Source organism: Ambystoma mexicanum, chromosome 3q (genome assembly GCF_040938575.1).
Source record: "Ambystoma mexicanum isolate Mex_15411 chromosome 3q, UKY_AmexF1_1, whole genome shotgun sequence".
Classification (NCBI taxonomy): Eukaryota; Metazoa; Chordata; class Amphibia; order Caudata; family Ambystomatidae; genus Ambystoma; species Ambystoma mexicanum.
The window spans coordinates 1,240,892,281-1,240,964,179 of record NC_090926.1 but is presented as its reverse complement, the minus strand read 5'-3'; positions in this window follow the sequence as shown (position 1 = coordinate 1,240,964,179).

Sequence of the window (71,899 nt, the reverse complement as noted above, 5' to 3'; positions counted from 1 at the left end):
TGTTGTTGGGGGCGTGTTTTGATGAGTGAGCCGAGCAAAATGTGCGGAAAATGTGTTTTTTTCCCCACATTTCGGACTTTGCGGGGGTGTCTGGGTAATACATTCTGGGGCGATTTAGGCATATCATACCTCTGCGGATTCCCAAGGGTGTCCTCTTTCCGGAAATGCATGGGGTTCCCTGTTTTCCCTTGTGGCTTGGACACCCAAGGCCCATATCAGTATGTTGTGCCGGTCGGCAGAGCGTCTCAATTTCCGGTCTGAAAACAGACTTGGGGTTACTTGTGTTTTAGGCTTTCCCCTTGGCGGCCAGGTAGGTGCACCCACACATGTGAGGTACCGTTTTCATCGGGACACTTGTGGGAACGCGGGACGGTAGGCCATGTGTTGTTGGGGGTGTGTTTCGATGGGTGCGCTGAGCGAAATGTGTGGAAAATGTGTTTTTTCCCCACATTTCGGACTTTGCCGGGGTGTCTGGGTAATAAATTATGGGGCGATTTGGGCATTTCATACCTCTGCGGATTCCCACGGGTGTCTTCTTTTCGGAAATGCATGGGGTTCCCTGTTTTCCCTGGTGGCTTGGACACCCGAGGACCATATCTGTATGTTGTGCCGGTCGGCAGAGCGTCTCAAATTCCGGTCTGAAAACAGACTTGGGGTTACTTGTGTTTTAGGCTTTCCCCTTGGCGGCCAGGAAGGTGCACCCACACATGTGAGGTAGCGTTTTCATCGGGACACCTGTGGGAACGCGGGACGGTAGGCCATGTGTTGTTGGGGGCGTGTTTTGATGGGTGAGCCGAGCAAAATGTGCGGAAAATGTGTTTTTTTCCCCACATTTCGGACTTTGCGGGGGTGTCTGGGTAATACATTCTGGGGCGATTTAGGCATATCATACCTCTGCGGATTCCCAAGGGTGTCCTCTTTCCGGAAATGCATGGGGTTCCCTGTTTTCCCTTGTGGCTTGGACACCCAAGGCCCATATCAGTATGTTGTGCCGGTCGGCAGAGCGTCTCAATTTCCGGTCTGAAAACAGACTTGGGGTTACTTGTGTTTTAGGCTTTCCCCTTGGCGGCCAGGTAGGTGCACCCACACATGTGAGGTACCGTTTTCATCGGGACACTTGTGGGAACGCGGGACGGTAGGCCATGTGTTGTTGGGGGTGTGTTTCGATGGGTGAGCTGAGCGAAATGTGCGGAAAATGCGTTTTTTTCCCCACATTTCGGACTTTGCCGGGGTGTCTGGGTAATAAATTATGGGGCGATTTGGGCATTTCATACCTCTGCGGATTCCCACGGGTGTGTTCTTTTCGGAAATGCATGGGGTTCCCTGTTTTCCCTGGTGGCTTGGACACCCGAGGCCCATATCTGTATGTTGTGCCGGTCGGCAGAGCTTCTCAAATTCCGGTCTGAAAACAGACTTGGGGTTACTTGTGTTTTAGGCTTTCCCCTTGGCGGCCAGGAAGGTGCACCCACACATGTGAGGTAGCGTTTTCATCGGGACACCTGTGGGAACGCGGGACGGTAGGCCATGTGTTGTTGGGGGCGTGTTGCGATGGGTGAGCCGAGCGAAATGTGCGGAAAATGCATTTTTTTCCCCACATTTCGGACTTTGCGGGGGTGTCTGGGTAATACATTCTGGGGTGATTTAGTCATATCATACCTCTGCGGATTCCCACGGGTGTCCACTTTTCGGAAATGCATGGGGTTCCCTGTTTTCCCTGGTGGCTTGGACACCCGAGGCCCATATCTGAATGTTGTGGCGGTCGGCAGAGCGTCTCAAATTCCGGTCTGAAAACAGACTTGGGGTTACTTGTGTTTTAGGCTTTCCCCTTGGCAGCCAGGTAGGTGCACCCACACATGTGAGGTACCATTTTCATAGGGACACCTGTGGGAACGCGGGACGGTAGGTCATGTGTTGTTGGGGGGGGCGTGTTTCGATGGGTGAGCCGAGCGAAATGTGCGGAAAATTCGTTTTTTTCCCACATTTCGGACTTTGCGGGGGTGTCTGGGTAATAAATTCTGGGGTGATTTGGGCATATCATCCCTCTGCGGATTCCCACGGGTGTCCTCTTTTCGGAAATGCATGGGGTTCCCTGTTTTCCCTGGTGGCTTGGACACCCGAGGCCCATATCTGTAAGTTGTGCCGGTCGGCAGAGCGTCTCAAATTCCGGTCTGAAAACAGACTTGGGGTTACTTGTGTTTTAGGCTTTCCCCTTGGCGGCCAGGTCGGTGCACCCACAAATGTGAGGTACCGTTTTCATCGGGACACCTGTGGGAACGCGGGACGGTAGGCCATGTGTTGTTGGGGACGTGTTTCGATGGGTGAGCCGAGCGAAATGTGCGGAAAATGTGTTTTTTTCCCCACATTTAGGACTTTGCGGGGGTGTCTGGGTAATACATTCTGGGGCGATTTAAGCATATCATACCTCTGCGGATTCCCACGGGTGTCCTCTTTCCGGAAATGCATGGGGTTCCCTGTTTTCCCTGGTGGCTTTGATACCCAAGGCCCATATCTGTATGTTGTGCCGGTCGGCAGAGCGTCTCAATTTCCAGGCTGAAAACAGACTTGGGGTTACTTGTGTTTTAGGCTTTCCCCTTGGCGGCCAGGTAGGTGCACCCACACATGTGAGGTACCGTTTCCATCGGGACACCTGTGGGAACGCGGGACGGTAGGCCATGTGTTGTTGGGGGTGTGTTTCGATGGGTGAGCCGAGTGAAATGTGCGGAAAATGCATTTTTTTCCCCACATTTCGGACTTTGCCGGGGTGTCTGGGTAATAAATTATGGGGCAATTTGGGCATATCATACCTCTGCGGATTCCCACGGGTGTCTTCTTTTCGGAAATGCATGGGGTTCCCTGTTTTCCCTGGTGGCTTGGACACCCGAGGCCCATATCTGTATGTTGTGCCGGTCGGCAGAGCGTCTCAAATTTCGGTCTGAAAACAGACTTGGGGTTACTTGTGTTTTAGGCTTTCCCCTTGGCGGCCAGGAAGGTGCACCCACACATGTGAAGTAGCGTTTTCATCGGGACACCTGTGGGAACGCGGGACGGTAGGCCATGTGTTGTTGGGGGTGTGTTTCGATGGGTGAGCTGAGCGAAATGTGCAGAAAATGCGTTTTTTCCCCACATTTCGGACTTTGCCGGGGTAATAAATTATGGGGCGATTTGGGCATATCATACCTCTGCGGATTCCCACGGGTGTCTTCTTTTCGGAAATGCATGGGGTTCCCTGTTTTCCCTGGTGGCTTGGACACCCAAGGCCCATATCTGTATGTTGTGCCGGTCGGCAGAGCGTCTCAATTTGGGTCTGAAAACAGACTTGGAGTTACTTGTGTTTTAGGCTTTCCCCTTGGCGGCCAGGTAGGTGCACCCACACATGTGAGGTACCGTTTTCATCGGGACACCTGTGGGAACGCGGGACGGTAGGCCATGTGTTGTTGGGGGTGTGTTTCGATGGGTGAGCTGAGCGAAATGTGCAGAAAATGCGTTTTTTCCCCACATTTCGGACTTTGCCGGGGTAATAAATTTTGGGGCGGTTTGGGCATATCGTACCTCTGCGGATTTGCACGGGTGTCCTCTTTTTGGAAATGCATGGGGTTCCCTCTTTCCCTGGTGGCTTGGACACCCGAGGCCCATATCTGCATGTTGTGCCGGTCGGCAGAGCGTCTCAAATTGCGGTCTGAATACAGACTTGGGGTTACTTGTGTTTTAGGCTTTCCCCTTGGCGGCCAGGTAGGTGCACCCACACATGTGAGGTACCGTTCTCATCGGGACACCTGTGGGAACGGGGGACGGTAGGCTAAGTGTTGTTGGGGGCGTGTTTTGATGGTTGACCCGAGCGAAATGTGCGGAAAATGCGTTTTTTTCCCACATTTCGGACTTTGCGGGGTGTCTGGGTAATACATTCTGGGGGGATTTGGGCATATCGTACCTCTGCGGAATCGCACAGGTGTCCTCTTTTCGGAAATGCATGGGGTTCCCTCTTTCCCTGGTGGCTTGGACACCCGAGGCCCATATCTGCATGTTGTGCCGGTCGGATGAGCGTCTCAAATTCCGGTCTGAAAACAGACTTGGGGTTACTTGTGTTTTAGGCTTTCCCCTTGGCGGCCAGGTAGGTGCACCCACACATGTGAGGTACCATTTTCATAGGGGCACCTGTGGGAACGCGGGACGGTAGGTCATGTGTTGCTGGGGGGGGCGTGTTTCGATGGGTGAGCCGAGCGAAATGTGGGGAAAATGTGTTTTTTTCCCACATTTCGGACTTTGCGGGGGTGTCTGGGTAATAAATTCTGGGGTGATTTGGGCATATCATCCCTCTGTGGATTCCCACAGGTGACCTCTTTTCGGAAATGCATGGGGTTCCCTGTTTTCCCCGGTGGCTTGGACACCCGAGGCCCATATCTGTATGTTGTGCCGGTCGGCAGAGCGTCTCAAATTCCGGTCTGAAAAGAGACTTGGGGTTACTTGTGTTTTAGGCTTTCCCCTTGGCGGCCAGGTAGGTGCACCCACACATGTGAGGTACCGTTTTCATCGGGACACCTGTGGGAACGCGGGACGGTAGGCCATGTGTTGTTGGGGGCGTGTTTCGATGGGTGAGCCGAGCGAAATGTGCGTAAAATGCGTTTTTTCCCCACATTTCGGACTTTGCGGGGGTGTCTGGGTAATAAATTCTGGGGCGATTTGGGCATATCATACCTCTGCGGATTCCCACGGGTGTCCTCTTTTCGGAAATGCATGGGGTTCCCTGTTTTCCCCTGTGGCTTGGACACCGAGGCCCATATCTGTATGTTGTGCCAGTCGGCAGAGCGTCTCAAATTCCGGTCTGAAAAAAGACTTGGGGTTACTTGTGTTTTAGGTTTTCCCCTTGGCGGCCAGGAAGCTGCACCCACACATGTAAGGTACCGTTTTCATTGGGACACCTGTGGGAACTCGGGACAGTAGGCCATGTGTTGTTGGGGGCGTGTTTCGATGGGTGAGCCGAGCGAAATGTGCGGAAAATGCGTTTTTTTCCCCACATATCGGACATTGCGGGGGTTTCTGGGTAATAAATTATGGGGCGATTTGGGCATATCATACCTCTGCGGATTCCCACGGGTGTCTTCTTTTCGGAAATGCATGGGGTTCCCTGTTTTCCCTGGTGGCTTGGACACCCGAGGCCCATATCTGTATGTTGTGCCGGTCGGCAGAGCGTCTCAAATTCCGGTCTGAAAACAGACTTGGGGTTAGTTGTGTTTTAGGCTTTCCCCTTGGCGGCCAGGAAGCTGCACCCACACATGTAAGGTACCGTTTTCATTGGGACACCTGTGGGAACTCGGGACAGTAGGCCATGTGTTGTTGGGGGCATGTTTCGATGGGTGAGCCGAGCGAAATGTGCGGAAAATGCGTTTTTTTCCCCACATTTCGGACATTGCGGGGGTTTCTGGGTAATAAATTATGGGGCGATTTGGGCATATCATACCTCTGCGGATTCCCACGGGTGTCTTCTTTTCGGAAATGCATGGGGTTCCCTGTTTTCCCTGGTGGCTTGGACACCCGAGGCCCATATCTGTATGTTGTGCCGGTCGGCAGAGCGTCTCAAATTCCGGTCTGAAAACAGACTTGGGGTTAGTTGTGTTTTAGGCTTTCCTCTTGGCGGCCAGGAAGGTGCACCCACACATGTGAGGTAGCGTTTTCATCGGGACACCTGTGGGAACGCGGGACGGTAGGCCATGTGTTGTTGGGGGCGTGTTTCGATGGGTGAGCCGAGCGAAATGTGCGGAAAATGCGTTTTTTTCCCCACATTTCGGACTTTGCGGGGGGTGTCTGGGTAATAAATTCTGGGGCGATTTGGGCATATCATACCTCTGCGGATTCCCACGGATGTCCTCTTTTCAGAAATGCATGGGGTTCGTTGTTTTCCCTGGTGGCTTGGACCCCCGAGGACCATATCTGTATGTTGTGCCGGTCGGCAGAGCGTCTCAAATTCCGGTCTGAAAACAGACTTGGGGTTACTTGTGTTTTAGGCTTTCCCCTTGGCGGCCAGGTAGGTGCACCCACACATGTGAGGTACCGTTTTCATCGGGACACCTGTGGGAACGCGGGACGGTAGGCCATGTGTTGTTGGGGGCGTGTTTCGATGGGTGAGCCGAGCGAAATGTGCGGAAAATGCATTTTTTTCCCCACATTTCAAACATTGCGGGGGTTTCTGGGTAATAAATTCTGGGGCAATTTGGGCATATCATACCTCTGTGGATTCCCACGGATGTCCTCTTTTCGGAAATGGATGGGGTTCCCTGTTTTCCCTGGTGGCTTGGACACCCGAGCCCCATATCTGTAAGTTGTGCCAGTCGGCAGAGCGTCTCAAATTCCAGTCTGAAAACAGACTTGGGGTTACTTGTGTTTTAGGCTTTCCCTTTGGCAGCCAGGTAGGTGCACCCCCACATGTGAGGTACCGTTTTCATTGGGACACCTGTGGGAAAGTGGGATGGTAGGCCATGTGTTGTTGGGGGCGTGTTTCGAGGGGTGAGCCGAGCGAAATGTGCGAAAAATGCGTTTTTTTCCCCACATTTCAGACTTTGCAGGGGTGTCTGGGTAATAAATTCTGGGGCGATTTGGGCATATCATACCTCTGTGGATTCCCACGGGTGTCCTCTTTTCGGAAATGCATGGGGTTCCCTGTTTTCCCCAGTGGCTTGGACACCCGAGGCCCATATCTGTATGTTGTGCCGGTTGGCAGAGCGTCTCAAATTCCAGTCTGAAAACAGACTTGGGGTTACTTGTGTTTTAGGCTTTCCCCTTGGCGGCCAGGTAGGTGCACCCACACATGTGAGGTACCGTTTTCATCGAGACACCTGTGGGAATGCGGGACGGTTGGCCATGTGTTGTTGGGGGCGTGTTTCGAGGGGTGAGCCGAGCGAAATGTGCGGAAAATGCGTTTTTTCCCCCACATTTCAGACTTTGCGGGGGTGTCTGGGTAATAAATTCTGGGGCGATTTGGGCATATCATACCTCTGTGGATTCCCACGGGTGTCCTCTTTCGGAAATGCATGGGGTTCCCTGTTTTCCCCGGTGGCTTGGACACCCGAAGCCCATATCTGTATGTTGTGCCGGTCGGCAGAGCGTCTCAAATTCCGGTCTGAAAACAGACTTGGGGTTACTTGTGTTTTAGGCTTTCCCCTTGGCGGCCAGGTAGGTGCACCCACACATGTGAGGTACCGTTTTCATCGGGACACCTGTGGGAACGCGGGACGGTAGGCCATGTGTTTTTGGGGGCGTGTTTCGATGGGTGAGCCGAGCGAAATGTGCGGAAAATGTGTTTTTTCCCCACATTTCGGACTTTGCAGGGGTGTCTGGGTAATACATTCTGGGGCGATTTGGGCATATCATACCTCTGCGGATTCCCACGGGTGTCCTCTTTTCGGAAATGCATGGGGTTCCCTATTTTCCCCTGTGGCTTGGACACCGAGGCCCATATCTGTATGTTGTGCCGGTCCGCAGAGCGTCTCAAATTCTGGTCTGAAAACAGACTTGGGATTACTTGTGTTTTAGGCTTTCCCCTTGGCGGCCAGGTAGGTGCACCCACACATGTTAGATATCGTTTTCATCGGGACACCTGTTGGAACGCGGGACGTTAGGCCATGTGTTGTTGGGGGCGTGTTTCGATGGGTGTGCGGAGCAAAATGTGCGGAAAATGTGTTTTTTTTCCATCATTTCGGACTTTGCGGGGGTGTCTGGGTAATAAATACTGGGGCGATTTGGGCATATCATACCTCTGCGGATTCCCACGGGTGTCCTCTTTTCGGAAATGCATGGGGTTCCCTGTTTTCCCTGGTGGCTTGGACAACCGAGGCCCATATCTGTATGTTGTTCCGGTCTGCAGAGCGTCTCAAATTCCGGTCTGAAAACAGACTTGGGGTTACTTGTGTTTTAGGCTTTCCCCTTGGCGGCCACGTAGGTGCACCAGCACATGTCAGGTACCGTTTTCATCGGGACACCTGTGGGAACGCAGGACGCTAGGCCATGTGTTGTTGGGGGCGTGTTTCGATGGGTGAGCTGAGCGAAATGTGCGGAAAATGCGTTTTTTCCCACATTTCAGACTTTGCGGGGGTGTCTGGGTAATAAATTCTGGGGCGATTTGGGCATATCATACCTCTGCGGATTCCCACTGGTGTCCTCTTTTCGGAAATGCATGGGGTTCCCTGTTTTCCCCTGTGGCTTGGACACCGAGGCCCATATCTGTATGTTGTACTAGTCGGCAGAGCGTCTCAAATTCTGGTCTGAAAACAGACTTGGGGTTACATGTGTTTTAGGCTTTCCCCTTGGCGGCCACGTAGGTGCACCAGCACATGTCAGGTACCGTTTTCATCGGGACACCTGTGGGAACGCGGGACGCTAGGCCATGTGTTGTTGGGGGCGTGTTTCGATGGGTGAGCTGAGCGAAATGTGCGGAAAATGCGTTTTTTTCCCACATTTCGGACTTTGCGGGGGTGTCTGGGTAATAAATTCTGGGGCGATTTGGGCATATCTTACCTCTACGGATTCCCACGGGTGTCCTCTTTTCAGAAATGCATGGGGTTCCCTGTTTTCCCTGGTGGCTTGGACACCCGAGGCCCATGTCTGTAAGTTGTGCCGGTCGGCAGAGCGTCTCAAATTCCGGTCTGAAACAGACTTGGGGTTACTTGTGTTTTAGGCTTTCCCATTGACGGCCAGGAAGGTGCACCCACACATGTGAGGTACCGTTTTCATCGGGACACCTTTGGGAACGCGGGACGCTAGGCCATGTGTTGTTGGGGTGCTTGTTTCGATGGGTGAGCCGAGCGAAATGTGCGGAAAATGCATTTTTTTCCCACATTTCGGACTTTGCGGGGGTTTCTGGGTAATAAATTCTGGGGCAATTTGGGCATCTCATACCTCTGTGGATTCCCACGGATGTCCTCTTTTCGGAAATGCATGGGGTTCCCTGTTTTCCGTCGTGGCTTGGACACCCGAGGCCCATATCTGAATTTTGTGGCGGTCGGCAGAGCGTCGCAAATTCCTGTCTGAAAACAGACTTGGGGTTACTTGTGTTTTATGCTTTCCCCTTGGCGGCCAGGTAGGTGCACCCACACATGTGAGGTACCGTTTTCATCGGAACACCTGTGGGAACGCGGGACGGTAGGCCATGTGTTGTTGGGGGCGTGTTTCGATGGGTGAGCCGAGCGAAATGTGCGGAAAATGCATTTTTTCCCCCACATTTCAGACTTTGCGGGGGTGTCTGGGTAATAAATTCTGGGGCGATTTGGGCATATCATACCTCTGTGGATTCCCACAGGTGTCCTCTTTTGGGAAATGGATGCGGTTCCCAGTTTTCCTCGGTGGCTTGGACACTCGAGGCCCATATCTGTATGTTGTGCCGGTCGGCAGAGCGTCTCAAATTCCAGTCTGAAAACAGACTTTGGTTTACTTGTGCTTTAGGCTTTCCCCTTGGCGGCCACGTAGGTGCACCCACACATGTTAGGTACCGTTTTCACCGGGACACCTGTGGTAACGCGGGATTGTAGGCCATGTGTTGTTGGGGGCGTTTTTCGATGGGTGATCCGAGCGAAATGTGCGGAAAATGTGTTTTTTTTCCATCATTTCGGACTTTGCAGGGGTGTCTGGGTAATAGATACTGGGCCGATTTGGGCATATCATACCTCTGCGGATTCCCACGGGTGTCCTCTTTTTGGAAATGCATGGGGTTCCCTGTTTTCCCTGGTGGCTTGGACACCCGAGGCCCATATCTGTATATTGTGCCGGTCGGCAGAGCGTCTAAAATTCCAGTCTGAAAACAGACTTGGGGTTACTTGTGTTTTAGGCTTTCCCCTTGGCGGCCAGGTAGGTGCACCCACACATGTGAGGTACCGTTTTCATCGAGACACCTGTGAGAACGCGGGACGGTAGGCCATGTGTTGTTGGGGGCGTGTTTCGATGGGTGAGCAGAGCGAAATGTGCGGAAAATGCATTGTTTCCCCCACATTTCAGACTTTGCGGGGGTGTCTGGGTAATAAATTCTGGGGCGATTTGGGCATATCATACCTCTGTGGATTCCCACGGGTGTCCTCTTTTGGGAAATGGATGCGGTTCCCAGTTTTCCTCGGTGGCTTGGACACCCAAGGCCCATATCTGTATATTGTGCCGGTCGGCAGAGCGTCTCAAATTCCAGTCTGAAAACAGACTTTGGTTTACTTGTGCTTTAGGCTTTCCCCTTGGCGGCCAGGTAGGTGCACCCACACATGTGAGGTACCGTTTTCATCGGGACACCTGTGGGAACGCGGGACGGTAGGCCATGTGTTGTTGGGGGCGTGTTGCGATGGGTGAGCCAAGCGAAATGTGCGGAAAATGCATTTTTTTCCCCACATTTCGGACTTTGCGGGGGTGTCTGGGTAATACATTCTGGGCTGATTTAGTCATATCATACCTCTGCGGATTCCCACGGGTGTCCACTTTTCGGAAATGCATGGGGTTCCCTGTTTTCCCTGGTGGCTTGGACACCCGAGGCCCATATCTGTATGTTGTGCCGGTCGGCAGAGCGTCTCAAATTCCGGTCTGAAAACAGACTTGTGGTTACTTGTGTTTTAGGCTTTCCCCTTGGCGGCCAGGTATGTGCACCCACACATGTGAGGTACTGTTTTCATCGGGACACCTGTGGGAATGCGGGACGGTAGGCCATGTGTTGTTGGGGGCGTGTTTTGATGGGTGAGCCGAGCAAAATGTGCGGAAAATATGTTTTTTCCCCAAATTTCGGACTTTGCGGGGGTGTCTGGGTAATACATTCTGGGGCGATTTAGGCATATCATACCTCTGCGGATTCCCAAGGGTGTCCTCTTTCCGGAAATGCATGGGGTTCCCTGTTTTCCCTTGTGGCTTGGACACCCAAGGCCCATATCAGTATGTTGTGACGGTCGGCAGAGCGTCTCAATTTCCGGTTTGAAAACAGACTTGGGGTTACTTGTGTTTTAGGCTTTCCCCTTGGCGGCCAGGTAGGTGCACCCACACATGTGAGGTACCGTTTTCATCGGGACACTTGTGGGAATGCGGGACGGTAGGCCATGTGTTGTTGGGGGTGTGTTTCGATGGGTGAGCTGAGCGAAATGTGCGGAAAATGCGTTTCTTTCCCCACATTTCGGACTTTGCCGGGGTGTCTGCGTAATAAATTATGGGGCGATTTGGGCATTTCATACCTCTGCGGATTCCCAGGGGTGTCTTCTTTTCGGAAATGCATGGGGTTCCCTGTTTTCCATGGTGGCTTGGACACCCGAGGCCCATATCTGTATGTTGTGCCGGTCGGCAGAGCGTCTCAAATTCCGGTCTGAAAACAGACTTGGGGTTACTTGTGTTTTAGGCTTTCCCCTTGGCGGCCAGGAAGGTGCACCCACACATGTGAGGTAGCGTTTTCATCGGGACACCTGTGGGAACGCGGGACGGTAGGCCATGTGTTGTTGGGGGCGTGTTGCGATGGGTGAGCCGAGCGAAATGTGCGGAAAATGCATTTTTTTCCCCACATTTCGGACTTTGCGGGGGTGTCTAGGTAATACATTCTGGGGTGATTTAGTCATATCATACCTCTGCGGATTCCCACCGGTGTCCACTTTTCGGAAATGCATGGGGTTCCCTGTTTTCCCTGGTGGCTTGGACACCTGAGGCCCATATCTGAATGTTGTGGCGGTCGGCAGAGCATCTCAAATTCCGGTCTGAAAACAGACTTGGGGTTACTTGTGTTTTAGGCTTTCCCCTTGGCGGCCAGGTAGGTGCACCCACACATGTGAGGTACCATTTTCATAGGGGCACCTGTGGGAACGCGGGACGGTAGGTCATGTGTTGTTGGGGGGGGCGTGTTTCGATGGGTGAGCCGAGCGAAATGTGGGGAAAATGTGTTTTTTTCCCACATTTCGGACTTTGCGGGGGTGTCTGGGTAATAAATTCTGGGGTCATTTGGGCATTTCATCCCTCTGCGGATTCCCAGGGGTGTCCTCTTTTCGGAAATGCATGGGGTTCCCTGTTTTCCCTGCTGGCTTGGACACCCGAGGCCCATATCTGTAAGTTGTGCCGGTCGGCAGAGCGTCTCAAATTCCGGTCTGAAAACAGACTTGGGGTTACTTGTGTTTTAGGCTTTCCCCTTGGCGGCCAGGTCAGTGCACCCACTCATGTGAGGTACCGTTTTCATCGGGACACCTGTGGGAACGCGGGACGGTAGGCCATGTGTTGTTGGGGGCGTGTTTTGATGGGTGAGCCGAGCAAAATGTGCGGAAAATGTGTTTTTTTCCCCACATTTCGGACTTTGCGGGGGTGTCTGGGTAATACATTCTGGGGCGATTTAGGCATATCATACCTCTGCGGATTCCCAAGGGTGTCCTCTTTCCGGAAATGCATGGGGTTCCCTGTTTTCCCTTGTGGCTTGGACACCCAAGGCCCATATCAGTATGTTGTGCCGGTCGGCAGAGCATCTCAATTTCCGGTCTGAAAACAGACTTGGGGTTACTTGTGTTTTAGGCTTTCCCCTTGGCGGCCAGGTAGGTGCACCCACACATGTGAGGTACCGTTTTCATCGGGACACTTGTGGGAACGCGGGACGGTAGGCCATGTGTTGTTGGGGGTGTGTTTCGATGGGTGCGCTGAGCGAAATGTGCGGAAAATGTGTTTTTTCCCCACATTTCGGACTTTGCCGGGGTGTCTGGGTAATAAATTATGGGGCGATTTGGGCATTTCATACCTCTGCGGATTTCCACGGGTGTCTTCTTTTCGGAAATGCATGGGGTTCCCTGTTTTCCCTGGTGGCTTGGACACCCGAGGCCCATATCTGTATGTTGTGCCGGTCGGCAGAGCGTCTCAAATTCCGGTCTGAAAACAGACTTGGGGTTACTTGTGTTTTAGGCTTTCCCCTTGGCGGCCAGGAAGGTGCACCCACACATGTGAGGTAGCATTTTCATCGGGACACCTGTGGGAACGCGGGACGGTAGGCCATGTGTTGTTGGGGGCGTGTTTTGATGGGTGAGCCGAGCAAAATGTGCGGAAAATATGTTTTTTCCCCAAATTTCGGACTTTGCGGGGGTGTCTGGGTAATACATTCTGGGGCGATTTAGGCATATCATACCTCTGCGGATTCCCAAGGGTGTCCTCTTTCCGGAAATGCATGGGGTTCCCTGTTTTCCCTTGTGGCTTGGACACCCAAGGCCCATATCAGTATGTTGTGACGGTCGGCAGAGCGTCTCAATTTCCGGTTTGAAAACAGACTTGGGGTTACTTGTGTTTTAGGCTTTCCCCTTGGCGGCCAGGTAGGTGCACCCACACATGTGAGGTACCGTTTTCATCGGGACACTTGTGGGAATGCGGGACGGTAGGCCATGTGTTGTTGGGGGTGTGTTTCGATGGGTGAGCTGAGCGAAATGTGCGGAAAATGCGTTTCTTTCCCCACATTTCGGACTTTGCCGGGGTGTCTGCGTAATAAATTATGGGGCGATTTGGGCATTTCATACCTCTGCGGATTCCCAGGGGTGTCTTCTTTTCGGAAATGCATGGGGTTCCCTGTTTTCCATGGTGGCTTGGACACCCGAGGCCCATATCTGTATGTTGTGCCGGTCGGCAGAGCGTCTCAAATTCCGGTCTGAAAACAGACTTGGGGTTACTTGTGTTTTAGGCTTTCCCCTTGGCGGCCAGGAAGGTGCACCCACACATGTGAGGTAGCGTTTTCATCGGGACACCTGTGGGAACGCGGGACGGTAGGCCATGTGTTGTTGGGGGCGTGTTGCGATGGGTGAGCCGAGCGAAATGTGCGGAAAATGCATTTTTTTCCCCACATTTCGGACTTTGCGGGGGTGTCTGGGTAAGACATTCTGGGGTGATTTAGTCATATCATACCTCTGCGGATTCCCACGGGTGTCCACTTTTCGGAAATGCATGGGGTTCCCTGTTTTCCCTGGTGGCTTGGACACCTGAGGCCCATATCTGAATGTTGTGGCGGTCGGCAGAGCGTCTCAAATTCCGGTCTGAAAACAGACTTGGGGTTACTTGTGTTTTAGGCTTTCCCCTTGGCGGCCAGGTAGGTGCACCCACACATGTGAGGTACCATTTTCATAGGGGCACCTGTGGGAACGCGGGACGGTAGGTCATGTGTTGTTGGGGGGGGCGTGTTTCGATGGGTGAGCCGAGCGAAATGTGGGGAAAATGTGTTTTTTTCCCACATTTCGGACTTTGCGGGGGTGTCTGGGTAATAAATTCTGGGGTCATTTGGGCATTTCATCCCTCTGCGGATTCCCAGGGGTGTCCTCTTTTCGGAAATGCATGGGGTTCCCTGTTTTCCCTGCTGGCTTGGACACCCGAGGCCCATATCTGTAAGTTGTGCCGGTCGGCAGAGCGTCTCAAATTCCGGTCTGAAAACAGACTTGGGGTTACTTGTGTTTTAGGCTTTCCCCTTGGCGGCCAGGTCAGTGCACCCACTCATGTGAGGTACCGTTTTCATCGGGACACCTGTGGGAACGCGGGACGGTAGGCCATGTGTTGTTGGGGGCGTGTTTTGATGGGTGAGCCGAGCAAAATGTGCGGAAAATGTGTTTTTTTCCCCACATTTCGGACTTTGCGGGGGTGTCTGGGTAATACATTCTGGGGCGATTTAGGCATATCATACCTCTGCGGATTCCCAAGGGTGTCCTCTTTCCGGAAATGCATGGGGTTCCCTGTTTTCCCTTGTGGCTTGGACACCCAAGGCCCATATCAGTATGTTGTGCCGGTCGGCAGAGCGTCTCAATTTCCGGTCTGAAAACAGACTTGGGGTTACTTGTGTTTTAGGCTTTCCCCTTGGCGGCCAGGTAGGTGCACCCACACATGTGAGGTACCGTTTTCATCGGGACACTTGTGGGAACGCGGGACGGTAGGCCATGTGTTGTTGGGGGTGTGTTTCGATGGGTGCGCTGAGCGAAATGTGCGGAAAATGTGTTTTTTCCCCACATTTCGGACTTTGCCGGGGTGTCTGGGTAATAAATTATGGGGCGATTTGGGCATTTCATACCTCTGCGGATTTCCACGGGTGTCTTCTTTTCGGAAATGCATGGGGTTCCCTGTTTTCCCTGGTGGCTTGGACACCCGAGGCCCATATCTGTATGTTGTGCCGGTCGGCAGAGCGTCTCAAATTCCGGTCTGAAAACAGACTTGGGGTTACTTGTGTTTTAGGCTTTCCCCTTGGCGGCCAGGAAGGTGCACCCACACATGTGAGGTAGCATTTTCATCGGGACACCTGTGGGAACGCGGGACGGTAGGCCATGTGTTGTTGGGGGCGTGTTTTGATGGGTGAGCTGAGCAAAATGTGCGGAAAATGTGTTTTTTTCCCCACATTTCGGACTTTGCGGGGGTGTCTGGGTAATACATTCTGGGGCGATTTAGGCATATCATACCTCTGCGGATTCCCAAGGGTGTCCTCTTTCCGGAAATGCATGGGGTTCCCTGTTTTCCCTTGTGGCTTGGACACCCAAGGCCCATATCAGTATGTTGTGACGGTCGGCAGAGCGTCTCAATTTCCGGTTTGAAAACAGACTTGGGGTTACTTGTGTTTTAGGCTTTCCCCTTGGCGGCCAGGTAGGTGCACCCACACATGTGAGGTACCGTTTTCATCGGGACACTTGTGGGAATGCGGGACGGTAGGCCATGTGTTGTTGGGGGTGTGTTTCGATGGGTGAGCTGAGCGAAATGTGCGGAAAATGCGTTTCTTTCCCCACATTTCGGACTTTGCCGGGGTGTCTGCGTAATAAATTATGGGGCGATTTGGGCATTTCATACCTCTGCGGATTCCCAGGGGTGTCTTCTTTTCGGAAATGCATGGGGTTCCCTGTTTTCCATGGTGGCTTGGACACCCGAGGCCCATATCTGAATGTTGTGGCGGTCGGCAGAGCGTCTCAAATTCCGGTCTGAAAACAGACTTGGGGTTACTTGTGTTTTAGGCTTTCCCCTTGGCGGCCAGGTAGGTGCACCCACACATGTGAGGTACCATTTTCATAGGGGCACCTGTGGGAACGCGGGACGGTAGGTCATGTGTTGTTGGGGGGGGCGTGTTTCGATGGGTGAGCCGAGCGAAATGTGGGGAAAATGTGTTTTTTTCCCACATTTCGGACTTTGCGGGGGTGTCTGGGTAATACATTCTGGGGTCATTTGGGCATTTCATCCCTCTGCAGATTCCCAGGGGTGTCCTCTTTTCGGAAATGCATGGGGTTCCCTGTTTTCCCTGCTGGCTTGGACACCCGAGGCCCATATCTGTAAGTTGTGCCGGTCGGCAGAGCGTCTCAAATTCCGGTCTGAAAACAGACTTGGGGTTACTTGTGTTTTAGGCTTTCCCCTTGGCGGCCAGGTCAGTGCACCCACTCATGTGAGGTACCGTTTTCATCGGGACACCTGTGGGAACGCGGGACGGTAGGCCATGTGTTGTTGGGGGCGTGTTTTGATGGGTGAGCCGAGCAAAATGTGCGGAAAATGTGTTTTTTTCCCCACATTTCGGACTTTGCGGGGGTGTCTGGGTAATACATTCTGGGGCGATTTAGGCATATCATACCTCTGCGGATTCCCAAGGGTGTCCTCTTTCCGGAAATGCATGGGGTTCCCTGTTTTCCCTTGTGGCTTGGACACCCAAGGCCCATATCAGTATGTTGTGCCGGTCGGCAGAGCGTCTCAATTTCCGGTCTGAAAACAGACTTGGGGTTACTTGTGTTTTAGGCTTTCCCCTTGGCGGCCAGGTAGGTGCACCCACACATGTGAGGTACCGCTTTCATCGGGACACTTGTGGGAACGCGGGACGGTAGGCCATGTGTTGTTGGGGGTGTGTTTCGATGGGTGCGCTGAGCGAAATGTGCGGAAAATGTGTTTTTTCCCCACATTTCGGACTTTGCCGGGGTGTCTGGGTAATAAATTATGGGGCGATTTGGGCATTTCATACCTCTGCGGATTTCCACGGGTGTCTTCTTTTCGGAAATGCATGGGGTTCCCTGTTTTCCCTGGTGGCTTGGACACCCGAGGCCCATATCTGTATGTTGTGCCGGTCGGCAGAGCGTCTCAAATTCCGGTCTGAAAACAGACTTGGGGTTACTTGTGTTTTAGGCTTTCCCCTTGGCGGCCAGGAAGGTGCACCCACACATGTGAGGTAGCATTTTCATCGGGACACCTGTGGGAACGCGGGACGGTAGGCCATGTGTTGTTGGGGGCGTGTTTTGATGGGTGAGCTGAGCAAAATGTGCGGAAAATGTGTTTTTTTCCCCACATTTCGGACTTTGCGGGGGTGTCTGGGTAATACATTCTGGGGCGATTTAGGCATATCATACCTCTGCGGATTCCCAAGGGTGTCCTCTTTCCGGAAATGCATGGGGTTCCCTGTTTTCCCTTGTGGCTTGGACAACCAAGGCCCATATCAGTATGTTGTGCCGGTCGGCAGAGTGTCTCAATTTCCGGTCTGAAAACAGACTTGGGGTTACTTGTGTTTTAGGCTTTCCCCTTGGCGGCCAGGTAGGTGCACCCACACATGTGAGGTACCGTTTTCATCGGGACACTTGTAGGAACGCGGGACGGTAGGCCATGTGTTGTTGGGGGTGTGTTTCGATGGGTGAGCTGAGCGAAATGTGCATAAAATGCGTTTTTTTCCCCACATTTCGGACTTTGCCGGGGTGTCTGAGTAATAAATTATGGGGCGATTTGGGCATTTCATACCTCTGCGGATTCCCACGGGTGTGTTCTTTTCGGAAATGCATGGGGTTCCCTGTTTTCCCTGGTGGCTTGGACACCCGAGGCCCATATCTGAATGTTGTGGCGGTCGGCAGAGCGTCTCAAATTCCGGTCTGAAAACAGACTTGGGGTTACTTGTGTTTTAGGCTTTCCCCTTGGCGGCCAGGTAGGTGCACCCACACATGTGAGGTACCATTTTCATAGGGACACCTGTGGGAACGCGGGACGGTAGGTCATGTGTTGTTGGGGGGGGGCGTGTATCGATGGGTGAGCCGAGCGAAATGTGCGGAAAATTCGTTTTTTTCCCACATTTCGGACTTTGCGGGGGTGTCTGGGTAATAAATTCTGGGGTGATTTGGGCATATCATCCCTCTGCGGATTCCCACGGGTGTCCTCTTTTCGGAAATGCATGGGGTTCCCTGTTTTCCCTGGTGGCTTGGACACCCGAGGCCCATATCTGTAAGTTGTGCCGGTCGGCAGAGCATCTCAAATTCCGGTCTGAAAACAGACTTGGGGTTACTTGTGTTTTAGGCTTTCCCCTTGGCGGCCAGGTCGGTGCACCCACACATGTGAGGTACCATTTTCATCGGGACACCTGTGGGAACGCGGGACGGTAGGCCATGTGTTGTTGGGGACGTGTTTCGATGGGTGAGCCGAGCGAAATGTGCGGAAAATGTGTTTTTTTCCCCACATTTCGGACTTTGCGGGGGTGTCTGGGTAATACATTCTGGGGCGATTTAAGCATATCATACCTCTGCGGATTCCCACGGGTGTCCTCTTTCCGGAAATGCATGGGGTTCCCTGTTTTCCCTGGTGGCTTGGATACCCAAGGCCCATATCTGTATGTTGTGCCGGTCGGCAGAGCGTCTCAATTTCCAGGCTGAAAACAGACTTGGGGTTACTTGTTTTTTAGGCTTTCCCCTTGGCGGCCAGGTAGGTGCACCCACACATGTGAGGTACCGTTTCCATCGGGACACCTGTGGGAACGCGGGACGGTAGGCCATGTGTTGTTGGGGGTGTGTTTCGATGGGTGAGCCGAGTGAAATGTGCGGAAAATGCATTTTTTTCCCCACATTTCGGACTTTGCCGGGGTGTCTGGGTAATAAATTATGGGGCAATTTGGGCATATCATACCTCTGCGGATTCCCACGGGTGTCTTCTTTTCGGAAATGCATGGGGTTCCCTGTTTTCCCTGGTGGCTTGGACACCCGAGGCCCATATCTGTATGTTGTGCCGGTCGGCAGAGCGTCTCAAATTCCGGTCTGAAAACAGACTTGGGGTTACTTGGTTTTAGGCTTTCCCCTTGGCGGCCAGGAAGGTGCACCCACACATGTGAAGTAGCGTTTTCATCGGGACACCTGTGGGAACGCGGGACGGTAGGCCATGTGTTGTTGGGGGTGTGTTTCGATGGGTGAGCTGAGCGAAATGTGAAGAAAATGCGTTTTTTCCCCACATTTCGGACTTTGCCGGGGTAATAAATTATGGGGCGATTTGGGCATATCATACCTCTGCGGATTCCCACGGGTGTCTTCTTTTCGGAAATGCATGGGGTTCCCTGTTTTCCCTGGTGGCTTGGACACCCAAGGCCCATATCTGTATGTTGTGCCGGTCGGCAGAGCGTCTCAATTTGGGTCTGAAAACAGACTTGGAGTTACTTGTGTTTTAGGCTTTCCCCTTGGCGGCCAGGTAGGTGCACCCACACATGTGAGGTACCGTTTTCATCGGGACACCTGTGGGAACGCGGGACGGTAGGCCATGTGTTGTTGGGGGCGTGTTTCGATGGGTGAGCCGAGCGAAATGTGCGGAAAATGCGTTTTTTTCCCACATTTCGGACTTCGTGGGGGTGGCTGGGTAATAAATTTTGGGGCGGTTTGGGCATATCGTACCTCTGCGGATTTGCACGGGTGTCCTCTTTTCGGAAATGCATGGGGTTCCCTCTTTCCCTGGTGGCTTGGACACCCGAGGCCCATATCTGCATGTTGTGCCGGTCGGCAGAGCGTCTCAAATTGCGGTCTGAATACAGACTTGGGGTTACTTGTGTTTTAGGCTTTCCCCTTGGCGGCCAGGTAGGTGCACCCACACATGTGAGGTACCGTTCTCATCGGGACACCTGTGGGAACGGGGGACGGTAGGCTAAGTGTTGTTGGGGGCGTGTTTTGATCGGTGACCCGAGCGAAATGTGCGGAAAATGCGTTTTTTTCCCACATTTCTGACTTTGCGGGGTGTCTGGGTAATACATTCTGGGGGGATTTGGGCATATCGTACCTCTGCGGAATCGCACAGGTGTCCTCTTTCGGAAATGCATGGGGTTCCCTCTTTCCCTGGTGGCTTGGACACCCGAGGCCCATATCTGCATGTTGTGCCGGTCGACAGAGCGTCTCAAATTCCGGTCTGAAAACAGACTTGGGGTTACTTGTGTTTTAGGCTTTCCCTTTGGCGGCCAGGTAGGTGCACCCACACATGTGAGGTACCGTTTTCATCGGGACACCTGTGGGAACGCGGGACGGTAGGCCATGTGTTGTTGGGGGCGTGTTTCGATGGGTGAGCCGAGCGAAATGTGCGTAAAATGCGTTTTTTCCCCACATTTCGGACTTTGCGGGGGTGTCTGGGTAATAAATTCTGGGGCGATTTGGGCATATCATACCTCTGCGGATTCCCACGGGTGTCCTCTTTTCGGAAATGCAGGGGGTTCCCTGTTTTCCCCTGTGGCTTGGACACCGAGGCCCATATCTGTATGTTGTGCCAGTCGGCAGAGCGTCTCAAATTCCGGTCTGAAAAAAGACTTGGGGTTACTTGTGTTTTAGGTTTTCCCCTTGGCGGCCAGGAAGGTGCACCCACACATGTGAGGTACCGTTTTCATTGGGACACCTGTGGGAACTCGGGACAGTAGGCCATGTGTTGTTGGGGGCGTGTTTCGATGGGTGAGCCGAGCGAAATGTGCGGAAAATGCGTTTTTTTCCCCACATTTCGGACATTGTGGGGGTTTCTGGGTAATAAATTATGGGGCGATTTGGGCATATCATACCTCTGCGGATTCCCACGGGTGTCTTCTTTTCGGAAATGCATGGGGTTCCCTGTTTTCCCTGGTGGCTTGGACACCCGAGGCCCATATCTGTATGTTGTGCCGGTCGGCAGAGCGTCTCAAATTCCGGTCTGAAAACAGACTTGGGGTTAGTTGTGTTTTAGGCTTTCCCCTTGGCGGCCAGGAAGGTGCACCCACACATGTGAGGTAGCGTTTTCATCGGGACACCTGTGGGAACGCGGGACGGTAGGCCATGTGTTGTTGGGGGCGTGTTTCGATGGGTGAGCCGAGCGAAATGTGCCGAAAACGCGTTTTTTTCCCCACATTTCGGACTTTGCGGGGGGTGTCTGGGTAATAAATTCTGGGGCGATTTGGGCATATCATACCTCTGCGGATTCCCACGGATGTCCTCTTTTCAGAAATGCATGGGGTTCGTTTTTTTCCCTGGTGGCTTGGACCCCCGAGGACCATATCTATATGTTGTGCCGGTCGGCAGAGCGTCTCAAATTCCGGTCTGAAAACAGACTTGGGGTTACTTGTGTTTTAGGCTTTCCCCTTGGCGGCCAGGTAGGTGCACCCACACATGTGAGGTACCGTTTTCATCGGGACACCTGTGGGAACGCGGGACGGTAGGCCATGTGTTGTTGGGGGCGTGTTTCAATGGGTGAGCCGAGCGAAATGTGCGGAAAATGCATTTTTTCCCCACATTTCAGACATTGCGGGGGTTTCTGGGTAATAAATTCTGGGGCAATTTGGGCATATCATACCTCTGTGGATTCCCACGGATGTCCTCTTTTCGGAAATGGATGGGGTTCCCTGTTTTCCCTGGTGGCTTGGATACCCGAGCCCCATATCTGTAAGTTGTGCCAGTCGGCAGAGCGTCTCAAATTCCAGTCTGAAAACAGACTTGGGGTTACTTGTGTTTTAGGCTTTCCCCTTGGCGGCCAGGTAGGTGCACCCACACATGTGAGGTACCGTTTTCATCGAGACACCTGTGGGAATGCGGGACGGTTGGCCATGTGTTGTTGGGGGCGTGTTTCGAGGGGTGAGCCGAGCGAAATGTGCGGAAAATGCGTTTTTTTCCCCACATTTCAGACTTTGCGGGGGTGTCTGGGTAATAAATTCTGGGGCGATTTGGGCATATCATACCTCTGTGGATTCCCACGGGTGTCCTCTTTCGGAAATGCATGGGGTTCCCTGTTTTCCCCGGTGGCTTGGACACCCGAAGCCCATATCTGTATGTTGTGCCGGTCGGCAGAGCGTCTCAAATTCCGGTCTGAAAACAGACTTGGGGTTACTTGTGTTTTAGGCTTTCCCCTTGGCGGCCAGGTAGGTGAACCCACACATGTGAGGTACCGTTTTCATCGGGACACCTGTAGGAACGCGGGACGGTAGGCCATGTGTTTTTGGGGGCGTGTTTCGATGGGTGAGCCGAGCGAAATGTGCGGAAAATGTGTTTTTTCCCCACATTTCGGACTTTGCAGGGGTGTCTGGGTAATACATTCTGGGGCGATTTGGGCATATCATACCTCTGCGGATTCCCACGGGTGTCCTCTTTTCGGAAATGCATGGGGTTCCCTATTTTCCCCTGTGGCTTGGACACCGAGGCCCATATCTGTATGTTGTGCCGGTCCGCAGAGCGTCTCAAATTCTGGTCTGAAAACAGACTTGGGATTACTTGTGTTTTAGGCTTTCCCCTTGGCGGCCAGGTAGGTGCACCCACACATGTTAGGTATCGTTTTCATCGGGACACCTGTTGGAACGCGGGACGTTAGGCCATGTGTTGTTGGGGGCATGTTTCGATGGGTGTGCGGAGCAAAATGTGCGGAAAATGTGTTTTTTTCCATCATTTCGGACTTTGCGGGGGTGTCTCGGTAATAAATACTGGGGCGATTTGGGCATATCATACCTCTGCGGATTCCCACGGGTGTCCTCTTTTCGGAAATGCATGGGGTTCCCTGTTTTCCCTGGTGGCTTGGACAACCGAGGCCCATATCTGTATGTTGTTCCGGTCTGCAGAGCGTCTCAAATTCCGGTCTGAAAACAGACTTGGGGTTACTTGTGTTTTAGGCTTTCCCCTTGGCGGCCACGTAGGTGCACCAGCACATGTCAGGTACCATTTTCATCGGGACACCTGTGGGAACGCGGGACGCTAGGCCATGTGTTGTTGGGGGCGTGTTTCGATGGGTGAGCTGAGCGAAATGTGCGGAAAATGCGTTTTTTCCCACATTTCAGACTTTGCGGGGGTGTCTGGGTAATAAATTCTGGGGCGATTTGGGCATATCATACCTCTGCGGATTCCCACTGGTGTCCTCTTTTCGGAAATGCATGGGGTTCCCTGTTTTCCCCTGTGGCTTGGACACCGAGGCCCATATCTGTATGTTGTACCAGTCGGCAGAGCGTCTCAAATTCTGGTCTGAAAACAGACTTGGGGTTACTTGTGTTTTAGGCTTTCCCCTTGGCGGCCACGTAGGTGCACCAGCACATGTCAGGTACCAATTTCATCGGGACACATGTGGGAACGCGGGACGCTAGGCCATGTGTTGTTGGGGGCGTGTTTCGATGGGTGAGCTGAGCGAAATGTGCGGAAAATGCGTTTTTTTCCCACATTTCGGACTTTGCGGGGGTGTCTGGGTAATAAATTCTGGGGCGATTTGGGCATATCTTACCTCTACGGATTCCCACGGGTGTCCTCTTTTCAGAAATGCATGGGGTTCCCTGTTTTCCCTGGTGGCTTGGACACTCGAGGCCCATGTCTGTAAGTTGTGCCGGTCGGCAGAGCGTCTCAAATTCCGGTCTGAAACAGACTTGGGGTTACTTGTGTTTTAGGCTTTCCCATTGGCGGCCAGGAAGGTGCACCCACACATGTGAGGTACCGTTTTCATCGGGACACCTTTGGGAACGCGGGACGCTAGGCCATGTGTTGTTGGGGTGCTTGTTTCGATGGGTGAGCCGAGCGAAATGTGCGGAAAATGCATTTTTTTCCCACATTTCGGACTTTGCGGGGGTTTCTGGGTAATAAATTCTGGGGCAATTTGGGCATATCATACCTCTGTGGATTCCCACGGATGTCCTCTTTTCGGAAATGGATGGGGTTCCCTGTTTTCCCTGGTGGCTTGGATACCCGAGCCCCATATCTGTAAGTTGTGCCAGTCGGCAGAGCGTCTCAAATTCCAGTCTGAAAACAGACTTGGGGTTACTTGTGTTTTAGGCTTTCCCCTTGGCGGCCAGGTAGGTGCACCCACACATGTGAGGTACCGTTTTCATCGAGACACCTGTGGGAATGCGGGACGGTTGGCCATGTGTTGTTGGGGGCGTGTTTCGAGGGGTGAGCCGAGCGAAATGTGCGGAAAATGCGTTTTTTTCCCCACATTTCAGACTTTGCGGGGGTGTCTGGGTAATAAATTCTGGGGCGATTTGGGCATATCATACCTCTGTGGATTCCCACGGGTGTCCTCTTTCGGAAATGCATGGGGTTCCCTGTTTTCCCCGGTGGCTTGGACACCCGAAGCCCATATCTGTATGTTGTGCCGGTCGGCAGAGCGTCTCAAATTCCGGTCTGAAAACAGACTTGGGGTTACTTGTGTTTTAGGCTTTCCCCTTGGCGGCCAGGTAGGTGAACCCACACATGTGAGGTACCGTTTTCATCGGGACACCTGTGGGAACGCGGGACGGTAGGCCATGTGTTTTTGGGGGCGTGTTTCGATGGGTGAGCCGAGCGAAATGTGCGGAAAATGTGTTTTTTCCCCACATTTCGGACTTTGCAGGGGTGTCTGGGTAATACATTCTGGGGCGATTTGGGCATATCATACCTCTGCGGATTCCCACGGGTGTCCTCTTTTCGGAAATGCATGGGGTTCCCTATTTTCCCCTGTGGCTTGGAACCCGAGGCCCATATCTGTATGTTGTGCCGGTCCGCAGAGCGTCTCAAATTCTGGTCTGAAAACAGACTTGGGATTACTTGTGTTTTAGGCTTTCCCCTTGGCGGCCAGGTAGGTGCACCCACACATGTTAGGTATCGTTTTCATCGGGGCACCTGTTGGAACGCGGGACGTTGGCCATGTGTTGTTGGGGGCGTGTTTCGATGGGTGTGCGGAGCAAAATGTTCGGAAAATGTGTTTTTTTTCCATCATTTCGGACTTTGCGGGGGTGTCTGGGTAATAAATACTGGGGCGATTTGGGCATATCATACCTCTGCGGATTCCCACGGGTGTCCTCTTTTCGGAAATGCATGGGGTTCCCTGTTTTCCCTGGTGGCTTGGACAACCGAGGCCCATATCTGTATGTTGTTCCGGTCTGCAGAGCGTCTCAAATTCCGGTCTGAAAACAGACTTGGGGTTACTTGTGTTTTAGGCTTTCCCCTTGGCGGCCACGTAGGTGCACCAGCACATGTCAGGTACCATTTTCATCGGGACACCTGTGGGAACGCGGGACGCTAGGCCATGTGTTGTTGGGGGCGTGTTTCGATGGGTGAGCTGAGCGAAATGTGCGGAAAATGCGTTTTTCCCACATTTCAGACTTTGCGGGGGTGTCTGGGTAATAAATTCTGGGGCGATTTGGGCATATCATACCTCTGCGGATTCCCACTGGTGTCCTCTTTTCGGAAATGCATGGGGTTCCCTGTTTTCCCTGGTGGCTTGGACAACCGAGGCCCATATCTGTATGTTGTTCCGGTCTGCAGAGCGTCTCAAATTCCGGTCTGAAAACAGACTTGGGGTTACTTGTGTTTTAGGCTTTCCCCTTGGCGGCCACGTAGGTGCACCAGCACGTCAGGTACCGTTTTCATCGGGACACCTGTGGGAAGGCGGGACGCTAGGCCATGTGTTGTTGGGGGCGTGTTTCGATGGGTGAGCTGAGCGAAATGTGCGGAAAATGCGTTTTTTCCCACATTTCAGACTTTGCGGGAGTGTCTGGGTAATAAATTCTGGGGCGATTTGGGCATATCATACCTCTGCGGATTCCCACTGGTGTCCTCTTTTCGGAAATGCACGGGGTTCCCTGTTTTCCCCTGTGGCTTGGACACCGAGGCCCATATCTGTATGTTGTACCAGTCGGCAGAGCGTCTCAAATTCTGGTCTAAAAACAGACTTGGGGTTACTTGTGTTTTAGGCTTTCCCCTTGGCGGCCACGTAGGTGCACCAGCACATGTCAGGTACCGTTTTCATCGGGACACATGTGGGAACGCGGGACGCTAGGCCATGTGTTGTTGGGGGCGTGTTTCGATGGGTGAGCTGAGCGAAATGTGCGGAAAATGCGTTTTTTTCCCACATTTCGGACTTTGCGGGGGTGTCTGGGTAATAAATTCTGGGGCGATTTGGGCATATCTTACCTCTACGGATTCCCACGGGTGTCCTCTTTTCAGAAATGCATGGGGTTCCCTGTTTTCCCTGGTGGCTTGGACAGCCGAGGCCCATGTCTGTAAGTTGTGCCGGTCGGCAGAGCGTCTCAAATTCCGGTCTGAAACAGACTTGGGGTTACTTGTGTTTTAGGCTTTCCCATTGGCGGCCAGGAAGGTGCACCCACACATGTGAGGTACCGTTTTCATCGGGACACCTTTGGGAACGCGGGACGCTAGGCCATGTGTTGTTGGGGTGCTTGTTTCGATGGGTGAGCCGAGCGAAATGTGCAGAAAATGCATTTTTTTCCCACATTTCGGACTTTGCGGGGGTTTCTGGGTAATAAATTCTGGGGCAATTTGGGCATCTCATACCTCTGTGGATTCCCACGGATGTCCTCTTTTCGGAAATGCATGGGGTTCCCTGTTTTCCCTCGTGGCTTGGACACCCGAGGCCCATATCTGAATTTTGTGGCGGTCGGCAGAGCGTCGCAAATTCCTGTCTGAAAACAGACTTGGGGTTACTTGTGTTTTAGGCTTTCCCCTTGGCGGCCAGGTAGGTGCACCCACACATGTGAGGTACCGTTTTCATCGGAACACCTGTGGGAACGCGGGACGGTAGGCCATGTGTTGTTGGGGGCGTGTTTCGATGGGTGAGCCGAGCGAAATGTGCGGAAAATGCATTTTTTTTCCCACATTTCTAACTTCGTGGGGGTGTCTGGGTAATAAATTCTGGGGCGGTTTGGGCATATCGTACCTCTGCAGATTCCCACGGGTGTCCTCTTTTCGGAAATGGATGGGGTTCCCTGTTTTCCCCTGTGGCTTGGACACCGAGGCAAATATCTGTATGTTGTGCCGGTCGGCAGAACGTCTCAAATTCCGGTCTGAAAACAGACTTGGGGTTACTGTGTTTTAGGCTTTCCCCTTGGCGACCACGTAGGTGCACCCACACATGTTAGGTACCGTTTTCATCGGGACACCTGTGGTAACGCGGGATTGTAGGCCATGTGTTGTTGGGGGCGTTTTTCGATGGGTGATCCGAGCGAAATGTGCGGAAAATGTGTTTTTTTTCCATCATTTCGGACTTTGCAGGGGTGTCTGGGTAATAGATACTGGGGCGATTTGGGCATATCATACCTCTGCGGATTCCCACGGGTGTCCTCTTTTTGGAAATGCATGGGGTTCCCTGTTTTCCCCGGTGGCTTGGACACCCGAGGCCCATATCTGTATATTGTGCCGGTCGGCAGAGCGTCTGAAATTCCAGTCTGAAAACAGACTTGGGGTTACTTGTGTTTTAGGCTTTCCCCTTGGCGGCCAGGTAGGTGCACCCACACATGTGAGGTACCGTTTTCATCGAGACACCTGTGAGAACGCGGGACGGTAGGCCATGTGTTGTTGGGGGTGTGTTTCGATGGGTGAGCCGAGCGAAATGTGCGGAAAATGCATTTTTTCCCCCACATTTCAGACTTTGCGGGGGTGTCTGGGTAATAAATTCTGGGGCGATTTGGGGATATCATACCTCTGTGGATTCCCACGGGTGTCCTCTTTTGGGAAATGGATGCGGTTCCCAGTTTTCCTCGGTGGCTTGGACACCCGAGGCCCATATCTGTATGTTGTGCCGGTCGGCAGAGCGTCTCAAATTCCAGTCTGAAAACAGACTTTGGTTTACTTGTGCTTTAGGCTTTCCCCTTGGCGGCCAGGTAGGTGCACCCACACATGTGAGGTACCGTTTTCATCGGGACACCTGTGGGAACGCGGGACGGTAGGCCATGTGTTGTTGGGGGCGTGTTTCGATGGGTGAGCCGAGCGAAATTTGCGGAAAATGCGTTTTTCCCCCACATTTCAGACTTTGCTGGGGTGTCTGGGTAATAAATTCTGGGGCGATTTGGGCATATCATACCTCTTCGGATTCCCACGAGTGTACTCTTTTCGGAAATGCATGGGGTTCCCTGTTTTCCCCGGTGGCTTGGACACCCGAAGCCCATATCTGTATGTTGTGCCGGTCGGCAGAGCGTCTCAAATTCCAGTCTGAAAACAGACTTGGGGTTACTTGTGTTTTAGGCTTTCCCCTTGGCGGCCAGGTAGGTGCACCCACACATGTGAGGTACTGTTTTCATCGAGACACCTGTGGGAACGCGGGACGGTAGGCCATGTGTTGTTGGGGGCGTGTTTCGATGGGTGAGCCGAGCGAAATGGGCGGAAAATGCATTGTTTTCCCCACATTTCGGACATTGCGGGGGTTTCTGGGTAATAAATTCTGGGGCAATTTGGGCATATTCTACCTCTGTGCATTCCCACGGATGTCCTCTTTTCGGAAATGCATGGGGTTCCCTGTTTTCCCTGATGGCTTGGACACCCGAGCCCCATATCTGTAAGTAGTGCCGGTCGGCAGAGCGTCTCAAATTCCAGTCTGAAAACAGACTTGGGGTTACTTGTGCTTTAGGCTTTCCCCTTGGCGGCCAGGTAGGTGCACCCACACATGTGAGGTACCGTTTTCATCGGGACACCTGTGGGAACGCGGGACGGTAGGCCATGTGTTGTTGGGGGCGTGTTTCGATGGGTGAGCCGAGCGAAATGTGCGGAAAATGCGTTTTTTCCCCCACATTTCGGACTTTGCGGGGGTGTCTGGGTAATACATTCTGGGGCGATTTGGGCATATCATACCTCTTCGGATTTCCACGGGTGTCCTCTTTTCAGAAATGCATGGGGTTCCCTGTGTTCCCCAGTGGCTTGCACACCCGAGGCCCATATCTGTATGTTGTGCCGGTCTGCAGAGCGTCTCAAATTCCGGTCTGAAAACAGACTTTGGGTTACTTGTGCTTTAGGCTTTCCCCTTGGCGGCCAGGTAGGTGCACCCACACATGTGAGGTACCGTTTTCATCGGGACACCTGTGGGAACGCGGGATGGTAGGCCATGTGTTGTTGGGGGTGTGTTTCGATGGGTGTGCCGAGCGAAATGTGCGGAAAATGTGTTTTTTTTCCATCATTTCGGACTTTGCGCGGGTGTCTGGGTAATAAATACTGGGGCGATTTGGGCATATCATACCTCTGCGGATTCCCACGGGTGTCCTCTTTTCGGAAATGCATGGGGTTCCCTGTTTTCCCCGGTGGCTTGCACACCCGAGGCCCATATCTGTATGTTGTGCCGGTCGGTAGAGCGTCTCAAATTCCGGTCTGAAAACAGACTTGGGGTTACTTGTGTTTTAGGCTTTCCCTTTGGCGGCCAGGTAGGTGCACCCACACATGTGAGGTACCGTTTCCATCGGGACACCTGTGGGAACGCGGGACGCTAGGCCATGTGTTGTTGGGGGCGTGTTTCGATGGGTGAGCCGAGCGAAATGGGCGGAAAATGCATTGTTTTCCCCACATTTCGGACATTGCGGGGGTTTCTGGGTAATAAATTCTGGGGCAATTTGGGCATATTCTACCTCTGTGCATTCCCACGGATGTCCTCTTTTCGGAAATGCATGGGGTTCCCTGTTTTCCCTGATGGCTTGGACACCCGAGCCCCATATCTGTAAGTAGTGCTGGTCGGCAGAGCGTCTCAAATTCCAGTCTGAAAATAGACTTGGGGTTACTTGTGCTTTAGGCTTTCCCCTTGGCGGCCAGGTAGGTGCACCCACACATGTGAGGTACCGTTTTCATCGGGACACCTGTGGGAACGCGGGACGGTAGGCAATGTGTTGTTGGGGGCGTGTTTCGATGGGTGAGCCGAGCGAAATGTGCGGAAAATGCGTTTTTTCCCCCACATTTCGGACTTTGCGGGGGTGTCTGGGTAATACATTCTGGGGCGATTTGGGCATATCATACCTCTTCGGATTTCCACGGGTGTCCTCTTTTCAGAAATGCATGGGGTTCCCTGTTTTCCAAAGTGGCTTGCACACCCGAGGCCCATATCTGTATGTTGTGCCGGTCTATAGAGCGTCTCAAATTCCGGTCTGAAAACAGACTTTGGGTTACTTGTGCTTTAGGCTTTCCCCTTGGCGGCCAGGTAGGTGCACCCACACATGTGAGGTACCGTTTTCATCGGGACACCTGTGGGAACGCGGGATGGTAGGCCATGTGTTGTTGGGGGTGTGTTTCGATGGGTGTGCCGAGCGAAATGTGCGGAAAATGTGTTTTCTTTCCATCATTTCGGACTTTGCGCGGGTGTCTGGGTAATAAATACTGGGGCGATTTGGGCATATCATACCTCTGCGGATTCCCACGGGTGTCCTCTTTTCGGAAATGCATGGGGTTCCCTGTTTTCCCCGGTGGCTTGCACACCCGAGGCCCATATCTGTATGTTGTGCCGGTCGGTAGAGCGTCTCAAATTCCGGTCTGAAAACAGACTTGGGGTTACTTGTGTTTTAGGCTTTCCCTTTGGCGGCCAGGTAGGTGCACCCACACATGTGAGGTACCGTTTCCATCGGGACACCTGTGGGAACGCGGGACGCTAGGCCATGTGTTTTTGGGGGCGTGTTTCGATGGGTGAGCTGAGCGAAATGTGCGGAAAATGCGTTTTTTTCCCATATTTCGGACTTTGCGGGGGTGTCTGGGTAATACATTCTGGGGTGATTTAGGCCTATCATGCCTCTGCAGATTCCCACGGGTGTCCACTTTTCGGAAATGCACGGGGTTCCCTGTTTTCCCTGGTGGCTTAGACACCCGAGGCCCATATCTGAATTTTGTGGCGGTCGGCAGAGCGTCTCAAATTCCGGTCTGAAAACAGACTTGGGGTTACTTGTGTTTTAGGCTTTCCCCTTGGGGGCCAGGTAGGTGCACCCACACATGTAAGGTACCGTTTTCATCGGAACACCTGTGGGAACGCGGGACGGTAGGCCATGTGTTGTTGGGGGCGTGTTTCGATGGGTGAGCCGAGCGAAATGTGCGGAAAATGCATTTTTTTTCCCACATTTCAAACTTCGTGGGGGTGTCTGGGTAATAAATTCTGGGGCGGTTTGGGCATATCGTACCTCTGCAGATTCCCACGGGTATCCTCTTTTCAGAAATGCATGGGGTTCCCTGTTTTCCCCTGTGGCTTGGACACCGAGGCCCATATCTGTATGTTGTGCCGGTCGGCAGAGCCTCTCAAATTCCGGTCTGAAAACAGACTTGGGGTTACTTGTGTTTTAGGCTTTCCCCTTGGCGGCCAGGTAGGTGCACCCACACATGTGAGGTACCGTTTTCATCGAGACACCTGTGGGAATGCGGGACGGTAGGCCATGTGTTGTTGGGGGCGTGTTTCGAGGGGTGAGCCGAGCGAAATGTGCGGAAAATGCGTTTTTTTCCCCACATTTCAGACTTTGCGGGAGTGTCTGGGTAATAAATTCTGGTGCGATTTGGGCACATCATACCTCTGTGGATTCCTAAGGGTGTCCTCTTTCGGAAATGCATGGGGTTCCCTGTTTTCCTCGGTGGCCTGGACACCCGAGGCCCATATCTGTATGTTGTGCCGGTCGGCAGAGCGTCTCAAAATCCGGTCTGAAAACAGACTTGGGGTTACTTGTGTTTTAGGCTTTCCCCTTGGCGGCCAGGTAGGTGCACCCACACATGTGAAGTACCGTTTTCATCGGGACACCTGTGGGAATGCGGGACGGTAGGCCATGTGTTGTTGGGGGCGTGTTTCGATGGGTGAGTCGAGCGAAATGTGCAGAAAATGTGTTTTTTCCCCACATTTCGGACTTTGCAGGGGTGTCTGGGTAATACATTCTGGGGCGATTTGGGCATATCATACCTCTGCTGATTCCCACGGGTGTCCTCTTTTCGGAAATGCATGGGGTTCCCTATTTTCCCCTGTGGCTTGGACACCGAGGCCCATATCTGTATGTTGTGCCGGTCCGCAGAGCGTCTCAAATTCTGGTCTGAAAACAGACTTGGGATTACTTGTGTTTTAGGCTTTCCCCTTGGCGGCCAGGTAGGTGCACCCACACATGTTAGGTATCGTTTTCATCGGGACACCTGTGGGAACGCAGGACGTTAGGCCATGTGTTGTTGGGGGCGTGTTTCGATGGGTGTGCGGAGCGAAATGTGCGGAAAATTTGTTTTTTTTCCATCATTTCGGACTTTGCGGGGGTGTCTGGGTAATAAATACTGGGGCGATTTGGGCATATCATTCCTCTGCGGATTCCCACGGGTGTCCTCTTTTCGGAAATGCATGGGGTTCCCTGTTTTCCCCGGTGGCTTGGACACCGAGGCCCATATCTGTATGCTGTGCCGGTCGGCAGAGCGTCTCAAATTCCGGTCTGAAAACAGACTTGGGGTTACTTGTGTTTTAGGCTTTCCCTTTGGCGCCCAGGTAGGTGCACCCCCACATGTGAGGTATCGTTTTCATTGGGACACCTGTGGGAACGTGGGACGGTAGGCCATGTGTTGTTGGGGGCGTGTTTCGAGGGGTGAGCCGAGCGAAATGTGCGGAAAATGCGTTTTTTTCCCCACATTTCAGACTTTGCGGGGGTGTCTGGGTAATAAATTCTGGGGCGATTTGGGCATATCATACCTCTGTGGATTCCCAAGGGTGTCCTCTTTTCGGAAATGCATGGGGTTCCCTGTTTTCCCCAGTGGCTTGGACACCCGAGGCCCATATCTGTATGTTGTGCCGGTTGGCAGAGCGTCTCAAATTCCAGTCTGAAAACAGACTTGGGGTTACTTGTGTTTTAGGCTTTCCCCTTGGCGGCCAGGTAGGTGCACCCACACATGTGAGGTACCGTTTTCATCGAGACACCTGTGGGAATGCGGGACGGAAGGCCATGTGTTGTTGGGGGCGTGTTTCGATGGGTGAGCCGAGCGAAATGTGCGGAAAATGCGTTTTTTTCCCCACATTTCAGACTTTGCGGGGGTGTCTGGGTAATAAATTCTGGGGCGATTTGGGCATATCATACCTCTGTGGATTCCCACGGGTGTCCTCTTTCGGAAATGCATGGGGTTCCCTGTTTTCCCCGGTGGCTTGGACACCGAGGCCCATATCTGTATGTTGTGCCGGTCGGCAGAGCGTCTCAAATTCCGGTCTGAAAACAGACTTGGGGTTACTTGTGTTTTAGGCTTTCCCCTTGGCGGCCAGGTAGGTGCACCCACACATGTGAAGTACCGTTTTCATCGGGACACCTGTGGGAATGCGGGACGGTAGGCCATGTGTTGTTGGGGGCGTGTTTCGATGGGTGAGTCGAGCGAAATGTGCAGAAAATGTGTTTTTTCCCCACATTTCGGACTTTGCAGGGTGTCTGGGTAATACATTCTGGGGCGATTTGGGCATATCATACCTCTGCTGATTCCCACGGGTGTCCTCTTTTCGGAAATGCATGGGGTTCCCTATTTTCCCCTGTGGCTTGGACACCGAGGCCCATATCTGTATGTTGTGCCGGTCCGCAGAGCGTCTCAAATTCTGGTCTGAAAACAGACTTGGGATTACTTGTGTTTTAGGCTTTCCCCTTGGCGGCCAGGTAGGTGCACCCACACATGTTAGGTATCGTTTTCATCGGGACACCTGTGGGAACGCAGGACGTTAGGCCATGTGTTGTTGGGGGCGTGTTTCGATGGGTGTGCGGAGCGAAATGTGCGGAAAATGTGTTTTTTTTCCATCATTTCGGACTTTGCGGGGGTGTCTGGGTAATAAATACTGGGGCGATTTGGGCATATCATTCCTCTGCGGATTCCCACGGGTGTCCTCTTTTCGGAAATGCATGGGGTTCCCTGTTTTCCCCGGTGGCTTGGACACCGAGGCCCATATCTGTATGTTGTGCCGGTCGGCAGAGCGTCTCAAATTCCGGTCTGAAAACAGACTTGGGGTTACTTGTGTTTTAGGCTTTCCCTTTGGCGCCCAGGTAGGTGCACCCCCACATGTGAGGTATCGTTTTCATTGGGACACCTGTGGGAACGTGGGACGGTAGGCCATGTGTTGTTGGGGGCGTGTTTCGAAGGGTGAGCCGAGCGAAATGTGCGGAAAATGCGTTTTTTTCCCCACATTTCAGACTTTGCGGGGGTGTCTGGGTAATAAATTCTGGGGCGATTTGGGCATATCATACCTCTGTGGATTCCCACGGGTGTCCTCTTTTCGGAAATGCATGGGGTTCCCTGTTTTCCCCAGTGGCTTGGACACCCGAGGCCCATATCTGTATGTTGTGCCGGTTGGCAGAGCGTCTCAAATTCCAGTCTGAAAACAGACTTGGGGTTACTTGTGTTTTAGGCTTTCCCCTTGGCGGCCAGGTAGGTGCACCCACACATGTGAGGTACCGTTTTCATCGGGACACCTTTGGGAACGCGGGACGGTAGGCCATGTGTTGTTGGGGTGCTTGTTTCGATGGGTGAGCCAAGCGAAATGTGCGGAAAATGCATTTTTTTCCCCACATTTTGGACTTTGCGGGGGTTTCTGGGTAATAAATTCTGGGGCAATTTGGGCATATCATACCTCTGTGGATTCCCACGGATGTCCTCTTTTCCGAAATGCATGGGGTTCCCCGTTTTCCCTGGTGGCTTGGACACCTGAGGCCCATGTCTGTAAGTTGTGCCGGTCGGCAGAGCGTATCAAATTCCGGTCTGAAACAGACTTGGGGTTACTTGAGTTTTAGGCTTTCCCATAGGCGGCCAGGAAGGTGCACCCACACATGTGAGGTACCGTTTTCATCGGGACACCTTTGGGAACGCGGGACGGTAGGCCATGTGTTGTTGGGGTGCTTGTTTCGATGGGTGAGCCAAGCGAAATGTGCGGAAAATGCATTTTTTTCCCCACATTTTGGACTTTGCGGGGGTTTCTGGGTAATAAATTCTGGGGCAATTTGGGCATATCATACCTCTGTGGATTCCCACGGATGTCCTCTTTTCCGAAATGCATGGGGTTCCCTGTTTTCCCTGGTGGCTTGGACACCTGAGGCCCATATCTGAATTTTGTGGCGGTCGGCAGAGCGTCTCAAATTCCTGTCTGAAAACAGACTTGGGGTTACTTGTGTTTTAGGCTTTCCCCTTGGCGGCCAGGTAGGTGCACCCCCACATGTGAGGTACTGTTTTCATCGGAACACCTGTGGGAACGCGGGACGGTAGGCCATGTGTTGTTGGGGGCGTGTTTCGATGGGTGAGCCGAGCGAAATGTGCGGAAAATGCATTTTTTTCCCCACATTTCTAACTTCGTGGGGGTGTCTGGGTAATAAATTCTGGGGCGGTTTGGGCATATCGTACCTCTGCAGATTCCCACGGGTGTCCTCTTTTCGGAAATGCATGGGGTTCCCTGTTTTCCCCTGTGGCTTGGACACCGAGGCCCATATCTGTATGTTGTGCCGGTGGGCAGAATGTCTCAAATTCCGGTCTGAAAACAGACTTGGGGTTACTGTGTTTTAGGCTTTCCCCTTGGCGGCCAGGTAGGTGCACCCACACATGTTAGGTACCGTTTTCATCGGGACACCTGTGGTAACGCGGGATGGTAGGCCATGTGTTGTTGGGGGCGTTTTTCGATGGGTGATCAGAGCGAAATGTGCGGAAAATGTGTTTTTTTTCCATCATTTCGGACTTTGCCGGGGTGTCTGGGTAATAAATACTGGGGCGATTTGGGCATATAATACCTCTGCGGATTCCCACGGGTGTCCTCTTTTTGGAAATGCATGGGGTTCCCTGTTTTCCCCGGTGGCTTGGACACCCGAGGCCCATATCTGTATATTGTGCCGGTCGGCAGAGCGTCTGAAATTCCAGTCTGAAAACAGACTTGGGGTTACTTGTGTTTTAGGCTTTCCCCTTGGCGGCCAGGTAGGTGCACCCACACATGTGAGGTACCGTTTTCATCGAGACACCTGTGAGAACGCGGGACGGTAGGCCATGTGTTGTTGGGGGCGTGTTTCGATGGGTGAGCCGAGCGAAATGTGCGGAAAATGCATTTTTTTCCCCACATTTCAGACTTTGCGAGGGTGTCTGGGTAATAAATTCTGGGGCGATTTGGGCATATCATACCTCTGTGGATTCCCACGGGTGTCCTCTTTTGGGAAATGCATGCGGTTCCCTGTTTTCCTCGGTGGCTTGGACACCCGAGGCCCATATCTGTATGTTGTGCCGGTCGGCAGAGCATCTCTAATTCCCGTCTGAAAACAGACTTTGGTTTACTTGTGCTTTAGGCTTTCCCCTTGGCGGCCAGGTAGGTGCACCCACACATGTGAGGTACCGTTTTCATCGGGACACCTGTGGGGAACGCGGGATGGTAGGCCATGTGTTGTTGGGGGCGTGTTTCGATGGGTGAGCCGAGCGAAATGTGCGGAAAATGCGTTTTTTCCCCCACATTTCGGACTTTGCTGGGGTGTCTGGGTAATAAATTCTGGGGCGATTTGGGCATATCATACCTCTTCCGATTCCCAAGAGTGTCCTCTTTTCGGAAATGCATGGGGTTCCCTGTTTTCCCCGGTGGCTTGGACACCCGAGGCCCATATCTGTATGTTGTGCCGGTCGGCAGAGCGTCTCAAATTCCAGTCTGAAAACAGACTTGGGGTTACTTGTGTTTTAGGCTTTCCCCTTGGCGGCCAGGTAGGTGCACCCACACATGTGAGGTACTGTTTTCATCGAGACACCTGTGGGAACGCGGGACGGTAGGCCATGTGTTGTTGGGGGCGTGTTTCGATGGGTGAGCCGAGCGAAATGGGCGGAAAATGCATTGTTTTCCCCACATTTCGGACATTGCGGGGGTTTCTGGGTAATAAATTCTGGGGCAATTTGGGCATATCATACCTCTGTGCATTCCCACGGATGTCCTCTTTTCGGAAATGCATGGGGTTCCCTGTTTTCCCTGGTGGCTTGGACACCCGAGCCCCATATCTGTAAGTTGTGCCGGTCGGCAGAGCGTCTCAAATTCCAGTCTGAAAACAGACTTGGGGTTACTTGTGTTTTAGGCTTTCCCTTTGGCGGCCAGGTAGGTGCACCCACACATGTGAGGCACCGTTTTCATTGGGACACCTGTGGGAACGCGGACGGTAGGCCATGTGTTGTTGGGGGCGTGTTTCAAGGGGTGAGCCGAGCGAAATGTGCAGAAAATGCATTTATTTCCCCACATTTCAGACTTTGCGGGGGTGTCTGGGTAATACATTCTGGGGCGATTTGGGCATATCATACTTCTGTGGATTCCCACGGGTGTCCTCTTTTCGGAAATGCATGGGGTTCCCTGTTTTCCCCGGTGGCTTGGACACCCGAGGCCCATATCTGTATGTTGTGCCGGTCGGCAGAGCGTCTCAAATTCCAGTCTGAAAACAGACTTTGGGTTACTTGTGCTTTAGGCTTTCCCTTTGGCGCCCAGGTAGGTGCACCCACACATGTGAGGTACCGTTTTCATCGGGACACCTGTGGGAACGCGGGACGGTAGGCCATGTGTTGTTGGGGGCGTGTTTCGATGGGTGTGCCGAGCGAAATGTGCGGAAATTGTGTTTTTTTTCCATCATTTCGGACTTTGCGCGGGTGTCTGGGTAATAAATACTGGGGCGATTTGGGCATATCATACCTCTGCGGATTCCCACGGGTGTCCTCTTTTCGGAAATGCATGGGGTTCCCTGTTTTCCCCGGTGGCTTGCACACCCGAGGCCCATATCTGTATGTTGTGCCGGTCGGTAGAGCGTCTCAAATTCCAGTCTGAAAACAGACTTGGGTGCACTTGTGTTTTAGGCTTTCCCTTTGGCGGCCAGGTAGGTGCACCCACACATGTGAGGTACCGTTTCCATCGGGACACCTGTGGGAACGCGGGACGCTAGGCCATGTGTTCTTGGGGGCGTGTTTCGATGGGTGAGCTGAGCGAAATGTGCGTAAAATGCGTTTTTTTCCCATATTTCGGACTTTGCGGGGGTGTCTGGGTAATACATTCTGGGGTGATTTAGGCATATCAAGCTTCTGCAGATTCCCACGGGTGTTCACTTTTCGGAAATGCATGGGGTTCCCTGTTTTCCCTGGTGGCTTGGACACCCGAGGCCCATATCTGAATTTTGTGGCGGTCGGCAGAGCGTCTCAAATTCCGGTCTGAAAACAGACTTGGGGTTACTTGTGTTTTAGGCTTTCCCCTTGGCGGCCAGGTAGGTGCACCCACACATGTGAGGTACCGTTTTCATCGGAACACCTGTGGGAACGCGGGACGGTAGGCCATGTGTTGTTGGGGGCGTGTTTCGATGGGTGAGCCGAGCGAAATGTGCGGAAAATGCGTTTTTTTCCCCACATTTCGAACTTCGTGGGGGTGTCTAGGTAATAAATTCTGGGGCGATTTGGGCATATCTTACCTCTACGGATTCCCACGGGTGTCCTCTTTTCAGAAATGCATGGGGTTCCCTGTTTTCCCTGGTGGCTTGGACACCCGAGGCCCATGTCTGTAAGTTGTGCCGGTCGGCAGAGCGTCTCAAATTCCGGTCTGAAACAGACTTGGGGTTACTTGTGTTTTAGGCTTTCCCATTGGCGGCCAGGAAGGTGCACTCACACATGTGAGGTACCGTTTTCATCGGGACACCATTGGGAACGCGGGACGGTAGGCCATGTGTTGTTGGGGTGCTTGTTTCGATGGGTGAGCCGAGCGAAATGTGCGGAAAATGCATTTTTTTCCCCACATTTTGGACTTTGCGGGGGTTTCTGGGTAATAAATTCTGGGGCAATTTGGGCATATCATACCTCTGTGGATTCCCACGGATGTCCTCTTTTCCGAAATGCATGGGGTTCCCTGTTTTCCCTGGTGGCTTGGACACCTGAGGCCCATATCTGAATTTTGTGGCGGTCGGCAGAGGGTCTCAAATTCCTGTCTGAAAACAGACTTGGGGTTACTTGTGTTTTAGGCTTTCCCTTTGGCGGCCAGGTAGGTGCACCCACACATGTGAGGTACCGTTTTCATCGGAACACCTGTGGGAACGCGGGACGGTAGGCCATGTGTTGTTGGGGGCGTGTTTCGATGGGTGAGCCGAGCGAAATGTGCGGAAAATGCATTTTTGTTCCCACATTTCTAACTTCGTGGGGGTGTCTGGGTAATAAATTCTGGGGCGGTTTGGGCATATTGTACCTCTGCAGATTCCCACGGGTGTCCTCTTTTCGGAAATGCATGGGGTTCCCTGTTTTCCCCTCTGGCTTGGACACCGAGGCCCATATCTGTATGTTGTGCCCATCGGCAGAACATCTCAAATTCCGGTCTGAAAACAGACTTGGGGTTACTGTGTTTTAGGCTTTCCCCTTGGCGGCCAGGTAGGTGCACCCACACATGTTAGGTACCGTTTTCATCGGGACACCTGTGGGAACGCGGGACGGTAGGCCATGTGTTGTTGGGGGCGTGTTTCGATGGGTGAGCCGAGCGAAATGGGCGGAAAATGCATTGGCCCTCATTACGACCCTGGCGGAAAGTGACTGACCGGACCGCCACAGCGTAAATAGCGTTTCCGCCATTGCAAGAAGGAGCAAAGTGCGGCCCATTCCGACCCATCGGGCACGAGCACCACGGCATGGCGGAAGTGCAAAGTCCGCGATGGCGGAAATGAACCCAAAACGGCCCACACCGCCGCCGTACGGCGCCCTAGGTGCAATACCGCCACCCATCACAGCGGACACCGCAGTGTGCGCCTACCGTAAAGTACGGTGACCGGAAATATACGGAAACGGAAGTTAAAACACGGGCCCGGAACGGGAAACAACCCGCCGTACACCTATAAAACCACTAAAACCACACAACCACTAAAATCACTACCCTGAGACACAACCCAACCCGTCATCCACCCTAGCGAAACCAAGAAAAATGGGAAAAGTAGCGAAGAAAGCGTGCGACCGCAAGCGGCAGGTCCACTTCTCCCGTGAGGAACTCACCGTGCTAACAGAGACCCTCCAGGAGAATGCTGCCGTCGTCTTCTCCACGCAAATGACCAGGACGGCACTCGCAAACAAGAAGGCCATATGGGCTCTGGTGGCACAGCGGGTAAGTGCGGTGGGGACCGCACCCCGCACCCCACAGCAATGCCGTAAGCGATGGGACGACCTGCGGATACGCGTCCGCAGCATACTCTCTGCCAACCGCAACATTGCCACAGCCACCGGGGGAGGGTCGGAATCACCCATCAAGCTGACCCCCTGGGAAGAAATCTGTGCCTCCACCATCGGAATGGAGAGCATAGAGGGAGTCGGAGGGATGGAGAAAGGAGTGCAGACATCCGAAGAATCAGGTAGGTGGGCCTAATGAAACAATGCCAAAACCACAAAGTCCATCCATGTGAAGCACCATGTGTCCCCATAGTGCAACAGAAACACATGTCCAGGAGAACGTCCACACACATCGTCCTGATAGCGCACGTTAAAACCCACAATAAATACATAAATAATTAAAAACCCCTAAAACACGCACTACACGTGCAGCAGGCACACCCTAACTGCAGGCTGCCAAACAACTGCACCCTCACTCCACACACAAATGGAAGCACCTCCAAGGCCCCGACCCAAATCACCCTCAGGTACCACCCCAATGCATGTGATACAATGCCATTCCAATTCCCACAGACCCACCAATAACCCTCGCCCTCCTTTACTCCACCACAGGGTCCGATCCAAACGACGAGCTGCAGGACACCCCTACCAGCACACCTGCAAAGAGGGCCAAGACCAACGGCCAAAGACCCTCCACCTCAGCTGCACGCATCAAGACACGGCAGCAGCACAAATCAGGTGGCAGCACAGAGGAGGGAACATCAACAGGCACCCCAGCAGCCAGCATGCCCACAACACCACCACCACAGGTCCCCCCAACGGATGCCACAGAAGGCACTGCCTCCGGTGGCAGCAGCACCATAGGTGACACCCCATTGATGGCAGCATGCTCCGACACAGAAGACGGGGATGTCGAAGTCAGATCCATCCATGACCTGTCCCAATCCCCCTGTCTGTTCCATCCCGTACTACATGAGGATACCACGCAGGGGCACCCACAAGACGACGACTGGCCATCCCCCACAAGCCCTGTGGCAGGGCAACATGAGGACAACAGCCCCTCTGTGACACCCCCGCAAATGGCCATGGCCCAGCAGAGGCAACAGTCCCTCGACCAGTTAATAGTGCAACAGCAGCAACTGGCCACGCTCCTCAAGGACCATGCCGATGAATGTGGGGGCACTAAGGCAGACATAGAAACATCAACTGAGACACTTAGGGCAGAAATGGAGAGAGGTACAGAGACACTAAGGGCACAAATGGAGAGTAGCACCGAGAGCCTGAGAGTCCAAATGGAGAGAAGCACCGAGAGCCTGAGGGGGGAACTGCATGCGACGTCCAAAGACGTATGTGGTGAACTTGCCGCAGTGCGCCGTGTGCTCACTGAGCTCTCGCAAACCCTTAGGGACATGCATGGACGTGAGCAGGCAGAGACATCATCTGTTGCAAGTTCCGTCCTGGGCAGCCCCCAACGTAGATCTGGGAGGAACCTGCGCTCCACAGGCAGGGGTGCCCCTGATACCCGCAGAGGGGGCTTGCAATAGCGACTGCCCACTGACGATGAGCATCTTTGGACACTGGTGTTCGGGGGGGAGGTGGGAGGGTGGAGGGGGTGTGTTGGGCTCACTTGGGTGGCGGGTCGATAGGGTGTACAACATGATATCACATATGCCATAAAAAGTGCACGATCAACCAATGAGATGTGTGGACATTGATCTTTGTGTACTAGGCCATCATAGGCGTACAGTCCATATTGTGCATGTCCCAGACACACACAGTGCCACGAGTCCCGTGTCCATGTATCAGCCACCAGGCGTGAGTGCTAGAAGCATACATCAATGAGATGCTGACGAATGTCACGGGCCTCCGGTGCCTCGCAGACTCCTTGAGGTGCTGCCACATCCCCACCCTCATCATGACCATCTTCAGGTGCTTGCAGTTCTGCGTCAGGGGGCATGGGCACATTTCTACGTACGCACATGTTGTGGAGCATGACACATGCCATCACCATCTTTGCAACCTTCACATGGCGGTACAGGAGTGCCCCGCCAGACCTGCTGAGGCAGCGGAAACGACCCTTCAGTAGGCCGAATGCCTGTTCAATGACTACACGGGTACGTGAGTGGGAATGGTTGTAGTCCTCCTCATGCTGGTCCCGTGGGTTCCGGACTGGTGTGAGGAGCCATCTCTTCAGTGGATATCCAGCATCACCTGTATGTGGACGATAAACGTATGATGTGGAATGCCATTGCTACGTACGCACACCCCCCCCCGCCCCCTTCCTGCCAGGTCATTGCCGAATCACATACCCCACATCATCATGCATGAAATGAGACTCACCGAGTAGCCAGGATCTGTTCCCTGCGTGTCGCTCCATGTAGCGTGGTATTGTAGAGTTCCTCAAGACCATAGAATCATGGGTTGATCCAGGGAATCGGGCACAACAATGTGTAATGATCCTGTTGGAGTCACACACCATTTGTACATTCAGAGAATGAAATTGTTTTCGGTTGCGGTACTGGGCCTCCATGGCATGTGGGACGACCAATTCCACATGGGTGCAGTCGATGGCACCAATGCAACCCGGTATGCCGGCAAGTGCATGGAATCCCACTTTTGTGTTGGTAATTTCCAGCTCCGAGCGTGGTAGGGAGATGTAGTCGTCTGCGTGCTTCAGGAGGGCATCGAGCACTTGCAATAGTGTCCGTGAGAACAGTGGCTGAGAAATGCCATGCAACTGTCCGACTGTGTGCTGGTAGGTGCCTGTGGCCAGGAAGTGGAGTACAGACACCACCTTCAGTAGGGGTGGGATGGCGGTTGGGCTATCTATCATGCTGACAAGGTCAGCCTGTGTCATGTCCACAATGGCGGTTATGGTGTCCCGGTCCAGACGGTAGAGGGTGTGGATCTGCTCATCAGTGAGGTTGAACGGATGTGCTCGGAGGCGTGGGATTGCGGGCTGCCTGCGTGGTGGTAGTGGCTGTGCTGGCGGCCCTTGCTGGCCCTGCCTTGGCCTCCTCCTCCTCCTGCGTCTCCTCCGTGCGGCCGGTTGTAGTTGGTGTTCGTCTTCTTCTTGGAGTTGGAGTACTTGCAGTGCTATCAGGTCCCCCAGGGCCAACATCGCGAGTCCTGCCGGTAGCATTTCGGTGTGGTTGTGGGAGGAGACTGGCTGTGCAATTTATGTGTTTCCAGGCTGAATGGCCTCCACCTGTGGTGATTCATTCCACCTGTGCAAACTGCTCTCCCCTTTGGCCGAGCACGTCCCGCGCACAACGCTGCAATTCGTGGAATGGCATCTTGCTATTGCAATCTTGTATTTGTACCCGATGGCCGTGTAACATTGGTTGATATGTTCATTCTGCTGTGGTCCCATTGTTTCACATACTATCTGTGCAGTCGCGAACAGAGTTGTGAAGGGTCAGTGGAACGTAGTACTCGAGTAACGGTGGGCCCTCATTCATCACTGTACCGAGTTGCAACGACGGGCGGGGCGTCCCATTCGTGGGTGAAGGCAGTTGCCATTTTCACACACAGCCGCACTCGATGGATTAATTAGTGTTTTCAAACGGCCACAGATGCCTCTTCGACGTGATGTTGCAAATGAGGAATTCGAAGGGCGGCGCTTTCGGTTTTCAGCTAGCGGCGAGGAGATGCCCACAGGTCTGACTGCAAATATAACGTTCTATTGTTCAATGTCCTTGGGACAGGGGCCATGGCGAGAATGCTATGATTGATATGAATAGTATGGGATGCGCAATTGCGTAGTGGACGATAAGGCAGGACGTTCCCAAATACATGTTACTTCACTAGACTGGAATTACGTGCTGGGGCACTGTGGATTTTGCAGGCTGCATAACGCACAGACTCAATGGATATTTCTAATGTTATGTGAGTAAATATTCAGGCGTTTTCATTACGGGATGAGGGAATGATGAATGGATGCATGGGCAGGTGATTTGATACAGAGTTTGCCATGTACAGGGCTTCTTGGGATCTGTCCGCCCCCCCTGCGCTATGTGATGCAGGGCTGCCATAGTGGGACCATCGTCTATCTGGCCTTGTTGAGCCCTCCCTGTCTCGACGCGCCTTCAGACACTTGTGTCCATGCACGTTACCAATTCCATCTGAAGGATTCCGTTTTCACAGACGCATGCACAGGTACACTCGTTTGTGATGGTGTTTTCACCTCGATATAGATAGTTATGATTCGCAAGTGGTTTTGGGGTGGTGATGATCCTTTGGAGTGGGCTTGCATGCATATGGCTGTGGATCTAGTGTGATCATTGAAGTGAGTTGTTCGAATGTAGTTCTGATGGCCATTCTATTCTTTTTCTTTTCTTTTGGTTGACAGGTATCTCCTCCCCTTTTGCCACTGCCATCTGTATGCCACTCCTGCAGATGGGTTTTACTCCCGACACCTGCTGCTTCGTGTTAATCAGTGGAGCAGCATTACGATCTTATGGGACGATCGCCAATGGGCCACATGCCCTTACGCAGTACTGGTGGCTCGGAGCAACATTTCGGCCTTTCAGCTGGACTAGTGCCTCCCCATTGGGACGGCCCTGCGGTTCTGTGCGCTTCCATGTTGCCTTTTCGTACGTGAATGTGGCTCTGTGTACCATGAGGGAACAGGGCGTCACACAAGTAGTGGCTGGTCATTTCTTGCGGATGCAGCCCACAATGGTGAAATGTGTTTTGGAGTTCGTGGCCTGATGGCTGTATGGGCTTGGTGATATTGATGTGCATTAAAATTCTATTCTGATATGGGCCGTGTAGCGTTCTTCTTTGCAAGTGATGTGGCATATTCCTATTTGGGGAGCTATGTATTGTGAGGGGATCTGCATTGGGTTCCAGCTTCGGAGTTTTGTTGCGTGGTCCTGTACTGGGCGCGTTTGCCTACGAAGCCCGTGAGGTCAGGGATGGGGGCTGCCAATATGACAGTTTGAATGTTGTCATGCTCAGGGGCGGGGGATTGGGTTTTGTGTGACAGATGCCGGTCAGCCAGGTGGACTGGTGGAATGTTGTGATTTTCTGAATATTGCTGGTCACAGGTGCCTGTGTTTGCGTGCGTTTCTTGGTGGGGGACTGTGGTCATGTCCATTGGGATGGCTTCTGTATTCGTGCCATCTGTGCCCTGCAGCTCCCATTGGCCCCTCTTGAGGTTCATTTGTTCGTTGGCATGCATGGGTGACTTGTGCATTTCACTGGTTGCATTGTGGCTTCGTTGCACCTACGGGGAGTTGTACTTTGTGGGCAGGGAGCGGTGTACGGGCAGTCAGTGGGGCCGTTTACGGTTGATTCGCGATGCCGTACTTCTCACCATGGCGGAATGGTGCATTCCGCCATGCTTGATGGCGTTAGGTACATGTCCGCTGGGGTCGGAATTGGCGTACCGTTGCGCCATGGTGGTGTTTACGGTTTGGCATGGCGCGCGCGCGCGTGCTTGGTGCAGTTAGCGTTGGCGTTCACTACGGTGTCGCTAATGGCATCGTACTTTGCGGTGACGGGTCATAGTCGCACCGAGCGCTATTCGATGGCGGTATTGCATTTCCGCCATCGTTTTCCGAATTCCGCCAGGGTCGTAATGAGGGCCATTGTTTTCCCCACATTTCGGACATTGCGGGGGTTTCTGGGTAATAAATTCTGGGGCAATTTGGGCATATCATACCTCTGTGCATTCCCACGGATGTCCTCTTTTCGGAAATGCATGGGGTTCCCTGTTTTCCCTGGTGGCTTGGACACCCGAGCCCCATATCTGTAAGTTGTGCCGGTCGGCAGAGCGTCTCAAATTCCAGTCTGAAAACAGACTTGGGGTTACTTTTGTTTTAGGCTTTCCCCTTGGCGGCCAGGTAGGTGCACCCACACATGTTAGGTATCGTTTTCATCGGGACACCTGTGGGAACGCGGGACGTTAGGCCATGTGTTGTTGGGCGCGTGTTTCGATGGGTGTGCAGAGCGAAATGTGCGGAAAATGTGGTTTTTTTCCATCATTTTGGACTTTGCGGGGGTGTCTGAGTAATAAATACTGGGGCAATTTGGGCATATCATACCTCTGCGGATTCCCACGGGTGTCCTCTTTTCGTAAATGCATGGGGTTCCCTGTTTTCCCCGGTGGCTTGGACACCCGAGGCCCATATCTGTATGTTGTGCCGGTCGGCAGAGCGTCTCAAATTCCGGTCTGAAAACAGACTTGGGGTTACTTGTGTTTTAGGCTTTCCCCTTGGCGGCCAGGTAGGTGCACCCACACATGTGAGGTACCGTTTTCATCGGGACACCTGTGGGAATGCGGGACGGTAGGCCATGTGTTGTTGGGGGCGTGTTTCGATGGGTGAGTCGAGCGAAATGTGCAGAAAATGTGTTTTTTACCCACATTTCGGACTTTGCAGGGGTGTCTGGGTAATACATTCTGGGGCGATTTGGGCATATCATACCTCTGCGGATTCCCACGGGTGTCCTCTTTTCGGAAATGCATGGGGTTCCCTATTTTCCCCTGTGGCTTGGACACCGAGGCCCATATCTGCATGTGGTGCCGGTCCGCAGAGCGTCTCAAATTCTGGTCTGAAAACAGACTTGGGATTACTTGTGTTTTAGGCTTTCCCCTTGGCGGCCAGGTAGGTGCACCCACACTTGTTAGGTATCGTTTTCATCGGGACACCTGTGGGAACGTGGGACGTTAGGCCATGTGTGGTTGGGGGCGTGTTTCGATGGGTGAGTCGAGCGAAATGTGCAGAAAATGTGTTTTTTCCCCACATTTCGGACTTTGCAGGGGTGTCTGGGTAATACATTCTGGGGCGATTTGGGCATATCATACCTCTGCGGATTCCCACTGGTGTCCTCTTTTCGGAAATGCATGGGGTTCCCTGTTTTCCCCTGTGGCTTGGACACCGAGGCCCATATCTGTATGTTGTGCCAGTCGGCAGAGCGTCTCAAATTCTGGTCTGAAAACAGACTTGGGGTTACTTGTGTTTTAGGCTTTCCCCTTGGCGGCCACGTAGGTGCACCAGCACATGTCAGGTACCGTTTTCATCGGGACACCTGTGGGAACGTGGGACGCTAGGCCATGTGTTGTTGGGGGCGTGTTTCGATGGGTGAGCTGAGCGAAATGTGCGGAAAATGCGTTTTTTTTCCCACATTTCGGACTTTGCGGGGGTGTCTGGGTAATAAATTCTGGGGCGATTTGGGCATATCTTACCTCTACGGATTCCCACGGGTGTCCTCTTTTCAGAAATGCATGGGGTTCCCTGTTTTCCCTGGTGGCTTGGACACCCGAGGCCCATGTCTGTAAGTTGCGCCGGTCGGCAGAGCGTCTCAAATTCCGGTCTGAAACAGACTTGGGGTTACTTGTGTTTTAGGCTTTCCCTTTGGCGCCCAGGTAGGTGCACCCCCACATGTGAGGTACCGTTTTCATTGGGACACCTGTGGGAACGTGGGACGGTAGGCCATGTGTTGTTGGGGGCGTGTTTCGAGGGGTGAGCCGAGCGAAATGTGCGGAAAATGCGTTTTTTTCCCCACATTTCAGACTTTGCGGGGGTGTCTGGGTAATAAATTCTGGGGCGATTTGGGCATATCATACCTCTGTGGATTCCCACGGGTGTCCTCTTTTCGGAAATGCATGGGGTTCCCTGTTTTCCCCAGTGTCTTGGACACCCGAGGCCCATATCTGTATGTTGTGCCGGTTGGCAGAGCGTCTCAAATTCCAGTCTGAAAACAGACTTGGGGTTACTTGTGTTTTAGGCTTTCCCCTTGGCGGCCAGGTAGGTGCACCCACACATGTGAGGTACCGTTTTCATCGAGACACCTGTGGGAATGCGGGACGGTAGGCCATGTGTTGTTGGGGGCGTGTTTCGAGGGGTGAGCCGAGCGAAATGTGCGGAAAATGCGTTTTTTTCCCCATATTTCAGACTTTGCGGGGGTATCTGGGTAATAAATTCTGGGGCGATTTGGGCATATCATACCTCTGTGGATTCCCACGGGTGTCCTCTTTCGGAAATGCATGGGGTTCCCTGTTTTCCCCGGTGGCTTGGACACCCGAGGCCCATATCTGTATGTTGTGCCGGTCGGCAGAGCGTCTCAAATTCCGGTCTGAAAACAGACTTGGCGTTACTTGTGTTTTGGCTTTCCCCTTGGCGGCCAGGTAGGTGCACCCACACATGTGAGGTACCGTTTTCATCGGGACACCTGAGGGAATGCGGGACAGTAGGCCATGTGTTGTTGGGGGCGTGTTTCGATGGGTGAGTCGAGCGAAATGTGCAGAAAATGTGTTTTTTCCCCACATTTCGGACTTTGTAGGGGTGTCTGGGTAATACATTCTGGGGCGATTTGGGCATATCATACCTCTGCGGATTCCCACGGGTGTCCTCTTTTCGGAAATGCATGGGGTTCCCTATTTTCCCCTGTGGCTTGGACACCGAGGCCCATATCTGTATGTTGTGCCGGTCCGCAGAGCGTCTCAAATACTGGTCTGAAAACAGACTTGGGATTACTTGTGTTTTAGGCTTTCCCCTTGGCGGCCAGGTAGGTGCACCCACACATGTTAGGTATCGTTTTCATCGGGACACCTGTGGGAACGCGGGACGTTAGGCCATGTGTTGTTGGGGGCGTGTTTCGATGGGTGAGTCGAGCGAAATGTGCAGAAAATGTGTTTTTTCCCCACATTTCGGACTTTGCAGGGGTGTCTGGGTAATACATTCTGGGGCGTTTTGGGCATATCATACCTCTGCGGATTCCCACTGGTGTCCTCTTTTCGGAAATGCATGGGGTTCCCTGTTTTCCCCTGTGGCTTGGACACCGAGGCCCATATCTGTATGTTGTGCCAGTCGGCAGAGCGTCTCAAATTCTGGTCTGAAAACAGACTTGGGGTTACTTGTGTTTTAGGCTTTCCCCTTGGCGGCCACGTAGGTGCACCAGCACATGTCAGGTACCGTTTTCATCGGGACACCTGTGGGAACGCGGGACGCTAGGCCATGTGTTGTTGGGGGCGTGTTTCGATGGGTGAGCTGAGGGAAATGTGCGGAAAATGCGTTTTTTTCCCACATTTCGGACTTTGCGGGGGTGTCTGGGTAATAAATTCTGGGGCGATTTGGGCATATCTTACCTCTACGGATTCCCATGGGTGTCCTCTTTTCAGAAATGCATGGGGTTCCCTGTTTTCCCTGGTGGCTTGGACACCCGAGGCCCATGTCTGTAAGTTGCGCCGGTCGGCAGAGCGTCTCAAATTCCGGTCTGAAACAGACTTGGGGTTACTTGAGTTTTAGGCTTTCCCATTGGCGGCCAGGAAGGTGCACCCACACATGTGAGGTACCGTTTTCATCGGGACACCTTTGGGAACGCAGGACGGTAGGCCATGTGTTGTTGGGGTGCTTGTTTCGATGGGTGAGCCAAGCGAAATGTGCGGAAAATGCATTTTTTTCCCACATTTTGGACTTTGCAGGGGTTTCTGGGTAATAAATTCTGGGGCAATTTGGGCATATCATACCTCTGTGGATTCCCACGGATGACCTCTTTTCCGAAATGCATGGGGTTCCCTGTTTTCCCTGGTGGCTTGGACACCTGAGGCAAATATCTGAATTTTGTGGCGGTAGGCAGAGCGTCTCAAATTCCTGTCTGAAAACAGACTTGGGGTTACTTGTGTTTTAGGCTTTCCCCTTGGCGGCCAGGTAGGTGCACCCACACATGTGAGGTACCGTTTTCATCGGAACACCTGTGGGAACGTGGGACGGTAGGCCATGGGTTGTTGGGGGCGTGTTTCGATGGGTGAGCCGAGCAAAATGTGCGGAAAATGCATTTTCTTTCCCACATTTCTAACTTCGTGGGGGTGTCTGGGTAATAAATTCTGGGGCGGTTTGGGCATATCGTACCTCTGCAGATTCCCACGGGTGTCCTCTTTTCGGAAATGCATGGGGTTCCCTGTTTTCCCCTGTGGCTTGGACACCGAGGCCCATATCTGTATGTTGTGCCGGTCGGCAGAACGTCTCAAATTCCGGTCTGAAAACAGACTTGGGGTTACTGTGTTTTAGGCTTTCCCCTTGGCGGCCAGGTAGGTGCACCCACACATGTGAGGTACTGTTTTCATCGAGACACCTGTGGGAACGCGGGACGGTAGGCCATGTGTTGTTGGGGGCGTGTTTCGATGGGTGAGCCGAGCGAAATGTGCGGAAAATGTGTTTTTTTTCCATCATTTCGGACTTTGCCGGGGTGTCTGGGTAATAAATACTGGGGCGATTTGGGCATATCATACCTCTGCGGATTCCCACGGGTGTCCTCTTTTTGGAAATGCATGGGGTTCCCTGTTTTCCCCGGTGGCTTGGACACCCGAGGCCCATATCTGTATATTGTGCCGGTCGGCAGAGCGTCTGAAATTCCAGTCTGAAAACAGACTTGGGGTTACTTGTGTTTTAGGCTTTCCCCTTGGCGGCCAGGTAGGTGCACCCACACATGTGAGGTACCGTTTTCATCGAGACACCTGTGAGAACGCGGGACGGTAGGCCATGTGTTGTTGGGGGCGTGTTTCGATGGGTGAGCCGAGCGAAATGTGCGGAAAATGCATTTTTTTCCCCACATTTCAGACTTTGCGGGGGTGTCTGGGTAATAAATTCTGGGGCGATTTGGACATATCATACCTCTGTGGATTCCCACGGGTGTCCTCTTTTGGGAAATGCATGCGGTTCCCTGTTTTCCTCGGTGGCTTGGACACCCGAGGCCCATATCTGTATGTTGTGCCGGTCGGCAGAGCATCTCTAATTCCAGTCTGAAAACAGACTTTGGTTTACTTGTGCTTTAGGCTTTCCCCTTGGCGGCCAGGTAGGTGCACCCACACATGTGAGGTACTGTTTTCACCGGGACACCTGTGGGAACGCGGGACGGTAGGCCATGTGTTGTTGGGGGCGTGTTTCGATGGGTGAGCCGAGCGAAATGTGCGGAAAATGCGTTTTTTCCCCCACATTTCGGACTTTGCGGGGGTGTCTGGGTAATACATTCTGGGGCGATTTGGGCATATCATACCTCTTCCGATTCCCACGAGTGTCCTCTTTTCGGAAATGCATGGGGTTCCCTGTTTTCCCCGGTGGCTTGGACACCCGAGGCCCATATCTGTATGTTGTGCCGGTCAGCAGAGCGTCTCAAATTCCAGTCTGAAAACAGACTTGGGGTTACTTGTGTTTTAGGCTTTCCCCTTGGCGGCCAGGTAGGTGCACCCACACATGTGAGGTACTGTTTACATCGAGACACCTGTGGGAACGCGGGACGGTAGGCCATGTGTTGTTGGGGGCGTATTTCGATGGGTGAGCCGAGCGAAATGGGAGGAAAATGCATTGTTTTCCCCACATTTCGGACATTGCGGGGGTTTCTGGGTAATAAATTCTGGGGCAATTTGGGCATATCATACCTCTGTGCATTCCCACGGATGTCCTCTTTTCGGAAATGCATGGGGTTCCCTGTATTCCCTGGTGGCTTGGACACCCGAGCCCCATATCTGTAAGTTGTGCCGGTCGGCAGAGCGTCTCAAATTCCAGTCTGAAAACAGACTTTGGGTTACTTGTGATTTAGGCTTTCCCCTTGGCGGCCAGGTAGGTGCACCCACACATGTGAGGTACCGTTTTTATCGGGACACCTGTGGAAACGCGGGACGGTAGGCCATGTGTTGTTGGGGGCGTGTTTCGATGGGTGAGCCGAGCGAAATGTGCGGAAAATGCGTTTTTTCCCCCACATTTCTGTTACGCAGCTGTTGGTCGTGCAGAGTATGGGCTATCCCTCTGTTCCCAAGTATCAGACTGACAATCACGGAAATACCGCCAGAGTGATGCTCAGGGCCAAAGAAGGTAGTCCGTAGAGCCAGGACTCAGGAACAACCGGAAGAACCCCTGGAGCGCTGCAAAGGAAGGTATAAGGTTATGTAACTGTACAGTATGTAGTATTCTTAGTGAAAACGACCAGGGCACTAAATACCTGTGAGGACTGGACCGTTGCCTCAGAGAATCGAAAGTAGGCGTTAGCCAGTTGTTCAGAACGGGGCAGCGGGTCCGAGCAGGCGTGGCAGCAGTGATGGGCAGGTAACCACCTAAGACAGGACCGGAGTCCTGTTGTAACACATGAAACGTGGAGAGTACCAGAGTAGTCCGAGGGGCTAAACACAAGGCAGTCCGTAGGGCAGAGCGTAGGTCGGCATCAGTGGATCCAAATTCCAAGGTAGTAAAGGGGCAAGACACAAGCAATCCGTTGGGCAAAATAGTTTGTCAACCAATAGTTCAAAGTTCCAAAGTAGACAAGAGTTAGGCACTGAGCAATCCGTAGAACAAAGCCGAGGTCAGATGAAGTGAGGAGTCTTGAAACGAAGAGTAAGCAACACGTGATCCAGGTAGAACAGCTGTGAAGCAACGCTTTCCGTAACCAGACTCCTTTTATCCATGGAAAGGAAACACGTGACCACTATCACGTGACACGTATACCCAAGCATTGAGAATTGCTAGGCAACGAGTCACGTGTTCCGAGCCGCGCTAGGTCGCGCAGTCCTCCGTGCGTTTCTGTGATGAAGCCTCCAGTTCGCTTGCCACAAACACGAAGGGCGATAAACTCCAGCCCTGCCGAGCATGCCACGCCGTGCCCCATAGCGTGACACCTGATGAGGTGATAAGGTACCCCTGTCGGGACGTGTGTGTTTGGGTGCTGGTTGAGAAGAGGCTGTGAACGTGGAGGGGCGTGCCTTAGTAGGACGAGTCGTAGCTCGTGCGGGGAGCGGTGTGACAGAGTCCCCCCGCAACGGCCCACGACCCCGTGGGCTAGCCGGGTTGTCCCTATGGAACTGAGACACCAGAAGAGGGGCCTGGACGTCATGGGAGGGAACCCAGGATCGGTCCTCGGGACCATAACCCAGCCAGTCCACTAGGTACTGTAGGCGGCCCCTATGGAATCGGGACCCGAGGATGGAACTGACCTCAAAAACGTCCTGGGAAGACACAGAGACTGGGGCGGGAGGAACAAGGATGCGAGTGGAAGCAAGGAATGGTTTAAGGAGGGAGACATGGAAAACCGGGTGGATCCGCCAAGCACGCGGAACAGACAGACGCAGGGCCACAGGATTAAGTATCCTGACGATCCGATAGGGGCCCACAAAGCGGGGCAACAGCTTGCGACAACCAGGGATTCGCAAGTGTCTGGTCGACAACCACACCCGATCGCCCACATGATACACCGGTGCCTCGACCCGCTTACGGTCTGCTTTGACCTTCATCACCGACTGAGCCTCGTGGAGGTGGACCAGTGTTTGTGCATGGACACCTGCTAGATCACGCACGCAGGCGTTAGCGGCAGGAGTGACAGAGGAGAAATCAGGGAGCGGTAGGGCGCGAGGATGTTGTCCATACAGAGAGTAGAAAGGGGAGAACCCAGTGGCCGAATGACGTGAATTATTGTATGCGAACTCAGCCAGGTAGAGCAGCTTGAACCAGGAGTCCTGGTACTGAAGGGACAGACAGCGCAGGTACTGCTGTAGGGCTTGGTTAACCCTCTCCGTCTGCCCATCGCTTTCAGGGTGGTAGGCCGAAGAGAAGCGGGCATCGATCTTCAGGAGTCCGGTAAGAGCACGCCAGAAGCAGGACGTGAACTGGGATCCCCGGTCTGATATAATGACATGTGGTAAACCGAAAAGACAGAAAACCGTTTTGAAGAACAGGCGAGCCAGTGTTGGGGCCGACGGGATGCCTGTGCAGGGAATGAAACGGGCCATTTTGGTATATGAGTCGACGATAACCCATATGGTATCGTAACCCTGTCTGCGAGGTAGATCAGTGATGAGGTCCATAGAGATGGTGTGCCACGGCCTGGGAGGTATGGGTAATGGTAGGAGTAACCCCAATGGCCGTCCTCTACGTGTTTTGCATTGTGCGCATATAGAACATGTGTTTACATAGTTTTCTATGTCCTTTCTCATGGATGGCCACCAGCACCAGCGTTGTAATAATTCAAGGGTGCGTTGTTGCCCGGGATGGCCATTTATGGCCGCATCGTGCGACCATGCCAGCGCCTGGTTGCGTGCATCGCATGTAGGAAGGAATAGTTTGCCCTGAATGAAAGGTAGCCCGTCCTGGAGAGTTATGTCCCATTCCGTGAGTGTATGAGGATGTTGAGAAACCCATTCTCTAATGGCAGTGAGCATGAGTGGCGAGGGTGTACACAAGCAAACAACATGGCTTTTCCCTAATAATGTGTCTGGATATGTAACCAAGGATTCACCACCGGGAGATCGGGACAAAGCGTCAGCCTTGCCATTGATGTGGCCTGGTCTATGTTTAACAACAAAATCGAAGGCAGCAAAAAACAAGTGCCAGCGTACCTGCCGGCTGTTTACGCAGTTCAGGGAGGCCAGGTCTTGCAGGTTTTTGTGGTCTGTATAAACCACCGTTTGGTGCTTTGCCCCCATGAGATGATGTCGCCAAGTCTGGAGGGCGTCCTTGATGGCCAGCAGCTCTTTCTCGGTTACAGTGTAGTGAGTTTCGGCTGTTGTGAACTTCCGAGAGTGATAGGCCACCGGATGTAACCGACCCGTGGCTGGACATGGCTGGGACAACACCGCACCTAGTGCAAACGAAGAGGCGTCTGCTTCCAGGACGTAGGGGAGGTCGGGATCGGGGTGTTGTAGGACCGGGGCAGAAGTAAACCTGGATTTGAGTGTCTCGAATGCCCTTTGCTGCGTAGGGGTCCAAGAGTACGGGACAAGGGGACTGGTCAAAGCGGTCAATGGAGAAACGATGGAAGAGAAGCCGGCGATGAACCGTCGGTAGAAATTAGCAAAACCAAGAAAGGACTGAAGTTGTTTAATGTTAGTCGGAGTCGGCCATTCCATGACAGCGCGAACCTTGGACTGGTTCATGGACAGGCATCCAGGGGAGATGTGGAAACCTAGGAACTCCACTTCCTTTGAATGGAAAGTGCATTTCTCCAGCTTGGCGAACAGGGCGTTCGCCTTAAGGCGAGAGAGGACCTCTCTGACATGACCAATGTGTTCCTCTAACGAGGGTGAAAAGACCAATATATCGTCCAGGTATACCACTACGTACGTATCCAAGATGTCAGAGAATACGTCATTGATAAACCGCTGGAAAGTTGCGGGAGCGTTACAAAGCCCAAAGGGCATTACGGTGTACTCAAATAACCCCTGCCGAGAACAGAAGGCCGTCTTCCACTCATCCCCAAGTCGCATACGGATCAGGTTGTATGCCCCTCTTAAGTCCAACTTGGTGAAAACGGTAGCCCTTGTTAATCTGTCCAACAGATGAGGGGGAGAGGGTACCTGTTTTTTATAGTAACGGCATTCAACTTCCTGTAGTCCACACATGGACGCAAATCGCCTTCCCTTTTTGGCACGAAAAATATCGGGCTGGCAGCAGGGGAACACGATGGACGGATGTGACCCAATTGCAACGCCTGCTGGATGTATTCATTGAGGGCCTGCTCCTCTGATGGGGACAATGAGTAGATCCTCCCCCTGGGTATAGGTGCATCCGGAACCAAATCAATCGGACAGTCGTATGGTCTATGTGGGGGTAGACCCTCCGCCTTGGCTTTATCGAATACCATGTGGAATTCGTGGTATTCGATGGGGATATTAGCCAGGATGGCCCCCACAGTATGTGAAGGCCCAGTCTCTGAGGTTACGTCAGCAATGCGAGTAGAGGCCATGGCGCCCAGGATAGTGGCAGGAGAGGAGAGCGTATCACCATCCACAAGACAAAAATGCTGACACACCTCTGATTCGAACGTGACCTGTCCTGTCCCCCAGTTAATCAACGGGTTGTGTTGCCGTAACCAGGGTATTCCCAAAATGACACCGAATTGTGGTGTGGTGATAAGGTCAAACGACATGATTTCCCTGTGGGTGCTCTGAATCATTACTTCCAAGGGCGCGGTCTGAAACTGAATGGGGCCGGACGACAAGGACTTGCCGTCCACAGCATGTACGGGTTCCGGGTGTTCTTTCCTGACCAGGGGCAGGTTGAGACGATGGGCCAAGGCAATATCAATAAAACAACCTGTGGCCCCAGAGTCAATTACAATTTGGACCACATGTGCGATTTCCCTGGTGGGTTTCATAAGGGCCTGGACTATTACTGGTCTGACAGGGCCAAAGGCGGGTTCAGAGGGGTTTGAAGACAGGCTCGCCGGTGCCCCCTGTATCATGGGCGAGCCCTCTGAAAACTCGGGGTTTTGTTCTTAGGGCGTCGGGGGCATTCCCTTACATAGTGCCCGTTTAACCCGCAATAAAAGCAGGCGTTATCCGCCCTCCGGCGTTCACGCTCGGACGGTGTTATCGGGCTTCGGATACCACCTATTTGCATGGGTTCGGAAGGGGTGGTAGAAGAGGCCTGACCGGACTGGCTAGTGAACATTGTTTCTGTCTTTCTCTCGGATCTCCTTGCATCTATCTGTAAAGCGAGATCCACCAGATCCGAGAACACAGAGGGAAGGGCAGGTACTACTGAAAGCGCATCTTTCATGGAGTTACATAAACCATGGTAGAACACAATCGCCTTTTTCTCCTCCGGCCAGGAAGTCTCGGCGGCGAGCTGGTTATATCGAGCAATGTATTCAATCAACGATAGTTTACCCTGTGTTAGGTCCAGGAGTTCCAGGTCCCTCGATTGAGCTTTATGGTGTGTATTAAAGACCTTGGCCATTTCCGATGTAAGAAGGTCAAAATCATACAGAGCGGGATGATCGCTTTCCAACATTGGGTTTGCCCAGGTGGCCGCCACCCCAGATAAATGTGACAGAAGAAATGCGGCCTTTGTGACTGAATCGGGGAAAGCCAAGGGTCTGCACAAGAAGTGGAGTTTACATTGATTAATGAAGGTACGGTATTTCCGAGGGTCCCCCTGGTAGCGTTCTGGGGCAGCAAGAGGAACGGGTGTCGGAAACAACATAGGAGTGGGTGCAGAGGCCGGGATAGGTGCTGGCTGATCCGAGGGACCGGAGTCCCCGAATTCGGTGTCTGGGGGTAATGGGTAACGTGTGCTCTGTAAGGCGTCAAGACGGTCATGTATGGCTGTTGTGGCGGCGGCCATGTCGGTCCTGAGGGCCGCTACTGCTTGCATCAAAGCGGTCACTGGGTCCCCGGTGGAGGGATTCATACTCTGGATGACCAAGAAGGCTTCACAGTCTGTTACGCAGCTGTTGGTCGTGCAGAGTATGGGCTATCCCTCTGTTCCCAAGTATCAGACTGACAATCACGGAAATACCGCCAGAGTGATGCTTAGGGCCAAAGAAGGTAGTCCGTAGAGCCAGGACTCAGGAACAACCGGAAGAACCCCTGGAGCGCTGCAAAGGAAGGTATAAGGTTATGTAACTGTACAGTATGTAGTATTCTTAGTGAAAACGACCAGGGCACTAAATACCTGTGAGGACTGGACCGTTGCCTCAGAGAATCGAAAGTAGGCGTTAGCCAGTTGTTCAGAACGGGGCAGCGGGTCCGAGCAGGCGTGGCAGCAGTGATGGGCAGGTAACCACCTAAGACAGGACTGGAGTCCTGTTGTAACACATGAAACGTGGAGAGTACCAGAGTAGTCCGAGGGGCTAAACACAAGGCAGTCCGTAGGGCAGAGCGTAGGTCGGCATCAGTGGATCCAAATTCCAAGGTAGTAAAGGGGCAAGACACAAGCAATCCGTTGGGCAAAATAGTTCGTCAACCAATAGTTCAAAGTTCCAAAGTAGACAAGAGTTAGGCACTGAGCAATCCGTAGAACAAAGCCGAGGTCAGATGAAGTGAGGAGTCTTGAAACGAAGAGTAAGCAACACGTGATCCAGGTAGAACAGCTGTGAAGCAACGCTTTCCGTAACCGGACTCCTTTTATCCATGGAAAGGAAACACGTGACCACTATCACGTGACACGTATACCCAAGCATTGAGAATTGCTAGGCAACGAGTCACGTGTTCCGAGCCGCGCTAGGTCGCCCAGTCCTCCGTGCGTTTCTGTGATGAAGCCTCCAGTTCGCTTGCCACAAACACGAAGGGCGATAAACTCCAGCCCTGCCGAGCATGCCACGCCGTGCCCCATAGCGTGACACCTGATGAGGTGATAAGGTACCCCTGTCGGGACGTGTGTGTTTGGGTGCTGGTTGAGAAGAGGCTGTGAACGTGGAGGGGTGTGCCTTAGTAGGACGAGTCGTAGCTCGTGCGGGGAGCGGTGTGACAATTTCGGACTTTGCGGGGGTGTCTGGGTAATACATTCTGGGGCGATTTGGGCATATCATACCTCTTCGGATTCCCACGGGTGTCCTCTTTTCGGAAATGCATGGGGTTCCCTGTTTTCCCCGGTGGCTTGCACACCCGAGGCCCATATCTGTATGTTGTGCCGGTCTGCAGAGCGTCTCAAATTCCGATCTGAAAACAGACTTTGGGTTACTTGTGCTTTAGGCTTTCCCCTTGGCGGCCAGGTAGGTGCACCCACACATGTGAGGTACCGTTTTCATCGGGACACCTGTGGGAACGCGGGACGGTAGGCCATGTGTTGTTGGGGGCGTGTTTCGATGGGTGGGCCGAGCGAAATGTGCGGAAAATGTGTTTTTTTTCCATCATTTCGGACTTTGCGCAGGTGTCCGGGTAATAAATACTGGGGCGATTTGGGCATATCATACCTCTGCGGATTCCCACGGGTGTCCTCTTTTGGAAATGCATGGGGTTCCCTGTTTTCCCCGGTGGCTTGCACACCCGAGGCCCATATCTGTATGTTGTGCCGGTCGGTAGAGCGTCTCAAATTCCGGTCTGAAAACAGACTTGGGGTTACTTGTGTTTTAGGCTTTCCCTTTGGCGGCCAGGTAGGTGCACCCACACATGTGAGGTACCGTTTCCATCGGGACACCTGTGGGAACGCGGGACGCTAGGCCATGTGTTCTTGGGGGCGTGTTTCGATGGGTGAGCTGAGCGAAATGTGCGTAAAATGCGTTTTTTTCCCATATTTCGGACTTTGCGGGGGTGTCTGGGTAATACATTCTGGGGTGATTTAGGCATATCATGCCTCTGCAGATTCCCACGGGTGTCCACTTTTCGGAAATGCATGGGGTTCCCTGTTTTCCCTGGTGGCTTGGACACCCGAGGCCCATATCTGAATTTTGTGGCGGTCGGCAGAGCATCTCAAATTCCAGTCTGAAAACAGACTTGGGGTTACTTGTGTTTTAGGCTTTCCCCTTGGCGGCCAGGTAGGTGCACCCACACATGTGAGGTACCGTTTTCATCGGAACACCTGTGGGAACGCGGGACGGTAGGCCATGTGTTGTTGGGGGCGTGTTTCGATGGGTGAGCCGAGCAAAATGTGCGGAAAATGCGTTTTTTTTCCCACATTTCGAACTTCATGGGGGTGTCTGGGTAATAAATTCTAGGGCGATTTGGGCATATCTTACCTCTACGGATTCCCACGGGTGTCCTCTTTTCAGAAATGCATGGGGTTCCCTGTTTACCCTGGTGACTTGGACACCCGAGGCCCATGTCTGTAAGTTGTGCCGGTCGGCAGAGCGTCTCAAATTCCGGTCTGAAACAGACTTGGGGTTACTTGTGTTTTAGGCTTTCCCATTGGCGGCCAGGAAGGTGCACCCACACATGTGAGGTACCGTTTTCATCGGGACACCTTTGGGAACGCGGGACGGTAGGCCATGTGTTGTTGGGGTGCTTGTTTCGATGGGTGAGCCGAGCGAAATGTGCGGAAAATGCATTTTTTTTCCCACATTTTGGACTTTGCGGGGGTTCCTGGGTAATAAATTCTGGGGCAATTTGGGCATATCATACCTCTGTGGATTCCCACGGATGTCCTCTTTTCCGAAATGCATGGGGTTCCCTGTTTTCCCTGGTGGCTTGGACACCTGACGCCCATATCTGAATTTTGTGGCGGTCGGCAGAGCGTCTCAAATTCCTGTCTGAAAACAGACTTGGGGTTACTTGTGTTTTAGGCTTTCCCCTTGGCGGCCAGGTAGGTGCACCCACACATGTGAGGTACCGTTTTCATCGGAACACCTGTGGGAATGCGGGACGGTAGGCCATGTGTTGTTGGGGGCGTGTTTCGATGGGTGAGCCGAGCGAAATGTGCGGAAAATGCATTTTTTTTCCCACATTTCTAACTTCGTGGGGGTGTCTGGGTAATAAATTCTGGGGCGGTTTGGGCATATCGTACCTCTGCAGATTCCCACGGGTGTCCTCTTTTCGGAAATGCATGGGGTTCCCTGTTTACCCTGGTGACTTGGACACCCGAGGCCCATGTCTGTAAGTTGTGCCGGTCGGCAGAGCGTCTCAAATTCCGGTCTGAAACAGACTTGGGGTTACTTGTGTTTTAGGCTTTCCCATTGGCGGCCAGGAAGGTGCACCCACACATGTGAGGTACCGTTTTCATCGGGACACCTTTGGGAACGCGGGACGGTAGGCCATGTGTTGTTGGGGTGCTTGTTTCGATGGGTGAGCCGAGCGAAATGTGCGGAAAATGCATTTTTTTTCCCACATTTTGGACTTTGCGGGGGTTTCTGGGTAATAAATTCTGGGGCAATTTGGGCATATCATACCTCTGTGGATTCCCACGGATGTCCTCTTTTCCGAAATGCATGGGGTTCCCTGTTTTCCCTGGTGGCTTGGACACCTGACGCCCATATCTGAATTTTGTGGCGGTCGGCAGAGCGTCTCAAATTCCTGTCTGAAAACAGACTTGGGGTTACTTGTGTTTTAGGCTTTCCCCTTGGCGGCCAGGTAGGTGCACCCACACATGTGAGGTACCGTTTTCATCGGAACACCTGTGGGAATGCGGGACGGTAGGCCATGTGTTGTTGGGGGCGTGTTTCGATGGGTGAGCCGAGCGAAATGTGCGGAAAATGCATTTTTTTTCCCACATTTCTAACTTCGTGGGGGTGTCTGGGTAATAAATTCTGGGGCGGTTTGGGCATATCGTACCTCTGCAGATTCCCACGGGTGTCCTCTTTTCGGAAATGCATGGGGTTCCCTGTTTTCCCCTGTGGCTTGGACACCGAGGCCCATATCTGTATGTTGTGCCGGTCGGCAGAACGTCTCAAATTCCGGTCTGAAAACAGACTTGGGGTTACTGTGTTTTAGGCTTTCCCCTTGGCGGCCAGGTAGGTGCACCCACACATGTTAGGTACCGTTTTCATCGGGACACCTGTGGTAACGCGGGATGGTAGGCCATGTGTTGTTGGGGGCGTTTTTCGATGGGTGATCCGAGCGAAATGTGCGGAAAATGTGGTTTTTTTCCATCATTTCGGACTTTGCCGGGGTGTTGGGTAATAAATACTGGGGCGATTTGGGCATATCATACCTCTGCGGATTCCCACGGGTGTCCTCTTTTCAGAAATGCATGGGGTTCCCTGTTTTCCCTGGTGGCTTGGACACCCGAGGCCCATGTCTGTAAGTTGTGCCGGTCGGCAGAGCGTCTCAAATTCCGGTCTGAAACAGACTTGGGGTTACTTGTGTTTTAGGCTTTCCCATTGGCGGCCAGGAAGGTGCACTCACACATGTGAGGTACCGTTTTCATCGGGACACCATTGGGAACGCGGGACGGTAGGCCATGTGTTGTTGGGGTGCTTGTTTCGATGGGTGAGCCGAGCGAAATGTGCGGAAAATGCATTTTTTTCCCCACATTTTGGACTTTGCGGGGGTTTCTGGGTAATAAATTCTGGGGCAATTTGGGCATATCATACCTCTGTGGATTCCCACGGATGTCCTCTTTTCCGAAATGCATGGGGTTCCCTGTTTTCCCTGGTGGCTTGGACACCGGAGGCCCATATCTGAATTTTGTGGCGGTCGGCAGAGGGTCTCAAATTCCTGTCTGAAAACAGACTTGGGGTTACTTGTGTTTTAGGCTTTCCCTTTGGCGGCCAGGTAGGTGCACCCACACATGTGAGGTACCGTTTTCATCGGAACACCTGTGGGAACGCGGGACGGTAGGCCATGTGTTGTTGGGGGCGTGTTTCGATGGGTGAGCCGAGCGAAATGTGCGGAAAATGCATTTTTGTTCCCACATTTCTAACTTCGTGGGGGTGTCTGGGTAATAAATTCTGGGGCGGTTTGGGCATATTGTACCTCTGCAGATTCCCACGGGTGTCCTCTTTTCGGAAATGCATGGGGTTCCCTGTTTTCCCCTCTGGCTTGGACACCGAGGCCCATATCTGTATGTTGTGCCCGTCGGCAGAACATCTCAAATTCCGGTCTGAAAACAGACTTGGGGTTACTGTGTTTTAGGCTTTCCCCTTGGCGGCCAGGTAGGTGCACCCACACATGTTAGGTACCGTTTTCATCGGGACACCTGTGGGAACGCGGGACGGTAGGCCATGTGTTGTTGGGGGCGTGTTTCGATGGGTGAGCCGAGCGAAATGGGCGGAAAATGCATTGGCCCTCATTACGACCCTGGCGGAAAGTGACTGACCGGACCGCCACAGTGTAAATAGCGTTTCCGCCATTGCAAGAAGGAGCAAAGTGCGGCCCATTCCGACCCATCGGGCACGAGCACCACGGCATGGCGGAAGTGCAAAGTCCGCGATGGCGGAAATGAACCCAAAACGGCCCACACCGCCGCCGTACGGCGCCCTAGGTGCAATACCGCCACCCATCACAGCGGACACCGCAGTGTGCGCCTACCGTAAAGTACGGTGACCGGAAATATACGGAAACGGAAGTTAAAACACGGGCCCGGAACGGGAAACAACCCGCCGTACACCTATAAAACCACTAAAACCACACAACCACTAAAATCACTACCCTGAGACACAACCCAACCCGTCATCCACCCTAGCGAAACCAAGAAAAATGGGAAAAGTAGCGAAGAAAGCGTGCGACCGCAAGCGGCAGGTCCACTTCTCCCGTGAGGAACTCACCGTGCTAACAGAGACCCTCCAGGAGAATGCTGCCGTCGTCTTCTCCACGCAAATGACCAGGACGGCACTCGCAAACAAGAAGGCCATATGGGCTCTGGTGGCACAGCGGGTAAGTGCGGTGGGGACCGCACCCCGCACCCCACAGCAATGCCGTAAGCGATGGGACGACCTGCGGATACGCGTCCGCAGCATACTCTCTGCCAACCGCAACATTGCCACAGCCACCGGGGGAGGGTCGGAATCACCCATCAAGCTGACCCCCTGGGAAGAAATCTGTGCCTCCACCATCGGAATGGAGAGCATAGAGGGAGTCGGAGGGATGGAGAAAGGAGTGCAGACATCCGAAGAATCAGGTAGGTGGGCCTAATGAAACAATGCCAAAACCACAAAGTCCATCCATGTGAAGCACCATGTGTCCCCATAGTGCAACAGAAACACATGTCCAGGAGAACGTCCACACACATCGTCCTGATAGCGCACGTTAAAACCCACAATAAATACATAAATAATTAAAAACCCCTAAAACACGCACTACACGTGCAGCAGGCACACCCTAACTGCAGGCTGCCAAACAACTGCACCCTCACTCCACACACAAATGGAAGCACCTCCAAGGCCCCGACCCAAATCACCCTCAGGTACCACCCCAATGCATGTGATACAATGCCATTCCAATTCCCACAGACCCACCAATAACCCTCGCCCTCCTTTACTCCACCACAGGGTCCAATCCAAACGACGAGCTGCAGGACACCCCTACCAGCACACCTGCAAAGAGGGCCAAGACCAACGGCCAAAGACCCTCCACCTCAGCTGCACGCATCAAGACACGGCAGCAGCACAAATCAGGTGGCAGCACAGAGGAGGGAACATCAACAGGCACCCCAGCAGCCAGCATGCCCACAACACCACCACCACAGGTCCCCCCAACGGATGCCACAGAAGGCACTGCCTCCGGTGGCAGCAGCACCATAGGTGACACCCCATTGATGGCAGCATGCTCCGACACAGAAGACGGGGATGTCGAAGTCAGATCCATCCATGACCTGTCCCAATCCCCCTGTCTGTTCCATCCCGTACTACATGAGGATACCATGCAGGGGCACCCACAAGACGACGACTGGCCATCCCCCACAAGCCCTGTGGCAGGGCAACATGAGGACAACAGCCCCTCTGTGACACCCCCGCAAATGGCCATGGCCCAGCAGAGGCAACAGTCCCTCGACCAGTTAATAGTGCAACAGCAGCAACTGGCCACGCTCCTCAAGGACCATGCCGATGAATGTGGGGGCACTAAGGCAGACATAGAAACATCAACTGAGACACTTAGGGCAGAAATGGAGAGAGGTACAGAGACACTAAGGGCACAAATGGAGAGTAGCACCGAGAGCCTGAGAGTCCAAATGGAGAGAAGCACCGAGAGCCTGAGGGGGGAACTGCATGCGACGTCCAAAGACGTATGTGGTGAACTTGCCGCAGTGCGCCGTGTGCTCACTGAGCTCTCGCAAACCCTTAGGGACATGCATGGACGTGAGCAGGCAGAGACATCATCCGTTGCAAGTTCCGTCCAGGGCAGCCCCCAACGTAGATCTGGGAGGAACCTGCGCTCCACAGGCAGGGGTGCCCCTGATACCCGCAGAGGGGGCTTGCAATAGCGACTGCCCACTGACGATGAGCATCTTTGGACACTGGTGTTCGGGGGGGAGGTGGGAGGGTGGAGGGGGTGTGTTGGGCTCACTTGGGTGGCGGGTCGATAGGGTGTACAACATGATATCACATATGCCATAAAAAGTGCACGATCAACCAATGAGATGTGTGGACATTGATCTTTGTGTACTAGGCCATCATAGGCGTACAGTCCATATTGTGCATGTCCCAGACACACACAGTGCCACGAGTCCCGTGTCCATGTATCAGCCACCAGGCGTGAGTGCTAGAAGCATACATCAATGAGATGCTGACGAATGTCACGGGCCTCCGGTGCCTCGCAGACTCCTTGAGGTGCTGCCACATCCCCACCCTCATCATGACCATCTTCAGGTGCTTGCAGTTCTGCGTCAGGGGGCATGGGCACATTTCTACGTACGCACATGTTGTGGAGCATGACACATGCCATCACCATCTTTGCAACCTTCACATGGCGGTACAGGAGTGCCCCGCCAGACCTGCTGAGGCAGCGGAAACGACCCTTCAGTAGGCCGAATGCCTGTTCAATGACTACACGGGTACGTGAGTGGGCATGGTTGTAGTCCTCCTCATGCTGGTCCCGTGGGTTCCGGACTGGTGTGAGGAGCCATCTCTTCAGTGGATATCCAGCATCACCTGTATGTGGACGATAAACGTATGATGTGGAATGCCATTGCTACGTACGCACACCCCCCCCACCCCCTTCCTGCCAGGTCATTGCCGAATCACATACCCCACATCATCATGCATGAAATGAGACTCACCGAGTAGCCAGGATCTGTTCCCTGCGTGTCGCTCCATGTAGCGTGGTATTGTAGAGTTCCTCAAGACCATAGAATCATGGGTTGATCCAGGGAATCGGGCACAACAATGTGTAATGATCCTGTTGGAGTCACACACCATTTGTACATTCAGAGAATGAAATTGTTTTCGGTTGCGGTACTGGGCCTCCATGGCATGTGGGACGACCAATTCCACATGGGTGCAGTCGATGGCACCAATGCAACCCGGTATGCCGGCAAGTGCATGGAATCCCACTTTTGTGTTGGTAATTTCCAGCTCCGAGCGTGGTAGGGAGATGTAGTCGTCTGCGTGCTTCAGGAGGGCATCGAGCACTTGCAATAGTGTCCGTGAGAACAGTGGCTGAGAAATGCCATGCAACTGTCCGACTGTGTGCTGGTAGGTGCCTGTGGCCAGGAAGTGGAGTACAGACACCACCTTCAGTAGGGGTGGGATGGCGGTTGGGCTATCTATCATGCTGACAAGGTCAGCCTGTGTCATGTCCACAATGGCGGTTATGGTGTCCCGGTCCAGACGGTAGAGGGTGTGGATCTGCTCATCAGTGAGGTTGAACGGATGTGCTCGGAGGCGTGGGATTGCGGGCTGCCTGCGTGGTGGTAGTGGCTGTGCTGGCGGCCCTTGCTGGCCCTGCCTTGGCCTCCTCCTCCTCCTGCGTCTCCTCCGTGCGGCCGGTTGTAGTTGGTGTTCGTCTTCTTCTTGGAGTTGGAGTACTTGCAGTGCTATCAGGTCCCCCAGGGCCAACATCGCGAGTCCTGCCGGTAGCATTTCGGTGTGGTTGTGGGAGGAGACTGGCTGTGCAATTTATGTGTTTCCAGGCTGAATGGCCTCCACCTGTGGTGATTCATTCCACCTGTGCAAACTGCTCTCCCCTTTGGCCGAGCACGTCCCGCGCACAACGCTGCAATTCGTGGAATGGCATCTTGCTATTGCAATCTTGTATTTGTACCCGATGGCCGTGTAACATTGGTTGATATGTTCATTCTGCTGTGGTCCCATTGTTTCACATACTATCTGTGCAGTCGCGAACAGAGTTGTGAAGGGTCAGTGGAACGTAGTACTCGAGTAACGGTGGGCCCTCATTCATCACTGTACCGAGTTGCAACGACGGGCGGGGCGTCCCATTCGTGGGTGAAGGCAGTTGCCATTTTCACACACAGCCGCACTCGATGGATTAATTAGTGTTTTCAAACGGCCATAGATGCCTCTTCGACGTGATGTTGCAAATGAGGAATTCGAAGGGCGGCGCTTTCGGTTTTCAGCTAGCGGCGAGGAGATGCCCACAGGTCTGACTGCAAATATAACGTTCTATTGTTCAATGTCCTTGGGACAGGGGCCATGGCGAGAATGCTATGATTGATATGAATAGTATGGGATGCGCAATTGCGTAGTGGACGATAAGGCAGGACGTTCCCAAATACATGTTACTTCACTAGACTGGAATTACGTGCTGGGGCACTGTGGATTTTGCAGGCTGCATAACGCACAGACTCAATGGATATTTCTAATGTTATGTGAGTAAATATTCAGGCGTTTTCATTACGGGATGAGGGAATGATGAATGGATGCATGGGCAGGTGATTTGATACAGAGTTTGCCATGTACAGGGCTTCTTGGGATCTGTCCGCCCCCCCTGCGCTATGTGATGCAGGGCTGCCATAGTGGGACCATCGTCTATCTGGCCTTGTTGAGCCCTCCCTGTCTCGACGCGCCTTCAGACACTTGTGTCCATGCACGTTACCAATCCCATCTGAAGGATTCTGTTTTCACAGACGCATGCACAGGTACACTCGTTTGTGATGGTGTTTTCACCTCGATATAGATAGTTATGATTCGCAAGTGGTTTTGGGGTGGTGATGATCCTTTGGAGTGGGCTTGCATGCATATGGCTGTGGATCTAGTGTGATCATTGAAGTGAGTTGTTCGAATGTAGTTCTGATGGCCATTCTATTCTTTTTCTTTTCTTTTGGTTGACAGGTATCTCCTCCCCTTTTGCCACTGCCATCTGTATGCCACTCCTGCAGATGGGTTTTACTCCCGACACCTGCTGCTTCGTGTTAATCAGTGGAGCAGCATTACGATCTTATGGGACGATCGCCAATGGGCCACATGCCCTTACGCAGTACTGGTGGCTCGGAGCAACATTTCGGCCTTTCAGCTGGACTAGTGCCTCCCCATTGGGACGGCCCTGCGGTTCTGTGCGCTTCCATGTTGCCTTTTCGTACGTGAATGTGGCTCTGTGTACCATGAGGGAACAGGGCGTCACACAAGTAGTGGCTGGTCATTTCTTGCGGATGCAGCCCACAATGGTGAAATGTGTTTTGGAGTTCATGGCCTGATGGCTGTATGGGCTTGGTGATATTGATGTGCATTAAAATTCTATTCTGATATGGGCCGTGTAGCGTTCTTCTTTGCAAGTGATGTGGCATATTCCTATTTGGGGAGCGATGTATTGTGAGGGGATCTGCATTGGGTTCCAGCTTCGGAGTTTTGTTGCGTGGTCCTGTACTGGGCGCGTTTGCCTACGAAGCCCGTGAGGTCAGGGATGGGGGCTGCCAATATGACAGTTTGAATGTTGTCATGCTCAGGGGCGGGGGATTGGGTTTTGTGTGACAGATGCCGGTCAGCCAGGTGGACTGTTGGAATGTTGTGATTTTCTGAATATTGCTGGTCACAGGTGCCTGTGTTTGCGTGCGTTTCTTGGTGGGGGACTGTGGTCATGTCCATTGGGATGGCTTCTGTATTCGTGCCATCTGTGCCCTGCAGCTCCCATTGGCCCCTCTTGAGGTTCATTTGTTCGTTGGCATGCATGGGTGACTTGTGCATTTCACTGGTTGCATTGTGGCTTCGTTGCACCTACGGGGAGTTGTACTTTGTGGGCAGGGAGCGGTGTACGGGCAGTCAGTGGGGCCGTTTACGGTTGATTCGCGATGCCGTACTTCTCACCATGGCCTTGATGGCGTTAGGTACATGTCCGCTGGGGTCGGAATTGGCGTACCGTTGCGCCATGGTGGTGTTTACGGTTTGGCATGGCGCGCGCGTGCTTGGTGCAGTTAGCGTTGGCGTTCACTACGGTGTCGCTAATGGCATCGTACTTTGCGGTGACGGGTCATAGTCGCACCGAGCGCTATTCGATGGCGGTATTGCATTTCCGCCATCGTTTTCCGAATTCCGCCAGGGTCGTAATGAGGGCCATTGTTTTCCCCACATTTCGGACATTGCGGGGGTTTCTGGGTAATAAATTCTGGGGCAATTTGGGCATATCATACCTCTGTGCATTCCCACGGATGTCCTCTTTTCGGAAATGCATGGGGTTCCCTGTTTTCCCTGGTGGCTTGGACACCCGAGCCCCATATCTGTAAATTGTGCCGGTCGGCAGAGCGTCTCAAATTCCAGTCTGAAAACAGACTTGGGGTTACTTTTGTTTTAGGCTTTCCCCTTGGCGGCCAGGTAGGTGCACCCACACATGTTAGGTATCGTTTTCATCGGGACACCTGTGGGAACGCGGGACGTTAGGCCATGTGTTGTTGGGCGCGTGTTTCGATGGGTGTGCAGAGCGAAATGTGCGGAAAATGTGGTTTTTTTCCATCATTTTGGACTTTGCGGGGGTGTCTGGGTAATAAATACTGGGGCAATTTGGGCATATCATACCTCTGCGGATTCCCACGGGTGTCCTCTTTTCGGAAATGCATGGGGTTCCCTGTTTTCCCCGGTGGCTTGGACACCCGAGGCCCATATCTGTATGTTGTGCCGGTCGGCAGAGCGTCTCAAATTCCGGTCTGAAAACAGACTTGGGGTTACTTGTGTTTTAGGCTTTCCCCTTGGCGGCCAGGTAGGTGCACCCACACATGTGAGGTACCGTTTTCATCGGGACACCTGTGGGAATGCGGGACGGTAGGCCATGTGTTGTTGGGGGCGTGTTTTGATGGGTGAGTCGAGCGAAATGTGCAGAAAATGTGTTTTTTCCCCACATTTCGGACTTTGCAGGGGTGTCTGGGTAATACATTCTGGGGCGATTTGGGCATATCATACCTCTGCGGATTCCCACGGGTGTCCTCTTTTCGGAAATGCATGAGGTTCCCTATTTTCCCCTGTGGCTTGGACACCGAGGCCCATATCTGTATGTTGTGCCGGTCCGCAGAGCGTCTCAAATTCTGGTCTGAAAACAGACTTGGGATTACTTGTGTTTTAGGCTTTCCCCTTGGCGGCCAGGTAGGTGCACCCACACTTGTTAGGTATCGTTTTCATCGGGACACCTGTGGGAACGTGGGACGTTAGGCCATGTGTGGTTGGGGGCGTGTTTCGATGGGTGAGTCGAGCGAAATGTGCAGAAAATGTGTTTTTTCCCCACATTTCGGACTTTGCAGGGGTGTCTGGGTAATACATTCTGGGGCGATTTGGGCATATCATACCTCTGCGGATTCCCACTGGTGTCCTCTTTTCGGAAATGCATGGGGTTCCCTGTTTTCCCCTGTGGCTTGGACACCGAGGCCCATATCTGTATGTTGTGCCAGTCGGCAGAGCGTCTCAAATTCTGGTCTGAAAACAGACTTGGGGTTACTTGTGTTTTAGGCTTTCCCCTTGGCGGCCACGTAGGTGCACCAGCACATGTCAGGTACCGTTTTCATCGGGACACCTGTGGGAACGTGGGACGCTAGGCCATGTGTTGTTGGGGGCGTGTTTCGATGGGTGAGCTGAGCGAAATGTGCGGAAAATGCGTTTTTTTTCCCACATTTCGGACTTTGCGGGGGTGTCTGGGTAATAAATTCTGGGGCGATTTGGGCATATCTTACCTCTACGGATTCCCACGGGTGTCCTCTTTTCAGAAATGCATGGGGTTCCCTGTTTTCCCTGGTGGCTTGGACACCCGAGGCCCATGTCTGTAAGTTGCACCGGTCGGCAGAGCGTCTCAAATTCCGGTCTGAAACAGACTTGGGGTTACTTGTGTTTTAGGCTTTCCCTTTGGCGCCCAGGTAGGTGCACCCCCACATGTGAGGTACCGTTTTCATTGGGACACCTGTGGGAACGTGGGACGGTAGGCCATGTGTTGTTGGGGGCGTGTTTCGAGGGGTGAGCCGAGCGAAATGTGCGGAAAATGCGTTTTTTTCCCCACATTTCAGACTTTGCGGGGGTGTCTGGGTAATAAATTCTGGGGCGATTTGGGCATATCATACCTCTGTGGATTCCCACGGGTGTCCTCTTTTCGGAAATGCATGGGGTTCCCTGTTTTCCCCAGTGGCTTGGACACCCGAGGCCCATATCTGTATGTTGTGCCGGTTGGCAGAGCGTCTCAAATTCCAGTCTGAAAACAGACTTGGGGTTACTTGTGTTTTAGGCTTTCCCCTTGGCGGCCAGGTAGGTGCACCCACACATGTGAGGTACCGTTTTCATCGAGACACCTGTGGGAATGCGGGACGGTAGGCCATGTGTTGTTGGGGGCGTGTTTCGAGGGGTGAGCCGAGCGAAATGTGCGGAAAATGCGTTTTTTTCCCCACATTTCAGACTTTGCGGGGGTATCTGGGTAATAAATTCTGGGGCGATTTGGGCATATCATACCTCTGTGGATTCCCACGGGTGTCCTCTTTCGGAAATGCATGGGGTTCCCTGTTTTCCCCGGTGGCTTGGACACCCGAGGCCCATATCTGTATGTTGTGCCGGTCGGCAGAGCGTCTCAAATTCCGGTCTGAAAACAGACTTGGCGTTACTTGTGTTTTGGCTTTCCCCTTGGCGGCCAGGTAGGTGCACCCACACATGTGAGGTACCGTTTTCATCGGGACACCTGAGGGAATGCGGGACAGTAGGCCATGTGTTGTTGGGGGCGTGTTTCGATGGGTGAGTCGAGCGAAATGTGCAGAAAATGTGTTTTTTCCCCACATTTCGGACTTTGTAGGGGTGTCTGGGTAATACATTCTGGGGCGATTTGGGCATATCATACCTCTGCGGATTCCCACGGGTGTCCTCTTTTCGGAAATGCATGGGGTTCCCTATTTTCCCCTGTGGCTTGGACACCGAGGCCCATATCTGTATGTTGTGCCGGTCCGCAGAGCGTCTCAAATACTGGTCTGAAAACAGACTTGGGATTACTTGTGTTTTAGGCTTTCCCCTTGGCGGCCAGGTAGGTGCACCCACACATGTTAGGTATCGTTTTCATCGGGACACCTGTGGGAACGCGGGACGTTAGGCCATGTGTTGTTGGGGGCGTGTTTCGATGGGTGAGTCGAGCGAAATGTGCAGAAAATGTGTTTTTTCCCCACATTTCGGACTTTGCAGGGGTGTCTGGGTAATACATTCTGGGGCGTTTTGGGCATATCATACCTCTGCGGATTCCCACTGGTGTCCTCTTTTCGGAAATGCATGGGGTTCCCTGTTTTCCCCTGTGGCTTGGACACCGAGGCCCATATCTGTATGTTGTGCCAGTCGGCAGAGCGTCTCAAATTCTGGTCTGAAAACAGACTTGGGGTTACTTGTGTTTTAGGCTTTCCCCTTGGCGGCCACGTAGGTGCACCAGCACATGTCAGGTACCGTTTTCATCGGGACACCTGTGGGAACGCGGGACGCTAGGCCATGTGTTGTTGGGGGCGTGTTTCGATGGGTGAGCTGAGGGAAATGTGCGGAAAATGCGTTTTTTTCCCACATTTCGGACTTTGCGGGGGTGT